Source organism: Cyprinodon tularosa, unplaced genomic scaffold, assembly GCF_016077235.1.
Source record: "Cyprinodon tularosa strain WSP-4 unplaced genomic scaffold, ASM1607723v1 ctg73, whole genome shotgun sequence".
NCBI lineage: Eukaryota > Metazoa > Chordata > Actinopteri > Cyprinodontiformes > Cyprinodontidae > Cyprinodon > Cyprinodon tularosa.
In genome coordinates, this window is record NW_024039485.1 from 62,152 (window position 1) to 134,240 (window position 72,089).

The 72,089-nt window shown below is 37.4% G+C and overlaps 3 protein-coding genes across 6 annotated transcripts in view; 2 read left to right on the top strand and 1 right to left on the bottom strand.

Moving 5' to 3' along the window:
- Positions 1 to 13,020: 13,020 nt before the first annotated feature.
- On the top strand, positions 13,021 to 31,471 carry LOC119772864 (IgGFc-binding protein). Its single transcript, XM_038269546.1, has 23 exons — positions 13,021 to 13,038; positions 13,144 to 13,191; positions 13,874 to 15,127; positions 15,208 to 15,560; positions 15,669 to 16,245; positions 16,350 to 16,948; positions 17,039 to 17,606; positions 17,726 to 17,991; positions 19,497 to 19,838; positions 19,920 to 20,490; positions 20,587 to 20,786; positions 20,968 to 21,109; positions 21,560 to 21,888; positions 21,971 to 22,550; positions 22,646 to 23,244; positions 23,618 to 24,185; positions 25,657 to 26,255; positions 27,660 to 28,227; positions 28,312 to 28,511; positions 28,645 to 29,025; positions 29,134 to 29,420; positions 31,075 to 31,126; positions 31,219 to 31,471. Exons 2-22 carry the CDS (start codon positions 13,146 to 13,148, stop codon positions 31,082 to 31,084), a joined length of 9,039 nt encoding a protein of 3,012 aa, XP_038125474.1. The 5' UTR covers positions 13,021 to 13,038; positions 13,144 to 13,145; the 3' UTR covers positions 31,085 to 31,126; positions 31,219 to 31,471.
- Positions 31,472 to 32,979: 1,508 nt separating this feature from the next.
- Positions 32,980 to 52,826, top strand: LOC119772844 (FXYD domain-containing ion transport regulator 6-like). Of its 4 annotated transcripts, XM_038269516.1 has the most exons (11): positions 32,991 to 33,086; positions 33,169 to 33,237; positions 38,655 to 38,711; positions 38,925 to 38,951; positions 42,275 to 42,298; positions 42,485 to 42,508; positions 49,203 to 49,277; positions 50,477 to 50,513; positions 52,328 to 52,365; positions 52,462 to 52,487; positions 52,562 to 52,826. In XM_038269516.1, exons 1-10 carry the CDS (start codon positions 33,062 to 33,064, stop codon positions 52,464 to 52,466), a joined length of 381 nt encoding a protein of 126 aa, XP_038125444.1. In that variant the 5' UTR covers positions 32,991 to 33,061; the 3' UTR covers positions 52,467 to 52,487; positions 52,562 to 52,826. The 4 variants fall into 4 exon arrangements, with proteins under 4 accessions (XP_038125446.1, XP_038125447.1, XP_038125444.1 ...); XM_038269518.1 differs by having other exon boundaries at positions 32,980 to 33,237; XM_038269517.1 differs by lacking the exon at positions 38,925 to 38,951.
- Positions 52,827 to 62,149: 9,323 nt separating this feature from the next.
- LOC119772843 (NF-kappa-B inhibitor delta) overlaps positions 62,150 to 72,089 on the bottom strand; it is an 11,928-nt gene continuing 1,988 nt past the window's right edge. Inside the window, exons 2-12 of the mRNA XM_038269515.1 lie at positions 69,147 to 69,283; positions 69,018 to 69,051; positions 67,776 to 67,963; positions 67,508 to 67,689; positions 65,607 to 65,712; positions 65,364 to 65,510; positions 65,225 to 65,276; positions 64,981 to 65,135; positions 64,623 to 64,739; positions 64,323 to 64,487; positions 62,150 to 62,800 (exon numbers count right to left, since the gene is read on the bottom strand). Coding sequence (XP_038125443.1) covers positions 62,729 to 62,800; positions 64,323 to 64,487; positions 64,623 to 64,739; positions 64,981 to 65,135; positions 65,225 to 65,276; positions 65,364 to 65,510; positions 65,607 to 65,712; positions 67,508 to 67,689; positions 67,776 to 67,963; positions 69,018 to 69,051; positions 69,147 to 69,283 — 1,355 coding nt within the window. The 3' untranslated portion in view covers positions 62,150 to 62,728. The remainder of the gene's footprint in view (positions 62,801 to 64,322; positions 64,488 to 64,622; positions 64,740 to 64,980; positions 65,136 to 65,224; positions 65,277 to 65,363; positions 65,511 to 65,606; positions 65,713 to 67,507; positions 67,690 to 67,775; positions 67,964 to 69,017; positions 69,052 to 69,146; positions 69,284 to 72,089) is intronic.

A 72,089-nucleotide genomic window follows, 5' to 3' on the forward strand; every position in this document is an offset into this window, starting at 1 on the left:
ATTTGCCATTATCTAGAGTTTCCTGCAGCATTCTGTGGAACGTTGGGGCCAGAATGTTCCAGAACTCTTTATAGAACTCAGTAGGGAACCCGTCTGGACCTGGCGCTTTATTATTTGGCATGTTTTTTAATGCTTCCTGAACTTCAGCTGTAGACAGCGGTGAGTCCAGGGTCGCTCTTTGACTCTCTGATAATTTAGGAAGAGTTATTTTATCCAGAAATCGCTTGATATCATTATCTGATGGATTTAACTGTGATGTGTATAAAGATTTATAGAAATCTCGGAAGGCATTGTTAATATCCTCCGGATCCTGTAATGTATTACCAATTGAATCTGTAACTGCAAATATAGTCGTTTTTTCTTTGTTTATTTTTAGCTGGTTAGCTAAGAAGCTTCCTGACTTATTGCTATGTTCAAAGTTGTCAATTCAAAGTCTTTGAATTAAAAATTTATTTTGTTTTTCAATAAATTCGTTTAGTTCTAGTTTTATTTTACGGATTTCCCCTAACTTTTCCTCATCTAGCGAGCTTTCTAGTAACTTTATTTTTCCCTCTAATTCCTGGATCTTTTTTTGTTCTAACTTTTTTTTATGAGATGAAAATGAAATAATTTTACCTCTCATCACTGCTTTCCCTGCCTCCCATAGTATAGATGCTGATGTTCCTGGTAAATCATTGCACACCAAGTATGATGCCCACTCTTCCTTGAAAAATTTGAGAAACTCTTCATCTTTAAGCAGTGATGTATTTAATCTCCAGCTCTTGTTTTGTGGGACTATTTTTTTATTTATTAGGGTTAAAGTAACAGGAGCATGATCACTGACAGCAATAGGATGGATTACAGCATCTGAGACGTCAGACAGCAGTGAGCTGCTGATTAGGAAATAGTCCAGACGAGAGTAGGAATGATGGACATTGGAAAAGAAAGTGTATTCCTTACTGTTAGGATGAAGAGATCGCCATGCATCGCAAAGACCAAAATCACTCATGTATTGTTTGACTACATTTAATGATTGCCAACTGCGCTGAGTCCCTGTTGTACTCAACAACATTTCAAGCTATGAGTACAGTATGGACAAGAAAAATGTTTTATGACGCAAATTCTATTTAAAAGATCAGTTGGAATTTGAATTTGTCCCTAAGAAGTTACGTAGTTGAATTCAAATATAGATATTTTTAATCTATACATGAAATCTGGGATTTCTTCCTTTAATGTCAACGTGATAATGAAACTGTAACATTTGCTTTGGATGGTGATTTAGCAAGAAGGACTTTGAAATTCTCTTCACAGACAAGCTTTATCATCAGGCAAGACAGGCATATGTCATTGTTGTTTAACAAGCAAGGTTTGGTGAGACAGTGGATAAAAAGACTTCTTGTTTGGTAGTTTTCATTTCATCAAACCAGAACAGATCTGTCATGTGCATTTCTAAGCTAATTAAACGTATGACAAGAAACTAGCTCATTCATGTCTCATAATTTCTAGTCTGACAGGCAGCCACCTTAACTCGTGGCCAAAGCAGTCAGTTCAAATAAAAATAGCTTTGCTGCGCCCCAGATGTTTGCCTGCCATTCCTTCAGGGCTGTGTTGAATCTGACTTTGATGGATTACTAGCTCCTCTGTTTGACAATGCCTGTTGCCTGCTTTTCTTCCTTCCGTCTATTTAACAAGGTTACTTTCAGCATTCCTACAAATGGCATTTTAATTTCTGTCACTAACCTAGAAGGAGCATGACCAGCTCAATGTTTGTAATTTAGAAGTACTTTAATGCCACTGGCTTACTTTCCAAAAGTATTTAAGGCCTTTATTGGAATTACTGGAATTATTCACAGTTTATATTTTACAACTTCATAAAAAGTGTATTGAAAACAAAACATTATGCATTAAACAAAAAGGAAGTAGAACTTAATGCAAACGCTAAAGAAAATGACATATGATTTTTAATTGTCTCTTCCATTTGTATTCAGCCCGACTGAGTCTCTACGTTGCTGTAATTACAGATTAGGACTCTACCAGCTTTGTGCATACAGAGAGTGAGATGCCTGGTCAATCAGTTATTGCAAAATGGGTATAACTAAGGTTAATTGGATTACTGTGTGTGCACATCAGTTTTCAAGTGTTGGTCTCGATTTTTCACAACATTTAGAACTTCATATAATCAAGGAATTCTAACACTTAAGTCTTTGTTTTGTTCATTTTGGGCCTGGCTGTATTTACTGTCCTGTTGGCGAAAGGAGAAAGTCAACTAACTTCTCAAGACTTTTCTTCTAGGATTTCTTGCTGGTTTGCCCTATAGTCAGCTTCATACATATTCCCATCATTTTTAACCAGCTTCCTTGTCCTGTGAAGAGCTTAACGTTGCCATGGTATATACTGTGCATTTTCGTTTGAATGCTCTTTGCAACTGTTCATATTTTTGCCATTGAATATTTGAGGAAGCAAGTTCATCTCCTACAATCTGTTACACTTATTTTTCTGCTTATTTTTACATCTCATTTGGAAGACCATTTGGAAATTTAAATGCAGACCTGAAAGTTTGTTCACCCATTGATGTGCCATGTTGGATTTAACCACATAATTCTCTTGGGTTTTATTCTGTCTTTGTCTGATCAGTTACTGTTTCAAGGACTTAACACATCTCTGATTAGTTGTAGTATTTTTAAGATCATTTGACAAATCTATTTGCTTTAGATTCATTGCTTATGAAAGTAAAAAATTAATAAAACTATTATTTTAGTATCTTACTGTAAGTAATTTTTGTGAGGTATTTTCAATTCTTTGGAACCGCTCTATCTGGGGACCTAAAAAACTGTTTGGAAAACTACCCATTACAGACCTTCTGCAGTATTTAACAAAGGAGCTGCTGGTAATTTTCTACACCGCTGTCATTAGTCCATCCATTGCTCATCAATCACTGTTAGTCCACAAGACATGACAGCTCCAAACTGCAAAGAACAGCTGTTCTACAGAGAAGATGATCAGATCTGACCGTCCCTCCATCTAGAGTGCTATTTGCAACAATCAACTGTCACAAAGACTGTTTCTTCTCCTCATAGTCTAATTAAATTAACACCTAACATCCTGACTAGTCAGCTATGAACGCTATAGATCTAATTTAGTATCTTTGCTCAAACACAACCTCCTCATTCTTATCTTTACGTATTCAATAAAAAGTATGTATATTGTATTTGTTATTACTTTGACCTAATGTGTCTATGCTGCAAGTGCTGTAACCAAGGTCAAATAATGTTGATCCGTATCCATAAACTTCTTCAACTTTTCAGCTGAGCTATACAGTAGTAACCATTCAAAGTGGCCCTTCTCAGTCAAACGCCAGCGAAAGGCAGCCCACTTCCCTGTACATCCCAGCAAAATCCTCTCCAAATTCAAGCCACTGGAGTGACCCCCTCCTTCCCCTGGGCATGCATATTTTTTACTCTGACTCCACCCTTTCACTGAATTACAGGGTCTGACCAAGAAAAGGTGGTTCTCTTTAGATCTTAATGTCCACAAATCATGACAGAAAGAATATTTTAGTAAAAAGATTGATATTTAAAAAGGAATTTTAGGGGACCAGCCAAGGGCCCATCAAGGGAAGTTGGGAAATTTTGAATGGCTACAACTGTATATGGCATACAAAAATAACATAATTTTTTTTAGTTAGCAGAAAAACCTAGGCAACCTTATATATATAAGACCTATCTGAGCCAAAGGCAACTTGTAAGCAGTCCTACTGGGAGTTTATTCCAGATTTTCAAAGTGTAGAAAGGGAATGTTGTCTCCATATGTTATGTTCTGATGCTTGGAATTGAGAGTAGATTTGGTTCATTTGATCTAAAAGGCTAAAATGGTTTGCAGTGCTAAGAAAGTTTCAATATGTTATTTAGGGCTCTGACTAATAATTGGTTTGTAGACCCTTAATGAAATTCTATAACCAGCAAACTGAAGTTAGGGCAAACATTTTTCATCTGCTTGTGTTTACCAGAGGTGTGTGATGCCAGAGCTTCTGTTCTATGTGGGAATATCAGGTAGAAAAGATAAGATAATTGGAAGCTTTTTAGTTCTCCATCACAGAGGAATAAAAGAAAGCCCTGAAATGAAAAGATCTGTACATTATTATATTTTTAACTCTGGAGAAGTATTTCTATGCATCTCTTCTCCTTCAGGGAACTTCTACTGCAACTTAGGATTTTGTGACATGTGTGGTTTGTGTGAGGGTATCTGTTTTTCAATTAAGGTTTGGGCACTTTAATCTGCTAACACAGTCACGTCATGGGGACCTATGTCCTTATGGGGACTAAAATCCTGGTCCCCATTCTGTTCTTTGAGTTGTGGCTAGTTTTAGGACCAAGGTGTGAATTCAGACAATGATCATGTGGATATCTAATCTAGTTTTATATATTTTGGCAAATCAAATCATATATTAGACAAAACAACGAGTAATTCAGAAGTATTGAGTATTCAGAAGTGACAACCTTACATTTATTTTCTCTGTCTAGATCAAACAGTGTAGCTGGTGGAGCTGTTTGACTGAGCTGAAATATGTAGCCAAAGGCACCAGTTGTTTGTAGATAGCAGACTAACTTGTGAGCCCCTTTATTATCTTCTTCAATATGATGTCCCTCACTGAGGAGGACAGTGGGTAATGGTTCAATTTAATTTCAATTAAAGTTGTGATTGGAACTCTTTGGGGATTTTAGCAATTTTTGCAAAAGATTTAGCTTTTTTTTTTCCTTATTCCTTCCAGGATTGTTGCTACCACATTTTCGTATTTATTTACCATCACAACCACTAACTTCAATGTCATCCGCTAAGATAAAGTGGTTCATTATTATAAAGTAGAATGTAAAGTTTGTTTTTTTCCATTTATTTATTTTTATTTATTTTTCTTAGTTAAATTTGATTGCTACATTTTTTATCTTGATACATAATTGCAATTAGCTTTAGATCATAAATATGCTTTTCTTTTTTGTTCCCTTACAATTTCTCACATGACAGGGAGATAACTAGCCTGGGTGCCAGTCCGAACTTAGTCCCGCCCACAAGGTTTGAGTTCAGGGAAGTTCGGTCTGGCTCTGCTCCATAGTAGCGCGAGTATTATCGCCCACTGTCAGGCGATCCAATCAAATTGTCAGGGCGGGCTTTATACGATGATGGACAGATGATCAAGAGTAACGTAATCAACCACGTGACCAAAGCGTGCTTGGGTGACAACAATAATGGCTGCTGCTGGAGAATTTGGGTGAGTAGATTCTGCTATTAGGTCTGTTCTAGAAGATATCGACAGCAAATTAATTTTAAAAGAGGAACAGAGAAACGCGATCAAGGCTCATCAAGATCATCAACAACTATGCCTCGCTTAACATACGTCACGCACTCCGTTGCTCTTATTGGTTGTAGATCTATCCAATTGAGTGCAGAGGCATTTTTTTTCCCTGGTTCGTTCGAAACACGCCCCATAATCACAGCTCTATGGAGCAGTATCAGACTCATATTCTGACTAGAATTGAGTCGGACTACGTCAGGCTAGGAGATAACAGTGGTAGCCTGTCAAATGATGTAAAACCAGAAAAGAGACATAATGCAGTACTTTGGGACAAAGTCTGTGACAGCAGAGGAGATTGAAGCCATATTTATAAAAGTCAAGCTACCCCTGTTTTTTTTAGCAAACTGTGTGATCTGTTAGAAAACATCAATAATCATAATTTCATCTGTTCAAGTAAATCAAATCATATTTTTGTATAACCAGGTATATTTTTAACGGGTTTTTGTCAATTATTTTCACAAGGGCAGGCCTGTCTAAATAAATATTGATCAGCAACTGTCTGACTACAGTCATTTAACTTATGTTTATATTTTACCAAATATAAACGAGGAATGTTATGTAGGTTTAAAGCAGGATTATATCTTATAAAAACAGCGCTAAAGGCACACCTTTATCCAAATCCTTGCAAACAACATACAGTGAGTGAAACAGGCCAACTGCCCTCCTGGAAATGCATTACCATTAAATATTTGGTTTTTAAATCCTGTTACTAAAGAGGCTCTTAATACAATTTTTGAGGGCTAAACCATATTTACTTTCTCCCTATTACTAAGTTTTTGCCGCACCCTACTTGACAAATTGTTATTCTTTGTGTGGCGCCCAAAGCCAACATAGTATCCGCATCTATTCCTTCCAGCTACTACCATTTAAAAGATATGTTGGTTTAATCTTTGATGCGTTGGTTCCGAGGGATTATCCACCCCTTTTGCAAGCTTGACATAGTACAGGTTTAACAAGCATACAATGATTTAAGGCACACAATGTGAGCCTGGTCATAGAATATAATTTATATGTCCAAGAAGCAATATGATGTACCTCTGTTTGATTAAATCAGCTAATAATGTTAAAATACCTAATTACAATACTGAATTTAAAAAATATATTTTACTTACTTTCCAAATCTAATATGATAAAATTATCATTTGAAAGCACAAGCTTTCTAGCTATTACTAATATAATTAGCATTTTTAAACCAAATATAAAATCTTTGATTCAAATAAAAAAAAGATCTTTGATTCAGATTTTTCAGGGTCTGCAGCCCTATATATTTCAAATACCTGGGAAAACCAGTCTCCTCCTCTGGAGACCTTTCAGTGTAACAAACTGTGCTCTGTTTGTCAGGTAGTCTTTGATCCAGTCAACTCTTGATGCCTCCACCTGAGTCTTCTGGTGTTTCTGACAAAGTAAGTCAGACAAAATCATGCTTAATGCTCTGGAGAAATCAAAGAACACCCTCTTCACAATGCCGACTACATCATCTAAATGACAGTGGGTTTGTCTGTGCAGATGCAGCATCAACAACTCCAACTACAGGGCAATAAACAGACTGCAGGTGGTCCTGATAGCTTTTATATCTTCTGGCTGGTAGACTAACAGGACTTTCTGAAATGTGAGAGCAACAGGTCTATAATTCTTGAGGACTGTTGGCTAAGTTTTCTTTGGCACTGGAACAAAGTAGGAGGTCTTCCATATCACTGAAACTGTCTCCTGGGTCAGACCAGGTTTGAAAAGATGCTGTAGAATCCTACAGGACTGCTGTCTCAGGCCTCCAGTACTCTGAAGCTAAGATGTTTGGCCCTTCAATTTTCCCTGTAATTTAGTCTTAAATATCTGGGAATCATAAAGTTTTAATCAGCTTGTCATTAGTTTGTGTCATGCCCAGCATTTTTTTTTTATTGATGTCCATAATATGGTATGATTAAAAAAGTATACTGTAATATACAATATATTTTTTAGGGTGGCCTGCAGCTGATGTCATGGACCAGCCTCTCTCTCTCACCCACTAATGGCAACATGTGTTTGTAGTGAGATCAGTTTATGTCAACATAATTCAGATCCACTTTAGAAAATTACAAATTTTGCTTGACTTTAGGTTGGGTCAGTTCTCTTAAAACATTTGGATAACATCCAGCCCTCAACCGCTGTCAAACTGAGAGCCGACTTGTACAACTTGCCCTTCCATCTAAGTGCAACAAAAAGACTTAGAAATGCTTTAAAATTTAGGTAGACATATAGAAATGTACCCTATCTTTAGTTTAACTCCGTACCGTATGTAGCATGTCTTGGATCTTTCCAAACGGATAAAAGATACAAATAATGTTTTTTGGTAAAAGGGAAAAAGGTCTGTTCTCTAGTGTGTCAGCAGTGGTTTGTCGTTGGAACTCTCTCATAGATGGTTTTGTTTTGCTCATTTTCTCATTTACTGTTAACTTCTGACCTTGACTGAGGCCTGCAGTGATTTAGATGCTATTCTGAGTTTTTGGCGTACTTTTTGGCTGCTCCTTGAAAGCTTAATCACTGTCCTGTTTACTCCACTCACTTTGATGCTCTGGAGTCTTGCAAATGACTTTGTAACCATTTCCAGACTCATAATTTCATGGACTCTGTTTCTCTTCTGTTGTTGATATATATATATATATATATTTTTTTTTTTTGTTTGTTTTGTTTTTTGATTGATATGTTGCATTTTGAGATCTCAACCTACTTCGTGTTGTCTGACAGGTTCTGTTTATGTGATTTCTGGATTGCACTGGTCAGATATTAATCAGCCTGTGTATGGCTTGTAAACTTTTTTTTTTTCTCTTCCTTAATTTGACTAATCACAGGTAATTCATGATTTAACAGGCTGTATCTTTGACCAGTAAACAACAACCAAAACATTGCAGAGGAAGAACAAAATCAGCTTAACCTATTAGTTTGAGGTTTTTTTACAGTAGACCTCAGTTGATATTATCAAAAGTAAAGAAAATGTTGCACAACCAAGTTTAAAGTGGAGAGACACCAAGGTCTACATTTCCAGGACCTCACATATATGCGGTACAGCTAAACTGTATCTATGCTGCCTGCACTTACACAGGTAAATGTGGGTCACTTAGCGCAGGGAGTGAAGGAAATTGCTGCATCTCAGTCAGCATTACATATGCATAAACAACAATGTAAAGTTTCCTTTAAAATAGAACTCCATCGTGACATTTGTAAGGTAAATAACACACTTGTTCTGCTCCAAGTTTTTTAAACATGTAAGGTTCATTCATAACACTGACCATCAATGATTTAACAGCAGCAGAGAGTGTACACTGTATTTACACATTAAAAATTTTAAGTTGCATAAACAGAAATTAAATATGGTTTTACAGCTTTAACTCTCGTACAATAAATGGTCTGCAAGTTTCATGCCAGTAAGCAGTGTTTTTTATACACAGTTACATCTTTAGCTTCATAAGGCTTGCAAATTTGACATTTTTCTTTAACACTGAAGCCATTTGCAATGTCTGTAAGGTAAATACCCATTTGAGGGGATCGGGCTATATTTCATTATTGATTGTGCCATGTGGTTTTACAAATGTGAAGATATTTACAGGAGTTTATAAATGTAAATAGGTATTGTAAGTGGTATTTTGTCACATTATTTGAGTTTATAACTGGAAATATTTAAAAATAAATAACAAGTGTCAGTAGTTCTTGTCAGCATTAGATTTTTCAAGCAATAATTATCTTGCAAGCTACATCATACATTAGCCATCTTTTATCTAAATTTAGGGTTGTTGTTTTTTTCCATTACAGAGCAACTTTCATGTCAAATTCAAAAAAACGTCTTATGGCAGTTATAGACAACTTTGAGGTTGAAGATTTATCAGATGGAGGAGAGAATGATCCAGTCGTGGATGAACATTTTACGGATATGGATCTCTTACATCTATAGATGATTCTGAAGATGATTATTCTCCACCTGATTCCCCTGAAGATGATTCTGATGTTTAGTCCCCACCTGATGCAACAGAAGCTAATTTCTACCCCAATGATTATAGTGACAGCTGGAATAGGAATTAACTAACACATTTCACCCCTAACTTAACTCAGTTTCAGGTGATATATGATCTGAAAGACAAGACTGTTACCCACAGGATTATCTGGAACAGTACCTTGACATGGAGCTGATTAAACTACTTGCTGATTGCACACACGCGATGTCACTGGCTAAGAGTAAGAAATCAATTACATTTTTCTGTTGATGAGATCTACCATTTTTGGGGGGCATTAATCTTGATGTCTTATGTTCATTACCCTCAAACAAGGATGTTCTGGTCAAATAATTTGCAAATCCCTGCCATCGGTGATGCAATGCCATGTGATAGTTTTTTTCAAACTCAGGAGCAACCTGAAAGCTGTCATTGATGATGTTATGGCAGATGCGAGACAAACTAAAAAGTTCTGGAGGGTCATTAATCACATACTCAGTGGCTGCAACCTTCAGGCTCGACCTGAAGGTGTCTCAATGGATGAGAAGATGATTCCTTTTACTGGAGCCTGCCTATTCCAACAGTATTTGCCACTAAAGCCCAATCCAGTTGGCATAAATCACTTTTCTCTGGCATTAGTTAATTGAATTTAACGGACTCCGAAGTCCTGCGATGGACTGGCAACCTGTCCAGGGTGTACCCTGCCTCTCGCCTGTAGAGAGCTGGAGATAGGCACCTGCACCCCTCATGACCCCACTTGGGATAAGCGTGTTAGAAGATGGATGGATGGATGGATGGATGGATGGATGGATGGATGGATGGATGGATGGATGGATGGATGGATGGATGGATGGAAGGATGGATGGATGGATGGATGGATGGATGGATGGATGGATGGATGGATGGATGGATGGATGGATGGATGGATGGATGGATGGATGGATGGATGGATGGATGGATGGATGGTCTGAAGTCTACCAGGAAGCAAAGACGCTGAGCTCACAAGTTGAGAACTCTAAGGGATTAGAAACATCTGTATGAAACTTTGCATTCAGGTACAAAATGTATTGTGATCACTTTTTCATGAGCCTCCCAGCTGTGGATCAAATACCGAAGAACGGGTGTATCTAACTGGCAGTGATGAAGAACTGTGTTTTGTTAGCAATGAAAAAGCTGCCAAGTGAAACGTTATGGATGAGGTGCTTCATAAACAGTTACAAGGACAGACAGTGAGCTCTGTGTTGTCAAGTGGTATGACAATAAGCCAATTGTCATGCTATCTGCTGCTCATGCAGAATAACCTAAACATACCTGCCAGCAACGGTCAAAGAAGGACAAAAAATATGTGATTGTTACACGACTAACAATTGCACGAGAGGACAATGTCCACATCAAGAAGTGGATAATTTGCGTGATGATGCACTTCACTGATCTTGCTCTTCTTAACAGCTAAGTTTAACACCAAGCTACATGGGGAAATGGCCCTCCAAGAAAGGCTATCATGATGCTTCTCGAGTTTCACATGGTGATAGGTAATCCTCAACAAGCATGATGCACTAAACAAAGAGTAATTTTTCTGGTGAAGAGGGAGAGAATCCACAGTCAAGGAAAGAGTCTCAGGTCACCCGATCCCACATGCCTCTGTTTGCACATTTTTCTGCTGCACATCTCCCAGAGATGGCTGACCTAAGAAATCCAATGTGTTGCAGGGTGCAAGGCTGCCCTGGGAAGTCCTGTGTCCAATCCAATCAATGCAATGTGTTTCTTGGCTTGCAGAGAGATCAGAACGGTCTGCAGCATTTCACAAAGGTTAGTAGGTCTGTTCAGGAAGGACAGGCGGCCTGGTGCAGAGTTTTTGCAGGTTTCTTTTCAACAATTATGTCTATGGGCTGAAATACACATCTGTTTGCACTTGTTGAAGTTTCCTAAAGACCATTAGGTACACTTCATTAAGCAGGGTTTTGTTTACTTTACTTTACTTTGTTTACTTTTTATATAGCCATGTTCAGAGCCAGAGGTACACACTTGTTTGCATTGTTGAAACCTTCCCCAAAGAAGCCCCAAAGTTGGGCTTTTCTGTATATGCAACCTGAATTTAGCAGATGTTTCTGTATCTTTAAAATTACTTCTATCATGACAGGGTCAGTTATTAAAAATAGTAGATCCAAAAAATCCCATGTAACTTAAATAATAAAGAACAAATAAATTCCAAACAAAAGCTTGGTTCTAAGAAGGTTATTGGGACAAAGTCAAGAACATGTCATATTGACATCTTTTCAATTTGTCTTAAGTCTTGAGAAAGTCATTTGTCTAAATTTTTGAACAGATACAGTAAAGGCTCTCCTGAATCTTTTTTAACTCTAAAGTCTCTGATGAAAGCCATACAGAATAACATATGTTCCACTCCACAGCAGAGTATGTATGTGAACAATTAGTTTTCCCGATAGGATCCTACATTAAACTTTAGGTGATCTGGTAAATCTTACAAATGATGAACTGAAATTCATTTAAATTCATATTAGTTCAGGTTATTATAATATCCCAGGGGGGAACTGGTTTCCAACATGCATCATAAAACAAAGAACATAATCACACAACGATAAGCATCAGCAACCACTAACTTATTACAATTTACAACTTAGAAAAAAGTCTGAAAATAACGTAGTTTTTGCTGTATTGCACATAATGCGTTGAATGTGCATAATCCTCTCAGACTAATGGGAACATAGTAACATCTGTTTTACGGTTACCCTTATAGTAACTGTTTTCAGCTCCTTTAGGGTAATTGTATTTTTCCACTGATACTTTAGACCTATCATATTTTAATTCAAGACTCTTAGACATTCCAAATTTTACTTTCAGTCAGAAAAAAACATGTCGACCAAACTAAAAGCTTACTTTTAATTTAACTCTGCTCAGGGTTTTAATGTATTAATCTTGTTCTGAAATCATTTGGCATTTCCAATAAAAACTTAAACATCAGCTGTTGAAACACATGAGCATGTCTCCTGAATCAGAGGGCCCTGGCAATCCAAGAATGGCATTAGTAATAGGTCAGGGAAGGATATTTCGTCATTCTCTGACCTATTACTAATGCCATTAGTAATAGGTCAGAGAAGGATATTTGGTCATTTCTTCCTGATCTCTTTCTGGTTGTTTGGTTAAGTTATGCGCAATTAACTTTAGAGAAAAGTTGTGATCTTGTTTAATCACTTTCTTTCATCACTGCATTTGTCTTTTAATTAATATTTGCCCACATCAGAACAAATAATTTGAATCTGCATGGTTTTTTTTTTGGTCAGCCCATTTCTGAACGTGGTAAAGTATTATGTAGCAGAATAATTTTGATAAAAGCAAAGTGAAATGCAAAAAAACAAACAAAAAAAAAAACATTTTTTTGAAAATAACCTTTTTTGTGAGCTGTCCATGTTTTGTGTTAGTTTTGTGGGTTGTGTGAAGGAAGCAACTGAAATTTTAATAGGACCAACTCCCAAATAACCTGTCACAAGTTGTGTCACACCTCAAACAGAATTGATTTATCCCATGACATGTAGTTTGTAATAATGCTCACACCTATACCAACATACAACAGGACCTAAAAGTCATCTCAAACTTTTGCTTGTTTATTTTAAAGGAGTGGTACTGTTGGAGTGAAAGATAATTTTTTTTACATTGGCTTTTTTTTTTTTGAGCTATCAGTATATAACAGTGTGGAACACTGAAAAGAGGTGCTCACACATTATCGCTGAGCAGGTAAGCTCTTTCCACGTCAAGATTGTTTCTAGGTTTGTTTAAACTATAACTGAATGCAAATTTTATTTTATTGTTTTAAACTAAAACCAGATTCATCTTTTTCAGCCATGGGGACTACTTTGCTGTTTTGTGTTGTGGGGGCTTTTTTGAGTTGTAAGTACAACAGCTATTATATATATATATATATATATATATATATATATATATATATATATATATATATATATATATATATATATATATATATATATATTTTTTTTTTTTTTTTTTTTTTTTTTTTTTTTTTTCTTTTAAGTGTGAGATTTACTTAAGTGTGGTATTTAATTTCTGTAGCTGAAAAATTTTTGCTCACATATAATCATATAAGCGTATAGCAATTTTTTAATAATAACTTTTATTGTTAACCTACAGTATGGTAGCCACATTTTGTGAGTCTGCTTATTGTGTTCTGTTTATAAGCAGTCAATTTACTTTCTCTATTTTCAACCCACTTTTCAATCTCCATAATTAAAAGCTACTGTTCTTTATTCTTAGGGGAAGAAATAGAAATATTTTCACCAGCAGTCTTGTTGATTTTGGTTTGTTTTTTGTGCTATTAGGGAAAGCTTTCATAATTCTTATTTATCTATATAATTTCCAGCAATCCAGTCATCCATCTCTGTAAATATTTCGATCACTGTGGCATCAATAGACTCTGTAGTTTCCATATTCTTTTATCACATGAGTCCAGCAAAAAAGATCTGTAAAACACAGTACATTTAGCTTTTGCCCGAAGCAACCTAAATTACACCTAATCTTAAGGTGTCTATTTTTTTCAATAATTTTCTCCACTTAGGTCCATCGCATGCTGGCTGGACAGGAAGGGAGTTTGCCCTCTCATTTATGCAGAATTATTTACCAAACTACAGCAATCCTCGTTATCAGCTGTACATCACAGCTGTTCAAGCCAACACCAAAGTTACTGTGCAAGTGCCTCCCCTGAAGTTCAAAGAAGAAAGAACCCTTGAAGCTGGGGAAAGGGTCACCATCAGTATTCCAACTGGCATTGAGATGTACAGCAGTGAAAAGTCCTGCAAGACTGTTCAGGTTGAAGCCTCAGCAGATGTGTCTGTGACCTCTTCTAACTTCAAGCTGTACACAGCTGACACCTCAGTTATATATCCAACTAGTGAATGGGGGACAGAATACTTCATCTTCACTCCAACCAACGGCTACTATGGCTCCAAAAAAGAGTTTGCTGTGACAAACGGAAAAGACAAAAACCAGGTGGAGATATACCCTGAAGCATCAATTATCTTTCAAAACCGTGTCTTTAGAAGAGGTGACAAAATAACAATAGACCTTGACCCATACGAGAGCGTTCAGCTTCAGAGCAATGGAGACTTGTCTGGTAGCAGGGTTACCTCCAATCATCCAATTGCGGTCTTTTCGGGACACACTTGCACCTTACGTTTTTCTAAATGTAATCATGTTTATGAGCAGCTTTTACCAGTGAGCAGTTGGGGAACCACCTTCATCTTGTCGGCTCTAAGCTTCCAGAGTAAATATGACTCTGTTTATCTTCTGGCCTCCCAAACAAGCCATGTCACCATTAACGATGGTAAAAGTAACAAGGACTTTACTATCTCCAGAGGCCAGACTAAGGAAATACAATTAAGCAGCTCTGAAACACTTTTTATTCAGTCTGATCATGGCATCCAGGTCCTGCTGCTTTTTAATGGTGTCTACCATAGCTGGTGGCAACAATACGATCCATTTTTGATGACAGTTATGTCTGTGGACCGCTTTTGCTCGTCCTACTCACTGGAAGCTCTTGAAAACTTTGATAACAAGGCCCTGATTGTAGCCAAAACCAGTGCAACAGCTAGACTTCTTTGGGACAATGGAAAATTACCAGAAGACATACAATGGAAGAAGGTTACCGGGACAGATTTCTCTTCAGTAGAGATCTCCTACAAAGAAATTTCAGGCAACAGAATCCATACAGTTTCCAGCTCTGGTTCTAGCTTTGGGCTCTACAGCATTGGTGTCAGTCACATGAATGGTTATGGTTCTGCAGGACACTGTACAAAGGATGGGCAAAATTCAGGTAATATATACAATATAAAGCAGATCTAAATCTCTTCTTCAAACCTTTTCAGATAAATCTGTCCATTTCATTTTTTTTAGACAAGGCCCCCTTGTCCTGCAGTAGCATCACTTGCAGTGCGAATCAAGTCTGCAAAATGAGTGATGGGCTTCCCTCCTGTGTGGCCGAACCGGTGAAACCACAGCTTGGTACCTGCTGGGCAATGGGAGATCCTCACTATCGTACTTTTGATGGACGGCACTTTGATTTTATGGGTACTTGCACGTATGTCATTGCTAAAAACTGTGAAAAGGACAGCAACCTCCCAGAATTCGAAGTCCTTGCCCAGAATGAGAACAGAGGAAGTCGCAGAGTCTCGTATGTTGGCCTGGTGATAGTTAAGGTCTATGATATCACTATTATGGTAGCTCGGTCTGAAAGAGGTCGTGTGAGGGTAAGAGTTTCTTAAAACTTTTAATCCACATTAGCTACAGTGCATTGTCAGATTTTTTTTTGTTTGTTATTTTTAAGTTATTTGTGCATTTTCTTTTTTCTTTTGCAGATTGACAACAACCTTTGGTCCTTGCCCATAACCTTAAATGACGGCAAACTGAAGGTGTTTCAGTGTGGCCGCTTTGCAGTTATAGAGTCTGATTTTGGCCTTACAGTGCGTTATAACTGGGATCACAATCTTGTGGTCACTCTATCAGACAGTTTTGCTGGTAAAACCTGTGGACTCTGTGGTAATTTTAATAGCAGCCCAGCGGATGATTTTACCACACCCTCAGGCACCCAGGCAAGTGGGATTGTGGACTTTGGAAGCAGCTGGAAGGTGCCTGGGTTAGGGACTGATCCCAAATGCAGAGACGACTGTGTGGGTGGGTGTGACAGCTGTAACAGCCATTTGATGAACAAGTATGGGTTTGACTCATTTTGTGGGATAATTACCAAAAAGTCAGGTCCATTTAGTAAGTGTCATCCAGTCATTGACCCACAGGCTTACATGGACAATTGTATATATGATTTATGTATGGGAGGTGGTCTTCGGCAGTTCCTTTGCAAAGCTCTTGAGTCGTATACTGAAGCCTGTCAGGATGTTGGAATCCAGATTCAAAATTGGAGGAAGATGGCAAAATGCTGTAAGTATCTCAAGGTAAAGTAAAACACTAAATTAAATTTGAATATAACTAATCTGTTGTTTGAATTCATCTATGGCACTTTGTCCAACTGTTTCTCCATACAGATGACAAATGTCCAGCCAACAGTCACTATGAGTTCTGTGGTAACGCCTGTCCAGCTACTTGTTCTGACCCTACCGCCCCATCTAAATGCAAACGTCCCTGTGTTGAGACCTGTACCTGCGATAATGGCTTTGTTTTAAGTGGAGACAAGTGTGTGCCCACTGCTAACTGTGGTTGCACCTATGAGGGTCGCTATGTTCCTGCTGGAGAAACATTCTGGGCTGACCAGCACTGCAAGCGAAGTTGTAAATGTGCTCCTGGGAGCAGACAAATAGAGTGTCATGATACGGGCTGTGGGGCAGGGCAACAATGCAAAGTGGTGAATGGCATAAGAAAATGCCAATCAGTGTCCTACAGTACCTGCCATGCCACTGGTGATCCACATTATGTAACCTTTGATAAGATGAGGTTTGACTTTCAGGGCACATGTGTGTACCAACTTGCTGCATTGTGCTCCAAGAATCCAGAGTTGGTTCCCTTTGAAGTACTGGTGCAAAATGAGCACCGGGGCAGCAAAGTGGTTTCTTTTACTAAGTTAGTACAGATTAATGTGTACTCTACCAGAATCATCATCACAAAGACGGAAAAAGGCTTGATTATGGTAAGATACCCATACAGTTTAAGTATATTTATGATTTCTCTTTGTTCCTTTTCATTGCACAAGATTATAATTAATCTACCTCCATTTTAGATAAATGATGAGCTAGTCAACCTCCCTGTTGACATCAATGAAGGGCAGATATCTGTGCATAAAAGTGGCTGGTATGCTGTTCTCACCACAGATTTTGGCCTAAAAGTCACTTTTAACTGGGGAAGTGCAGTATTTGTTACATTGCCAAGCAACTACATGGGAGCTGTGTGTGGTCTATGTGGCAACTATAATGGCAAACTCCAGGATGATCTGACACCAAAGGATGGCAACAAACCAGTCAAGCCAGAGGACTTTGGTTCAAGCTGGCGAGTGGCTGAGATTCCAGGCTGTGTTGAAGGCTGCAAAGGGGTCTGTCCCAACTGTGATATTACCCAGAAGGCAAAATATGAGAAGAAAGAATTTTGTGAGATAATTGGAGACCCTGAAGGGCCATTCCGTGAGTGTCATGCCAAGGTAGATCCAGGTGACTACTTGAAGGACTGTGTCTATGATGTATGCCTGTATAAAGGCAGGAAGGATGTACTGTGTCAGGCTATTACATCATACACATCTGCATGCCAAGGAGCTGGGGCTAAGGTGTACAGCTGGAGGACCAGTCAGTTCTGTGGTAAGAAATTCATCAATATTATTAAAAGGGAAGAAACAATCATATAATATGTATGTATTGTTTTAAAATTAATATAATCCAGTGACAAACAACTATTACTATTTGTTCTTTGCGAACAGAGGTGAAATGTCCCAAAAACAGCCACTTTGAAATCTGTGCAACTGCGTGTCCTGCAACCTGCAGCAGTCTAGCTCCTCCTCAAGGCTGTGAGGATTTTTGTGGGGAGGGTTGTGAGTGTGATGAAGGTTATATCCTCAGTGGAAATCGCTGTGTTCCCTTCTCGCAATGTGGCTGCATTCACAACAACCGCTACTACAGAATAGGTGAAGTGTTTTACCCCAATGGTCAGTGTCAGGAGGAGTGCAAGTGTGCACAGGATGGAGAGGTAAAGTATGACTTAAATTTTCTGAAAGATTTTAAACTATTTTGCCCCTGCAACCATAAATGTCTTTGTATGTCATTGAGATTTTATGTGATACACAAATGGAAATAAGTGCTTATTATGAGTCGTTATGAAATTTGTTTTAAACTTTTAAAGTTGAAATATATCACTATTAAACGATTTGCATGACCCCTTTTACAGCAATTTTGTCTGCAAGTCTTTTGGGGTTTGTATTTATCATATTTAATCATCTAGTATGGTGCCAGGAGAACTCAAACATTCTTACATTTTTCTTTGCATAAGAGCAGAATATTGCTAAGATCTAAGGTTTAAAGCTAATTAGAAAAGTGGTCTTTCTGCATGGAGTTTGCATGTTCTCCCCATGCATGTGTGGGTTCTCTCTGGGTACTCCGGCTTCCTCAGTATATTCTCTACAGTTTATGTTAACCAGGCACACTCATTGCTGCTCGATACCTATTCACAAAGTTTACTCATATTCCCTTTTTCTGTTTCTCAATATGTAATAGAAAAAATATCTTTACTGCTTACTGCTTTCTTTTTTGTACACCTTTGAACCCAACAATACAAAACCGTTTTGGAACAGAGCTGCAATTGAAACAAATACCCAGAATCGCTTTGAGGCCAACCAATAGTTTTTCTCCAGTCTCTCCAAACTACTCCAAGTTTTTTCCTCTGCAACCACCTGAGCAGCAGCCTAACTGGCCACACAATACCTGCTTGCTGCCTCAGGAGTCCCACAGGCTAATTAGAGGTGATAGTTCTCATTCTACAATTTGACAGCATTCCTTACTGTCGGCGTTCACCACCAGGCTCAGGTGCGGCCACTACGGCAGAAATTATGCTCACAGCTTTAAGTGTAAGCATCAACAACAGAGGCAGAGAACATCAGCCTCCCCTAGAATCTAAGAGAAACTCTATATGAAGTGGGAGTGGAATAAGCTCGTGACCAAGTGCCCCACCAGATGTTCCCCAGCCGACCCTCACTATGCCCTTGGGCCTGCTTCCCCCTCTTTCAGCCTATCCATCTCACCATTGGGTATTGATCAGTGGACAGAGCTTCCCTTCTCTGTCCAAAACATGCAGCTGAAGGTCAGAAGATAGAACTACAAAGCCGATCATCGAGCTTTGGCCAAAGATGTTGTTATGCCAAATGCATTGATGGACATCCTTATGCTTGAACATGGGGTTCATTATAGAGAATTCCTGACATGCACTCCAGCCTAGTAAGGAAACCCGACTCAATTTCAAAGTTGGGGGCCAGTCCCTTTAAATCTTACTGCTCGAGGAGTCAATGTAGTTTCCCACATGGGTGTTCAAGTCCCCAAGCAGAATGAAGGAATACATGAGGGGGCACTGTTCAGCACTCCTATCATGGATGCTAAGAAAGTATCGCCTCATAATATTTAAATAACAGGCATTGTGTTCTTACTAAAGGAAATATCCTTGCTAGATTGACAAATTATGTTTCTTATCTCTCTTTCTCTTAGGTTGAGTGTGAAAAGTTCAAATGTGGTCCTAATGAGCAGTGCAAGCTAGAGAATGGCGTACAAAAATGTCATCCAGTTGGTAAAGGTTTTTGCCGAGCTTCTGGTGATCCCCACTACCTCTCTTTTGATGGTCAGAAATTTGACTTCCAAGGAACCTGCACATATATTCTCTCTAAGAGCTGTGGTGTGGAGGGAACACATCTAGAGGCCTTTTCAGTCCAGGTGGAGAATGTGCAGTGGGACCGAATGAGAGGAAAGAAAAAGGTTTCTGTCACCAGACTGGTTTCATTGGAGGCCTATGGCTTCACTCTCATCATGAGAAACAAAATATTTGGAGTGATGGTGAGCAATGAATTTCTCATTTGAACGCTATCTACATCTGATTTTAAATTATAACCTTTGACCTAATTGTTTTCATTTTAGATAAATGGGGAGTTTAACAACCTGCCTGTTAATCTAAAAGAAGGAGCACTTAAGGTTTATCAAGAGGGTAGAAATTATGTCATTTCAACAAATTTTGGACTGGTGGTCACATACGACCTAGTCTACCATGTGACAGTCACGGTACCCGGTAATTATCGTGGCAAAGTCTGTGGGCTGTGCGGCAACTTCAATGGAGATAAACAAGATGACTTCCAGATGTCCAACCATCAAGTTACCAATAATGTCAACATGTTTGGAAAATCATGGCAGATCAACATTCCCAATGTGGTGTGTGAAAATGGCTGTGAGGGGAATAACTGTCCAAACTGTGATACAGCTCACAAAGCTGTCTTTTCGAAGCCCACATATTGTGGTATCATTGCAGCATCCAAAGGACCATTTGCAGCCTGTCACAGTAAAATTGACCCACAGCTCTACTTTGATGACTGTGTGTTTGATTTGTGTGCCTCTAACAGAGAAGAGAATGTGCTTTGTGACAGCATAGCAGCCTATGCCTATAACTGTCACTTGGCAGGAGTAGATGTCGACTGGAGGACTCCATCCTTTTGTCGTAAGTTTTGTTATTTTCCCATATCATTTCTTTCTATTTTAAATTACTTTTTCTTTTTCTAAAATGATTTTTATGTTTTGTTGTTTGCTTTCTTAGCCATGAAATGCCCGTCCAATAGCCACTATCGGGTGTGTGCTGAAACCTGCTCTGATTCCTGTACCGGCCTTACGGATATTGTTGAGTGTCCCACTGGCTGTACTGAAGGTTGTGAATGTGACACTGGTTTCCTGTTCAATGGACAGACATGTGTCAATGAAACTGAATGTGGTTGCTATGACAATGGAAAAACATATAAGGTACACATTACCATTTGTTAAGTAAACATGCAAAAGTGCATAGTGATGAGAATTAGCCCATAAATGAGATCAATGTGTTTCATACTCAGTGGTGCATTTGATATTCATTTCATTGAGATTTATTCTAAATGATAAATTTTTACCCTCGTCCAGTATAACCCATTGCTTTTTCATTCACCAGCCTGGTGAAATGTTCTATGAAGAGGATTGTAACACAAAGTGCACCTGTAATCGGGCAACAGGCCTTGTCTGCGAGAAATATTCATGTCCTAAAGACACCAAATGCATGGTCAGGAAAGGAATCAGGGGATGCTACAACACAGGCAAGATTCACACACTATATACAGTTACTGATATTAACTGATATGATGAAGTGCGACTATTTTTAAAATTATGTTTGTAATTACAGTGCAACACATTGTTATATTAATAACTCTGGAATATTTCATATTCGGTCATATTAAAAAATACAATCCTCAATGTATGTAATTGATAGTCAAAGAGATAGACCTAAATGCTAAATAAATGTACTATGAGGGTTTTAAAAAATCTCAATAAATCTACTGGCAAGAGTGGCAAGAGACAAAGAAAAAATTTTTGCAGCCCAGTGTCCCTCTTGTCACAGGCCATGAAGAGAAGAAAGCAATCATATGAAAGAAGGTGCCTTTATAAGGGAATAAAAGCCAAACTTTCTGTTGTTCATTTAATTCATTTTTTTCAAGAGGTGTCACTATTTTTGAAAGCTGAAACTTACTCTTGACTGTCTCTTTCAGATCCCTGTAAAGATGCAAACTGTCGTGTCCAAGAAGCATGTCGTGTTGAAAAGGGTGAGGCTGTATGCATCCCCAAGTTCACTGGCACCTGCTGGGCCTGGGGTGACCCCCACTACCACACTTTTGATGGGTACAACTTTGACTTCCAGGGAACTTGCAAGTACGTTATCTCTAAGACCTGTGGTAACCTAGACGGTCTTACTCCCTTCTCTATAACTGAGAGGAATGACAACCGAGGCAATACTGCAGTTTCGTATGTCAGGGAGGTTGATGTGTTTGTGTATGGGCACAACATTACAATTCGAAAGAACCAAGTTGGTAAAATCACGGTGAGATTTTAGCCTCCGAATATTTCATCTGCCATATTTTCCTGATGGCTGTTTGAATATTGTTCTTATGTTTCAATTCTAGGTGGATGGTGAGCTGGTAAATCTTCCTGTTCAGCTGGGTGATGGTGAAGTCTCTGTATTTCAAAGAGGGTGTAATGCTGAGCTCCAGACAGATTTTGGCCTGGTTGTCACCTATGACTGGAACTGGCATCTCATCATTAAGCTTCCAAGCAGCTACTATGGCAGTGTCTGCGGCTTGTGTGGCAACTTTAATGGCAACAAAGGGGATGAACTTCGGGATCCTACTGGCCAAGCTATCTCCTCAGTGATCGAATGGGGAATAAGTTGGCAAACACCTGACCAGGACAAGAATTATCCTTGCTGGAATACATGTGAAGAAAACTGTCCTACCTGTGGTGATAATGACAAAAAAATCTACCAGACTCAAGCTTTTTGTGGGGCCCTCACAGCAGAGACAAATAATGTTTTCAAGAATTGTAATCAGAAATTAGACCCTGAGGCCTTCATGAATAGCTGTGTGTATGACATGTGTTTAAATAAAGGAGACAGAAAGATGCTGTGCCAGGCACTGGACTCCTACAATCAACAGTGTCGAGAGGATGGAATAATAATCAAGAACTGGAGAGAGAAGTTCGGCTGTCGTAAGTTTATAAAGTTATTCTGCTGATGACTGCAGTTAAATATTTAAATTCTTTTCATTCTTATCCTGTCTTTGGTTCATTTTATTTACATCCAGCCATGAATTGTCAACGCCACAGCCACTATGAAGAGTGCGCCAGCCCATGTCAGCCATCCTGCCCATTCCCTGAGGAAAAGCAGATTTGTAGCAAAGTGTGCATGGAGGCCTGTGTGTGTGACGGGGGTTACGTCCTCAGCGCTGGTGCTTGTGTGCCTGCTAAAACATGCGGCTGCTCATATCAGGGCCGTTACTACAAGCCAGGACAGGAGTTCTGGGCCGATGAGACTTGCGGTCGCCTGTGTGTGTGTGACACAACCCTTGGTATGGTGACGTGCCGGGAAGCCTCGTGTTCTGCTAATGAGAAGTGCACAGTATTTGAGGGACAGCGTGCCTGCAGGCCTATCAGCTACGCCACATGCAGAGCGTCGGGTGACCCGCACTATCGTACCTTCGATGGCTACAAGTATGATTTCATGGGGACATGCGAGTATCAGCTGGCTGGAGTGTGCTCTCAGCAGGCTGGGATGGTGCCCTTCAATGTGACTGTGCAGAATGAAAACAGGGGAAGCAAGGCTGTGTCCTACACAAAGACTGTTAAGATTTCCATTTATGGGGTTACTCTCACCATAAGCAAAGAGTACCCCTACAAGGTCTTGGTGAGTATTGATGTAGAGGTATAAATAATGATGCATGTGGAAGTTGTATTAATAGCATTAGAAGTAATCTGCTTTTCTGCACATTTGTGGAAAGATGAGAATTAGGACACAGCTTGCAGTCACATCAATGAAAATAAAAGCCCATCTGATTTAAATGAGTGGATGATAATTTCCTTTGTATCTGTGCTAATTTCCTCATCCCTCATGCTCCACTGTATATATATTTAATCACATATTAAAAATTAAATCCAGACAGTCTTAATTAAACTAAGATTTAACTGCACATTAGAATGGATCAGTGAGGTGTGCAGAATTATTAAATTCATAATCCCTAAAAATCCCTCCACCCCCTCCCCTTTTCTCTGCTCTTCAGTTGAATGGGCAGCTTGCTTCACTGCCTCTGGATTACAATGATGAGCTGGCTGTGTTTCAAAGTGGTCGTTCAGCTGTAGTGGAGACAGTGGCCGGAATCACTGTGAGCTTTGACTGGAGGAGCAAAGTGACCATCACTCTGCCCAGCACCTACCAGGGCGTGGTTTGTGGTCTGTGTGGAAACTATGACGGCACAGCTAAGGATGACCTGGCCATGCCTAATGGACAGACTGCCCCTGACGGTACCAGGCTAGGGGAGAGCTGGCAGGTGGGACTCGCACCCCATTGCTCATCTGTCTGCCAAGGGCCATGGTGCCAGGTTTGTTCAGACTCACAGAGGAAAGTTTATGAAGCTAACAAGTACTGTGGCATAATTGCTGACAAAGCAGGGCCTTTCAGAGAGTGTCACGGACACGTGGACCCCTCCTCCTACATGGAGGACTGTGTTTATGATGTGTGTCAGTACCATGGGCATCAAAGCTCAGTTTGTGATGCTGTGGAAGTGTACGCATCTGAATGTCAGAGCAGAGGAATCACAATCCACTCCTGGAGAACGAATGAGTTTTGCCGTGAGTTTCACATTGTACTTTTCTTTCATTTTTGCTTTAACTAAAGGATATATGAAGCAATCTTTAACAATGCTTCCCCTATACTTGTGTCCAGGTTTAAAATTCACCATAATTAGGCCTATATAATTTCTTATAACAATATAAAAGAAAAAATGCCTGAAGGGCTGGTTATACTCCCCGCAGCAGTGTGTTGCAGTGAGCTTGACGCAGACATTTTTGATTTATGCTCAATTTTGAAGCTTGGCCTGCGCTATGTGATATTCCATGCCACAAAGCAAGAGGGACAATCACAAACTAGATGTGGGTCTAGATACAGCCGAGGCGGTGAGGACGTGACGGCAAGTCTGTCCAACAACAGAGGAACATGAGGGTGAAAAAGAGCAGGGATCCAGGTGGAAAAAGGGTACCAGCGTTCTCACACACCATGCTCTTCTAGCTGGTCCAACTTCAGGAGTTGTTTTCCGCAATTGCGGTCATACAAACAAAACATTTGGGAGAGGTGCAGCAGAGTGTCTGCGGAGGGGACAGGGATGTCTTTGTGTTCACTGCGACACCTACGCAGATGACCTAGTTTCGAAGTATAAATAAGCCTTTAGACAAAAGCTAGAGGAGGCAGCTAAGATTGCAGCAGAAAATTACATGAAACTACAGCAAACTTATCTAATAACACAACATCCACCTGATACAAAAGTAGTGATTGCAGCATCTCCAGCTTGAATTTAAGTTAATTAAATAAGAATTTCTATGGCAATCTATTCAGCAGGGAGGAGGAGGTCATGAGACATATTTGCTGAGGGGAGTATGCTTGTGACCAAACAAATCAGTATAGAGGGGATTAAAGGGACATTTCTTTTACTAATAAATATATGATGATTAATGAATGAATTATTCAAACAGGAGCTGCAGCCAATACCTTTTTCTCATTTTGTTCAGAACCTACAAAAGAGTTGCAACTGTCATTTGGAGAGAACAATTAATTTATTATGATATGCAGAGATCAGAAGACATGAACAAAGCAGTGCCTTCCGGTATTGAGGCTTTAACTTATAGCAATTGTTTTATTTTAAAGTAATCTTCCGGGATTTTGGTCGACTACAGTGCAGCAGAACCGAGCTGTGAGCTCCGGGGCTGGTCAGGGAACACCAGCAGAGGGTCAGGTTCAGGTGCTCCGTCCCCAAGCTGATGGCTCTGTTCGAACGCCCTGTCCGGTACAGTCAGCGGCCCAGCAGCCCCCCCACACAAAAAAGTGTCCTCCATTTCAGAAATCCAAATCTGGTCATCCTAAGTAATCATCTGCACCTAAAAACAATTAAAAAGCCAGTTGTACTGTATTGTGTTTATTTATGTTTATTTCTCGCCAGACATTTCAATTATCTAGCTTTAAAATATTATAAATGCACCTAAAGGATTGTTTTGGTTATACATGTCATCTCCAGTGTGCTTTTTTGTTTTCTTTTTTTCTGTTCTGCAGCAATGAAGTGCCCTGCTAACAGCCATTACAACCTGTGTGCCACGGGTTGCCCAGCCACCTGTGCTAGCTTAACCTCTTTCGCCACCTGCCACAGGCACTGTGCAGAAGCCTGCGAGTGTGACCAAGGCTTTCTGCTAAGTGGGGAAGCCTGCGTGCCTGTGAGAGAGTGTGGCTGCTCCTATGATGGTCAGTACTACAAGAAAGGGGAGGTGTTCTATCCTGAGGACAAGTGCATGGAGAAATGCACCTGTGGAGAGAATGGGGCTGTTACTTGCCAAAAAGAAAAATGCAGTCAAGGAGAAGTCTGTAAGCTCCAAAATGGAGTGAAAGGATGCCATCCTGAGGGAGAAGCAAAATGTGTGGCTTCTGGGGACCCTCATTACACATCCTTTGATGGTCAAAGGTTTGATTTCCAGGGTACCTGCGTCTATGTGCTGGCCAAAGTTTGCGATGATGACAAAGGTCGACTGATACCATTTGCTGTTACTCAGGGCAACGAGAAGTTTGGCAATGGAAAGGTGGCTGTAACCAAGTCAGTTGCAGTGACAGTTTATGATTATGTGATATACATCCAGCAGCGTCTGCCATGGAAAGTCATTGTAAGTTTGACAGTTTTATCAAGCACACATATAAGGCCCCACCAACACAGCTATAGAAATATGTTATTTTCTGTTCTTCAAACTAAAATTAACTAAACTCTCTCTGAGATTCAATAGTCAGTTTCTTTCATACCTTCTTTGTTGTAATGACATTTAACATTAATGATACCAAAACTCAGAGGGAAAGTTTTATTTTGTATGGCTCAGGGGCATTGCTTGATAAAAAGATACACTTAGGCACAGGATCCAATTTCAAAATAGTCCAGAATAAAATGTCCAATTCTAATTCAGATGCAAACACTTACCCTAGATGTGTGAGATTATTTTTATCAGTACTCAAAACACATAAGAAAGCTAAGAAGCATATGACAATAGGAGGAAATGCCATTCACAATATGTGAATAAAAGCTTCATTTTACTTCAATTCAATTTTAATTAATTTTCTAAACCAATAGAAAACTGGTTTTCAGAGTTGTAATACACATCTGTGGACATGTGCTACATATATTTTGTATATGCATCCATGTTACATTTTCAGTACCTTTTTTATATCACCAGTAGCATAAGAAAGTCTAAAAGGTGTTAGCCATACTATTTTTATTTTTATTTGTAAGCAGTTTTACTTTCTTGTAGTCATTCAAAGCCAACACTTAAATGCTTTAAATGTCACAATATTTTGTTGATATTGGATTGTAAATTTACAGGATAATCTTTCCAGGTATTGTGGACATTGCAGGCTGAAGTCATGCTAGGCTAAAGATTCAAACATGTCATTCAAAAAGCTGGCAGGTTTTTGATCATGCTGACCTTGTAATTAAATCTTGAACACAGTTAAGACAAAAAAAAATATGGGTAGACAAATGGCCATTATTGAGGTTATTCGCATAAAAAATGATAACAGGCATGCACTAAGTGAGATTTTACACTGTTGTTTTAAACAATCTGAGATTTTAGAATTTTAACGTTGAAAAATATTTTTTACATTTTTATGTTGTCACTAAAAATCCCCAATTTTTGGAAAAATATGTATCACTTTAGGTTCAAGCTATGCAACTTCTAGTTTAAAAAAGTTTTTTTTTTTTTTTTTTGTTATTCAATAAAATATGCATCTACTCTGTCTGTGGGATTCTAATCAAATTGCTGCAATAGCTAAAGTATTCATTGACCTCATTTAAAAAAGAACATTCTGAGAACAGCTAGATCAGTGCTCCCCTAAAATGGTAGTTCATTGTTTTTTTTGTTTTTTTTTTCAGTTTCAATGAAAGAAACAATTAACTACTTTCAATTTCACAAGGAGTAAAAGATCTCTTAAAAAGGGTTATATTTGTGTGAAAAGGGATTTAATCTTTCTAACAATGATTTCTTAACACTAATTACAATGATTTCACTAAATCTCTTACACAGGTGAATGGTGAATTGCTCAACCTTCCTCTCTCATTAAATGACGGCCATCTGACTGTGACCCAAGAGGGTCGCAACATAGTGCTCCAGACAGCATTTGGGCTGAAAGTTCTCTATGACACCATATACTATGTGGAGGTGGTTGTTCCCTCTACATACCAAGATAGGATGTGCGGTCTCTGCGGCAACTATAACACCAATGGTAGAGACGACTTTAGACTTCCTGGTGGGAAACAAACAAATGACATTGATGACTTTGGAAGGGCTTGGGCCGTGGACCTTCCTGGATATGTGTGTGGTGGCTGTGGAGGTCAGTGTCCAGCATGCGAACCAGCCAAGGAAGTTCTGTATAGAAAACCAGATTCCTGTGGCATCATCAGTGCCGCTGACGGCCCTTTTAAAGCCTGCCACAGTAAAATCGATCCAGCTGCATATGTGTCAAATTGTGTGTTTGATGTGTGTGCAACTGATGGAAACAAGGACACTCTGTGCGACAGCATACAGGCCTACGCACTAGCCTGCCACAGTGAAGGAATTCAAATCCAGCCATGGAGAAGCAAGTCCTTCTGCCGTAGGTCACACACAGCAGCAGTTCCCTCGCCTGTCCTTGCTGTCTGTTCTTTGTTATTTATTAGCACATTTTGTTTTATTGCAGCTGCTTCCTGCCCTCCTCACAGTCACTATGAGGTGTGCGCTGATACTTGCGAGAGGACATGTGCTAGCTTCCTTCAACAAGTTAAGTGCTCTGAGAGATGTTTTGAAGGATGCCAGTGTGACGAAGGCTTTGTTTCTGATGGCATTCAATGTGTTCCACTTGACAAGTGTGGGTGTGTGCACAATGGCAGATACCTGACGGTGAGCTTTAAGAGAGGTTTCATTTTAATTATTATATGCAAAATGTTGTGACCAAAATATCACTGATATATTTCACTGGTGTGCCAAGTGTCAAGAAGGAATAGAGATTCAACTAACCAAAGCTGTATTTCAGGTGGGTCAAGTTGTGGTGGATAAAGATTGCAGCTCCAACTGTGAGTGCCAGGCCTCTGGGCTGGTTACATGCGAAAAGCTGTCCTGTACCAGCGGGGAGGTCTGTGATGTCAGAGATGGGGTCAGAGGTTGTCATATCATACAGGGCCACTGCAATGTCAGTCCAGTGGGCGAGCTGAGCTCCTTTGATGGCATGTCTGGAACAATAGGAACACAAGGGGCTTTTGAGTTGGCCTCTAATTGCGACGAGTCAAGCAAGCAGTGGTTCCGTGTGGTTGTGGACATGAGAATCTGCAGGGAACGGGGGCCTCTCGCTGTTGCCACTTTGTATGTGTTCTTTCAAGACACCACTGTGGCAGTAAACGATCAGCATGAAACCTGGGTGCGGATTTTTAAAAATAAAGCAAAAAGCACTTTTGTATTTTTGTGTTTTTCCCAAAATATATTTGACTTCTTCCCTTATTTTCCCCTCTGTATCATATTTTATCAGGTAAATGGAAAGAAAGTGTCCCTGCCCAGCAACGTGACAAATGAGCTATCAGTCCAGATCTCAGACAGGAGTGTTGTCATTGAGAGGACCTCAGCTGTGCAGGTCACCTTTTCTATTTCACAGAAGGTCACTATCACTGTCGATGGTAACCTTTCTGGTAAGATTTGTGGTGCCTGTGGCGACTACAACAATAACTCCAAGGATGACATGAAGACAGCAGATGGGAAATTTACAAGTGATTTCTCAGTGTTTGTTAGCTCATGGAGTGCTGAAGACTTCTCTAGATGGTGAGTACTTTATACATATTCTGGAAAAACTGCAGTCCTTTGAGATAGGGACTTTAAAAATACAAAAAATACAAATTTTGATTGATTTTATAAGACAAACTGCATAAATATTAATGCATGTTTTTTAAACTTAAAAAATATAAGATCAGTGGTGATCAAATTTTAACTTTCTTAGCTATATGTTTACCAGTAAGTGCAATGAAAAACTAATAATGCGCATCACCAAATAAATTTTAGGGTAATCCTGAAAGATAAGCTGTTAGAAGCAGCTAAAGCCTTAAAACTTTACTTCATACCAAAATGGTCATTTTAAACATACAACTGGATCTACAATGTAATGTTGATTAGAAGGTTAGAGTGGCTCGGTCAGAGACCCAAACTAAATCTGACTAAATTAGATTGAGTCATATTCGAAATACAAACGTCCAAATGTCGTAGATGTAAATGAGCAAAGCTGGTACATTCTCCCAAACACTTAAAATAGAGAGTTTTTTTTTTTTTTTTTTTAAGAGTTAACTAGGGGCTTAAATCACATCTAATCATACTTTTAAGATTTTTTTTTTTTATGTATTTTGACATCATACATTATGTTCAATCCTGTGCTTGCCTATCGCTAAAAAAAAACAAATAACACATTATATTTTGTGGTTGTTCTCTGATAAAAATGTTTAACTAGAAAAAGCATTTGGAGAGCGCATACCTCCGCCAAGTAGCTCATTTTCCCCTAACATATCCACCTTTAATACCTGTTTAAGCAAAATCTTTGAAAAGAAATTCCTGGATCCAGATGGTGACCTAGATTGTCACCTAAATGTAATGGATTGTTCCATGGACTGAGGTGAACATTTGGTTACAAAATGTCATTAAAATCCATTGATATATTTTCAAGTTATCCTGTACACAGACAGACAAACTCTCCTAAAAACATTACCTCCTTGGGGAGGTAAAAACCAATTAATGGAGGTAATTCTCCACATGTGTTTTTACATACCACTAAAACTAACACTGGCTCTCTTGTTTTGAACAAAATAACAAATGCACCTTCTAGTTTATTGTCTTTAACCTTTTCAGTTAGGTCGTAAGATGCAATCTTTTCACTCTATTATCCAAAGTTTCAACTTGATTTGATCAGCTCTGTGAGAGATGGGTTGGTGCTACAGCCATTCAACCGCTTACTCTATAACAGCATGAACTAAACAAGGACTCCACAGAGCCCCATTTAAAGGAATGAGAGTGTGGTTTTTAATTGCATTTGGTTCAATTTAATTAAGAAATGCAAGAGAATCCCCTATGGTAATTACTGATTAAAAAGCAGGTGAGTCTGACAGGCATGGCCATCAAAAGCTACCAAGCTTACAATCCAATCTCTGCTTGTCATCCAAGGACACTTAAGACTCATCTGGGGGCGATATTAATTTGAGAACTTTTCTTTAGTTTGGTATCCTAGCCTCAAGTCAGACCTTTGAAGTGCCTCCCTACCTCTTTTTTATCACCTTGGGAAAGAAGAAAATAACCCTAAGGAGTGCTATTTGCTCTTACGTGTGTTTTGGAAAATACAACTCTCAGAAATGCCTGAAGTCTCTGTTCAGTTTTGCTTGAGTGGAAATAAATTTCCTTTGCCACTTTGACTGCAATTGTTTTCTTTTTACTGCAGTGGCCTGTAAAGAAGCTGCTTCCTGGCTTATAGAGAGGCCACTGGCACACAGGTAAATTATGAACCTATTCTCTGTGGAAAAATGTGAATGAATGAAATAGTTGTAAAGTGTGACGTATTTCTTTTTTCCTCTCTGTTATGCAGGAAGAAGATAGCTTCCTTTGTTTGCAGCTCTGATTGCCATACTTCACCACTTCCTCTTGATTGCCATTGTAGTTTTTGTTCTTTCCTCCACTTGCTCTTTCCTGTTATTGAACTAAGCGGTTTATGCTTGTCTAACATCTCCATCTAGTGGAAGACAAAATCACAGCATCACTATAACTGATTTGGTATACCTTCTAATCTCTATCCTATGTCCTCCTATCTGATCACTGAATAAATGTACAATTGATGACAAGTTGTGTTCAAGTTATTTATCATTTATAAGTATCCCTTAATTAATTTCAAACATTAAAATCAAAAAATTATTTCAAAAATTACATTAGAATTAATGCATGACATTCTCAACCAAAAAAGGCTATGTATTTTGTCTGACAACACATAGGTGAACAGATGTGAAATGGAAAAATTATGCAAAATGTTCCTTTTTTTCTATATCTGAAAAGCATGGCCTATATTTGTATCCAGCTCATTTCACTGTATTTTTAATGACAGAAAAAGTGCAACTATTTGCCTTTAGAAATCATCAATTTAAATCCTGTTGTTTCAGGTTTTTTATGACATCATAAGGAGCAAGGAACATAACTGAGATAAAGCAGCTGATAAATTCAAATTAAACATCCATAGATTGAGGTACTCCACAATCCCATATGTGAAAATTTATAGTGCAATTGTAAAGCTGCCAACCCTTTGTCTTCCTCAATTTCTACCCACTATCTAAACTTACAGGCCACAGAAGTGACGTGTTGATCACTGTTGGATGGAATACTGGACAAAAAAAACAATTTTAAAACAGTTGTATGGTGCAAAAGACTGTGGTGGCGGTTTATGTCAAGGACAAAAACCTTTAGAAATATAGCCAGATGTAAAATTGAAAAGAAGAATCTCTTGTCAAATTCGTATGTTTATGTTCACAGGTGCTCTACCAACAGATAGTTGCAGCTGTAATTGCAGCATAAAACGTTTTTGCAAAGTCTTGAGCAGAACAGAAATACATAATACACTTATTTTACATTTTTTAAGGTAACAGATGTACTTTTATCAATTTAAATGTATGCATAAATCTGTTAGTCTGTCATGTTAAATTCCATTAGCGAACCTGGAGGTTTTGCAAAGGATTTTGTTGTGTTTTCGGGCTTTCCTGCAGCTGACATACCAGGAAAGAGAAACACATGATGGTAAAATACAAGGTCCTTGTTGTGGGTGGGAATCTGGGAACAGAAAGAAAACTCAAGAATGTCCTGTTGACCAACCATAATGAGGCAGGGGCCAACCTACAGACAGGTCCAGTTTGTTTCTGCTCACTTAGAAAGGAATCTGACTATGTTTTTGCACCATGTAGGCAGAAGGAGCAACCTTAAGAGGACTGTTTTAATACTGCCTCTATGCCAGACTGCTATGGTGCTATGGCCCTGAAAGCACTTCACTGTTTATGCCTCCAATTCACAACACCCCGCCCTCCACAAGACAGAAAATGAGTCCACAGTAAAACAAATTCACTAATCTACTCTGTTTAAGGTCTACTAAATGTGCCCATGTTGAGGGGAGATAATGATCAGTGTTCATTAAAATATATCTGAATATTACTGCAGGCAACAGATCAATATTTTCTAGCAGAAAAGAAATACTGTAAACATGCAGCACAGGAGCACTGTGGCAAACAGCGGGGGTTGTGTTGTTTAAAGTTGCAGGGCAGCTCAGGGTGTTTTTTTGGAGTAACTTCAGCGGCACCCCGCCCCCCTCCTCTGGCTCATTCCTCAGAGAAAAACCCAGACGGAGCAAACGTTGACCCAAGTTGAGCAGAAGTCCTCAGGCTTACACTTCTAGAATGCAAAAACATACTCCTAGTTTAGGTTAGACCGTTTGTACATTTTCATTTAATATTTTTTTTAAATATTATTTTGCATGTATATCATTAACTTTGCTTGAGTACAGCTGTGTGGAAACTTTTCTTTGGGAGTTTGATTTACTGCGAATCTCATAGGCATATGAGGCTGATACACGGTAAGTTGATTCCTTGCAGTACACTGGAACTAAAACCCATTTTTGTTTAACAACTATAAATAACTTAAAGTTAAGTTTTAACAGAACAGATTGTTTTAAAGTTTCTAGTACCCTACTTTTTTTTTCTACATTTAATCATCGAATTGCAGCCTTCATGCCCCCAACTAGTAAAACCCTCCTTTATTTATTTATTTATTTATTTTTTATAAAATGGCACATCTGTTTTTCATATTCAAAATGTATATTTATCCCTCCTTGCAGCGGGTTGCTATCAGCCATAGTTAAACATTGGCTTTAATGGATTTTGTAGACATGTTGCCCAACTTCAGGTACCATAGTATCGCGATATTTAGCGATAAGAGCGACGCCAGACCGAAAAGGGAGCACTGGTAACGGCTGTCTGATGAAATTATCAGGCGCGAAAAAGGTCTAAATTCTGGTTTTTATTCTGACTAAAAACACGAGAGGGGGACTGTGTTTGCAAATGCTTGACCTCTTAAATCAAATTATGTGTGTTGACCAAAATCTCAAATAGTTGTTTGTCAAAATGAATAGGCCTACATCTGAAAGAGCAATAGGATGACGCTCAATTGATAACAGGATTGTATGGTTAAAGAAATAAGACAACTATCCATCCATTATCTGACACGCTTGTCCCGAGTGGGGTCCCTATCTCCAGCAGTCAATGGGCAAGAGGCAGGGTACAGCCTGGACAGGTCACCAGTCCTTCGCAGGGCAACACAGAGAAAGAACCATTCACACTCACACCTAAGGAGAATTTAGAGAAAACAATTAACCTAACAGTCATGTTTTTGGACTGTTGGAGGGAGCCAGAGTACCCGGAGAGAACCCAACGCATGCTCAGGGAGAACATGCAAACTCCATGCACAAAAACCCCAGGCCAGCAGTCGAATCCTCAACCTTTTTGCTGCAAGGCAGCAGTGCTACCCACTGCGCCACTGAGCAGCCCATAGGACAACTAAAAAGTTAAAATTTCTGTAACTGATTTACATTGGAACCTGAAAGAATGTGTGACCAGTGGATTCTTCTTAGGGTTTTTGTTTTCATCATTGATTATTGGATTGTCCTTTTAGTGGTTTAATGATTGTAGTTTCTGAAACAGCAGAACATGTACGCTGTGTCTTTTCTAGATTTTGTCTTATTAAAACAATGGTAAAAAAAAATAGTTGGATGAGATTGGATTGTCAACAGTTTTTGAAAACATAAAGAGTGGCACATTGTTATTGGCTTATTGTGGTTCAGTATTTTTGCTTCAGTTGAATCTTAAAAATCAGTTTGGGTTGAACTCTTTGTTGTTGCCAGTTCAAAACATTTGCTATTTGTTGCAGGAATAACTACAGTAAGCAAAAAAGACCTGATATCAATATATTTTCTTCCATTTTATGCACATAAGTCCTTGTACACTTAAGGATGTTGTTTACAATTAGCTGCAAAATGGAGAGAGCTCTTCTGTTATGACTTATATGACAAACTTTCATTGCTTTTGCAATCCCCCATATTTAATCCAGAAATAGGAGTTTCTCTGCTAGCTTAAATATTCCTATTCAGTATGCAGGCTGCAGGGGGTGTTTTTATTTAAACAATGACCAATATTTCCACAACTGCTGGCTACTTATATTCTTACTTGAAACTAGAATGTGCCTTCCCCTGGTCTGATGTCATTTCTACATACTCACTCTGACTTCTGAGACTAACTGAATGCTGCATAAGTTCACTTCAGTTTAAAAGAACAAGACCACACTGAAGCGGGGATCATGTAGTGTAGCTGTTCTTGAGCGCACAGCCCAGCTAGTTGCATAATCAACAATAAATAAAATATTGGTAAATCAATTATTTATTTACCAACAAAACTAGTTGCCAAAAAATGAATAAATAAACACACCATTGATTTATCTTGGAGTTCTGTGAAACTGTGAAATAATGCCAAAGGTTATACTAGGCTCATGTCTGGAATTGATGCCATGAGCCAGATGGTAAATATGTTTTGAATAAAACTCTACAAAGAGCAGCAGACCAAAAGATCAAGGTGACTAAATATTTATCTTTGACAACAGAACCCTGTTGTGAAAAAGCCTTTTCTAACAAAATGAATAACGTTTTAGTTGGAACTCATAAAACCAGTGGATTGTTGGAATTGATATACTAGTATTGCAAAGTGACTGCAACTAGCAATACTAGGTAATTGCATTATGCTTTCTTGCATGTTACACATTCAAACACAAAGTATCTAATGTGATGGATGGAATAAAGTGTAAGACATCAGATTTTTTAATAATGTCTTGTCATTGTATAAGATTTTAGGAAAGGGGTTTGTTAGATAATTTAGATTTCCCAGTTAGAATTTTAACATAGATTACCAGAATGGGTCCAGGGCTAAAGCTCTCTAAGGAAATCAGAAAATATCTAAATTGTGAGATGCTCTAAATTTATGATATACCAGGACCAGAACATGAAGACAACGTTAAGGAAAACAAACTCAGAAAATGGATTACTTATTGGCTTGCAAAGAATACATATTTGATTCTAAACCCATAATACTGATCTGTGGTTAGAGGGAGCCTATTAGTGGCTTACTTTGGTTCTTTTGGCTGCGTTCAGAAGACATTTTGCCTTCAAAGCAAATATTAAGATAATCAACTGTGGTTTGGAGCAAATACAAGTAAGTAAAAATATCTGCATTCATTTTGAGAACTCTATAATCTGAAGTAATAAAAAAATTGTAATTAAATAATCACTGAAATAATTGCAAGTCCTGGTTCCTTCATTTTAACAGCTGAGGATGGATTCTGGATCTGTGACGAGACTAAACCTAAACCCCTTAACAGTTTTGTTGTTGCAAGTCAGAGAATTAGTGACATGCATCGACCATAAACAATACGCTAATGGCTATCCACAATACAAGCTATAAACTAGGGGTGTGCAAAATAATCGTGATGATGATGCATCGTGATTCTAATTTTCGTGATCTACTGCATCGATTCTTGATGTCAAGAATCGATTATTAATTTAAAAAAATGAATAAATAAAATTGCATGAATGGTTGGCGAACAACAGCCAAAAACAAGTGTAATACAACTTCCAGTCCAGTAGATGTCGCTGCAAATGTGTTGACGCACGCTGCCTTGTGTCACAAACATTTCCGGCCGTGGGATACTGTGCCGAGTCATTCAAAAACAAAACATGGAGGAGAAAATATTGCAATGCATCGCAATAATTCAAGTATCGTGATGCATCGTGATAGAATCGCATCGTGGCCTGTGAATCGTGATTCAAATCGAATCGTGACTTCTTTGGCAATACCCACCCCTACTATAAACAGTGGAATTTTTTATGTTTCATGCGTTTCAACACTACAGGTACATGTTTTCTGACCAAGACTGCACAATAATACAGGTGTGAAAAATGCAAATAGAAACGATCCATAAAATGAGCAGACAGAAAGTCCATTACTGTAGCTTGGTTTGCAGCAACCATTTTGGGATGGGGAACAATTTTTGACTTCCTCTCTTAGAATTTGAACTTCTTGAGGTTCCAAAAGCTAATCCATCAACCCAATATACTCCACCAATGGATAATAGCAATATTCTTCCTTCTCTTCTATGTTGTATTAAGGAAAAACAGAACATTTAGGTAAGGTGGTAAACGCCTCCTCAGTGATACTGGTGTAAAATGGTTTAAGAGCTGATGTGTTTAAAGAGGCGGTCTGAACTGAAGTCTCCTTTTTTGACCTATGAAATGACTGCGTAAATTCTAGTTTATTATAATCCACTTTGATCTACTTAAAGTTCAGCTTTATGTGCTTCTTTACTGTCTCCCCATTATTTGCTTTTATATAACTCAGAGGTCTGACAAACAAGATTATTGGATTGCCTCTTGTTGGAATAACTCGCTCTGTTTGTTTGATTAAACCTGATTGGCAGGTCTTTGTACTTAATCCCGTTCCCGGGGCTTGAAGCATTCATTTTCCTCTCTGACTCCAGCACCATGTTCACACCCCCACACTGGTTTTGCATGAATATCCAGAAGTGCTCACGGCAGAGGAGGGAACTGCTGGTTCCCCTTTGATCTCTGCACTGCACACCATTTAATTTCATTGCACAGGTTTTCTTAACTGCACAGTTACGTTATATCCACCTGTGTTGCCTTTCTGTTCTGGTATATTCGGTCGTAGAAGCGGGGCAAAATCGGAGTCAGTGTAATCTCCAAAAAGAGAGCCTCTTCAGCTCCTGTGTGTCCAATTGCAATTGGCTGTCTGGTTCCCCATAATCTTAAGGGTGTAAGAGAATCCCAGAGGAATGTTCTAGATAATATATAGATCGAAAAACAGCCCCAGGAGGCCCAACCCCCACTCATGTTGATGACCCAGCGAAATCCACTGACCAAACACCGAGTGCAACTTTACACTTCCCTTTTCGTTGCACCCCTCTGCTGCCAAGAAGATGTTCTGAGATGCAGGGCCAAAAATAGATACTCTTCTCCTACTCTGAGCCTGGAAAACAAATTATTAAAACACAGATCCCACTATGTTCCCATCTACAAAGATGGAGCATTATGTCTCCCGTCAGAAGTGAAATCCCTTGGATAGGTCCGCTTTACAGCTGAAACTCAGCTCCATTTAGTCCTCGTAAGGTCATAACTAAACAGTGCAATATTATACCTCTGTGTAGTTCAACCTGAGAATGTCAAAAAGATCTATATCAAGTGACAACACAGTGGCATTCAAAGTGGTCCTTCAACCTATTCACATTTAGTCACATTATCATTCCAAACTTCAGCATATGATATTAGGATGTTAAAAAAAAAAAAGATAAACACAAACAGTGCAAAAAAGTTTACTGCAGTAACAGCCTCACTGCCAGATTTTATGTAAACTGCACCACATTCCTTCCACTGTTGGATGATTGCGCTGACAGTCTATGTTGGGTGTTTGTAGTATTGGTTTTAAATTATAGACCTAACATTGATTTTTATTTCCAACTCAATCCCCAACCTGTCTCCTGTCTTTTTTGGTTTTATACAATCATTTGATGAGTTGTTCTCCAATAAACCACTTAGACCTTCAATGAACAGCTTAATTTATACTTCAATTATTTACAAAAAAGTGGACTCTTCTTACTAATTGGATGCTCTTTAACATAATTGTTATTTTGCTTTTATTTTAATTGGATCATTTCAAATAGGGCTGGAAAAAAACCTTAAAACCATGTGTTCTATTGTTTTTACTTATCATCATGTGCTATTTTTATTGATGTAGAATTGTTTTTAGAAAATGCAGGCTGATTTATAAGCAGAATCTTGTTGCTAAGGTTTCATGAGACCAAACCTAAACTTATCTGATGTCAACTTCATCTGACCTTTTAACCATGATGTGTCCTTTCTGTTGTTCATTCAAACAGGCACTATGGATCTTATATTAGCAGTGGCATTCACCTCCTGGCTGGCTCCTGTGCTTGGTGAGCATACAGTGTGTGTATATGTATATATATATATATATATATATATATATATATATATATATATATATATATATATATATATTATTTTATTTATATATATTATTTTATTTATTTTTTTTTACTAACTGTTTGGCTTCCGATCCCTTGCAGTTTTTCTTATTCCATACATGTAGTTGTGTTTTAAGTTCCTGATGTGTGTGTATATGACAGGATCAGCATTTGGCAGGGAGGTTTTTGGTAAGTTTCCTGCATCAGATCGGTTCCTCCCTTAAGCTGCATGGCCTTTACACCCAAATGCTGTTTTCTCAGCTGGCTTTTTTTGAACAGCACCTCTTGTTTGGATTGCAATAAATAATTTTTCAGCTCACTTTCCAGTTAACTCTTTTGTCTGGAGGTTTCGTTCTGTTCCCCCCTGGAAAGGTTTTTACTTTTGCAGTTTGAATAATCAGTTATTCAGAGTCCAGCCTAGCTTTTCCTTGTTAATACAAATCCTGGTTTCTGACTTGTTTCCCTGGGTTATCCACATATCATCAGCAAAGTTTAGGGTAAAGCAGATTTGCCTACATTATTTTTGTGGGGTTGTTTCTTAACTCGGTCTAATGTTTTAGCTACAGGTTACTTTTTAACACTTGTAGAAAGGCAACATATGTCCTCGCCTGATAGAGAAAAAGATATATTTTTTTTTCAGTCTAAGAATAAGTTAAGAGATAAGATCAAGAATGTTCAGTAAGCAGGTTGTAGTGGTCAGTATTAAAAACAGTGCAATCTATTTAACTTTAATAATTAGTTTGAAGTGTAAAATATCATTTTTGATGTGCTGTCTAATATGTTTTCAAGCACACATCTATCCCATGACTTCCATTTAATATGCCTTACAGCAGCTCATTATTTTTGTCATAATACCTTTACATTAACTAATGATGTGAAATGTCAGGTCGTCCAAATATTTATATCACTATTGTCTAAACAGAAGTGCAGAAACAATGTCTGCTTTATATCTGGTATTAACCACAGTTAGTTGCTAAATGGCGCTGCATGCTTCCCTTTTATGACTCTAAACTCAAGGTGGAAATTAGGATTCAGCAATTAAAGTTGGCCTTTTATCAAGGTTTCCCTAGATTTTTTTGTAGCCAAAACTTGTTTTCCATAAAAAACATTAACAGAACAGAGAACAGAAGGTAATAAAGCATTATACAGCTGGAAACAAGCTAATATGATTATACATTTGCAAGTGTCAGTACATTTTTATCCTCTTAATTAGACAACCATATAAAGAGTTGATTGTTATGCAATGATTTAGGTTAACAACACGACTAGGGCTTGGTAAAAAATATCTATTTAATCGATTTTGAATTGATTCCTTTACATTTTTGCAAAATCAATGTCTAGGGAATGAGATCGATTAGTTTTATAGTGACGCGCGTGACGTTCACATTCAAATGAGCAGGAAAGATGCACTCAAAAGTACTTCAAGCCAGACAGCTGCAAATATAACCAATAGGTTAAATGAAGACATTAACAAATGGAGGCTGACCAGCAAACACCCTGTAGTTGTTACAGACAACGCTGCAAGTATGGTTTGTGCTTTGAAGATAATGCTGCTCATGAATGTCTGCTGTGTCACGTCTGCTTGCTCGAGTGAGGCTTTTTCACTTTTCTTGAACAAGTTTGCACTTTTGAGACAGTTTGGTTCACATCTCAAGTTTAAACTGTCTGATTTACAAGTTTGCACTTTGTGTTTAATATGACAGGAAAAAATAAATTACATGAGTATTTTGAAACACAGTTAAACCATTTTCATTATTGTAAAAATAGATCGAATCGAGATTAATCGATTTAGAACTGAATGAATCAAAATCGAATCGATTCAGGACTTTGGCGAAAATAGCCCTAAACATGACAAAGTAAGTATGTGACACGCCGAGCAGAAATATTTACACTCTACTTCAGTTACATTTTATTATGCTGTATCTTTTGTGGTGTAAAACAAAATGCAGTGCCACTATAATACATGGTTTTGGTTTAATTTTTAATATAAATAATCTAAAGCGGGGGATGTATTCGTAATTGGCCTCACTGTGTTAATGTCAAGACAGATGTTTGGTTGGATTTATGGTTGGAAAATTTTGACTGGGTACTTCTAACAGATCCAGATGTTTGTTTTTCTTTACGTTTTTTGCCCCCCCTAACATTTTTTTTCACATAGCTTTGCTCTTAGAGAGAGACTAGACTTAGACTTAGACTTGACTTTATTAATCCCTTGGGATTACTCCCTTCGGGAAATTGTATTTCCAGTAGCAGGAAAAAAATTGCACATACTGTACAAGAAAATAGAGGATGTTTAGGCACAGTATATACAATAGAAAAATAAAAACAATTAAATAAGATATAGGAAGATGTATTGGGGGATGAGGATAGACAAATAAATACAGATAAATACAGAGGGCTATAGCAAAACAATAACTTAAATTAACAGTTATGTAGTGTATTGCACTTCTTCTTCTTTATTTAGTTCCCACTATCTTCCTTTCTCCCTCGAACCAGCTAGCCTCTCTCTGAAGTAAAACAGGAGCAGCATGCTCCCAGCACTATGTCTAGTGGCTGGGATTGTGTGTCCAGCATGGTTTCCCCCTGTTAGTTTTTAAGCCTTTTATAATGTTTAACATGTTAACTGAAAACTGTTGCTCTAATCCAGAGGTCTTCAACCTCTTCAGAGGACCTACTGTCCTGCATATTTTAGATGAGTTTCTTTAGATCAAATGATGGCAATACTTCCTCAGCAGCTACCAAGGGCTGCATAGGCCTGTTAATCAACAATTTAGTTAAGTCAGATGTGTAAAAGCAGGGAAAAACCTAAAAAATGCAGGACAACAGGTCTTTAGGACCAAAGTTAAAGACCCCTGCTGTAATTTAATCAAAGCACCTTGTTCCACATGTTTACTGTGTTTCTCCTACTGCAGATGTGACTTCTGATGACCTTTGGACATTAACTTGATTAATTGCTTGATTTATGTTGCATTTGCACACTTTCATATGCTGTCCAAAATACTTATATAAAACATATATTCATGGATTGAATGACTAATAATTGAGTCTTAAGTTGTGGATTTCAGCCGCTCCTCTTTGCAGTTGAATTTTACCATAATTGGCCGTCTTTACTAATGGAATTACTTTAAAGACTATTAGTGGCTCTGGATTTTATTTAGGAGCATCAGAGTAAAAAAAAAACTGAATATGACTGCAATATAATTGCAGAACATTTTGATTATTAATCAATCAAAAAAAAATGTATTATATTCCATAAAACTTACAATTAGGTACTGTCGTATAAATAGGCGGGCATTTTTATTGACAAAGCAAAAACTATTTCAATGCTTTGTCAAACTATAATACTAAGTATTGCTTTCTAGGGTGTACTTAACTTTTTTCAGTTTTGTTTCCCTATATTTGGGATTTGAAGGCTCAGCATGTACCATGCTATGTCTGCTCAGGTGTTGTTACCTTTGTCTTTTGCTGACAGGCAGTAACCACCAGCTGAAATGTTCTTTTCTCTTTTACAGCCTCAGCAGCAGAAGATGAGAAAGGTGAGAAAAGTTCAAGCAAAACCCTAGAATAGTAGATTTATTACCAATTTACGGCCATTTAAATCAGGAGTATGAGCGCTGAAGTCCTGAAACAACTGCATAACTGTCATCTGATGAGCAGAGCTTGAAGTGTGTCACTGGTTACATCTGCCTCTCATTTATTATCTCTGTCTTTTTTGCTTTCAGACTATGACAGCCCTTTTCATTATGGTGAGTGTTGAGCAGCCAATGGTAGACATTTTAACGGTCAGCGCCTCTGCAAAGGAAACATCTGGAAAACTGAGATGAGTGAGCAATTGGTCTTGGATTTCTAGATGTGATGGAAAAGTTTCATTCCCTAGGTGGAAGCTTCTGGCACAGAGCCAAAAGAAACATTTGACATCCTGTCTCTGCTGATTTGATACTAAAGTGAAATCTTTAGATGACACTATATGATAGAAAAGATTGGTCGTTTTTGGGTTTGGTTTTTGTTTTCTTATTTTCTGTTTGGGTTGAAAGATTAAACTCCCATGCATTTACATTTGCATTTACTTTCAACAAAAATTAGCTGTCACCTGAAAGCAATAAGCCAACAGGATGTTTGCAAGAGGCACTTTTTTTTTTTTTTGACAGAAAAAAAATCTGTTTTGTTTTTCAGAGGTTAAAAAAATCATTAAAAAAACTTTAATTCCATAAATGTTTCAGTGTTCAAACAAAAGTATCTGGATATTTATGGTTGATGATGTAACATGCCTAGATAATATTTACGACTACTATTTAGTTGTATAAGAAAATTCTTTAGCTGCTCACATAGAGCCGGATCTATCAAAGGTTTGCGTGTATAAAAACGTGAGCTATTTCACTGCGCACGCTAAAAAATGTACAAACTGATCTATCAACAGCGTGCTAAAAGTATTTGGTCTTTAAAACGTGCTAAATAGCGCCTCTTATCCATTTAGTACTTTTTCTGCAATGAATATGCAATATGGGGCGTTTACACGCAAAAGTGCGTCTTGTGGGAGGAGAACATGTAAATATATTAATTTAGCACTCGCAAAGTGATTTATCAAACCTGCAGAGATGGCAAAAGTACTCACTTTCCGTACTTGAGTAAAAGTACAGATACTTGTGTTAAAAAATACTCTGGTAAAAGTGGAAGTACTGATTAAACTTCTTTACTCAAGTAAAAGTAACAAAGTACAGGCTTGTAAATTTACTTAAAGTATAAAAGTAAAAGTAGAAACTACTTTTTTCATGCCGTTGCCTACATTTCAAATGGATGTCTGCCAATAGGACTAGATCTCCGTTGTGTTCATTTTCAATCATCTCGTCGTCCATGCTACTATGCTAACGCCACCGCCACCAAGCTGCAATGATTTGCCGCGAATGAATACAGCCGAATCTGTCGATTCATCTTGTAGTGGTGCGTCAAATGCAACGTAGATTCCCATCCAATTAGATTGAATTTGGTATTGATGACGTGAAAAATAACAGTAACTCCATTGAAATGATTCAAAACTAAAGTAACGAGACAATTTTTTAAAATGTAAGGAGTAGAAAGTACAGATATTTGTGTAAAAATGTAAGGAGTAGAAGTAAATAGTCGCCATAAAAATAAGTAGTAAAGTAAAGTAAAAATATCAGAAAAATCTACTTGAGTACAGTAACGAAGTATTTGTACTTTGTTACCTTCCATCTCTGCAAACCTGAAAGCAATTTTGCTAACGGTATCTGACTCTATATTTAACATGTTTCAAAAGAAGGTGCAAATGGTCTGTATGCGTAATTGCGCACACATGGCAGCGGTTATTGTCGCAAGAAGGAGACATCGAAATGAAGCAAGGAGACGCAGAGAATGCATTTTTTCACTCTGTGTGAATATTTTTGGAATGAACGAGGAAACAATCATCAAAACATATCATTTATCCAGCATTGCCATTTTGGAGCTGTTGGGGGAACTCCAAATGAATTTGGAGCCAGCCACAAGGAGGACCCACGCAATACCAGATATCACAAAACTCCTTGCAACGTTGCACTTTTTTGCATCTGGGATCTCCCAATCTCGTTTTTCAGAAGTGCTGTCCGACGTTTTAAATGCCATGTCGCCCTGACGCCCTAACGGAGAACCCCGACCTCCTCCTTGCACCTGTGGAGCAACATGCCAATGCTGCGGGGATGCGTAGACACAGTCATCTTATCCACAGTCACTTCTTGTGAGCCATTTGGTATGTGCATTTTTCTACAGGCCAATATAAAACACCTGTTTTTTTTGTTTTTTTTTGTTTTTACTGCAGTGAAGTAGAAATTCAGCCACATACCACCTTAGGGAATAAAGGTTGCCAACGTTTATATATATATATATATATATATATATATATATATATATATATATATATATATATATATTTTTTTTTTTTTTTTTTTTTTTTGGAGGGGGTGAGGGTGTCACTGTAACATTAAAATTTCTTAATGCACTAGTTTGCACAAACTACAAACTACTTTGCCGCAAACCACAAAACGCGTAAAACCATCATTTAAATAGGGCGTCTCCAACAGTTTTGCACCTGCCACCAGTTACGCAATCGCTCTTGTTAAATCACCTGCAAACCATGGTTCAGCCCCTCGCGCAAAATTCCAGTTTGCGAGCGCAAATTACTGCACGCAAAATTGGATCTTGATAAATCCGGCCCATAGTGTACTCCTAATAAAATTTATTTCATATTTCTACATATAAAGCATACATCTTGTGCACTAAAATATATCTTCAGTTGAAAAACCGCAAAATGTAATTAAAATAAAGGCCTGAACACCCCGGCTTCATACAACTTTTTAATCTCCAATTTGATTTTTTTTTCCATGTCACAGTGACTGCATATAGAGAAAATCGACTACGCAGGGTGGGTTACTTTTGTCTTTGTGCTTTACACAATTATAAAACAAATTTCCCCCATTTGACTTGGACAAATTATGAATAATTATAAAAACAAAAAAAAACAATGGTACATGCTTTAAAGCAAAGCCTCACTTAACGAGTCTGCAGCATCTCAGACCAGAACAGATAGAGAATGTTCATATGCCTACCGGTATATTAAAAACATAATGAGATCTACGGGTATAGAAAAGAAAAACACAGCAATAAACACCATGGGACGGTTTATATGCTGACCGAGGCAGTGAGAGGTGATTCTCTGTGAGAGATCTGTGAAGGTTATCAAAAGATTATATAAAGATATTTATAAAGAGGTGAGGTGATACGCAGTGTTTACCGGCTCTGTCTTCCCATTGTTATTTAGTTTTTTTGTGACGCTCAAAGACGATCACTATTTTATAGCCGTTTTTTCCCCTCCTGACGTATATATATATATATATATATATATATATATATATATATATATATATATATATATATAATTTTTTTTTGTTTGCGTTTTTTTTTTTTTTTTTTAAGAGATTGATAAACTTGGCTTGATTTGCGAGGCTCATAGAGGATCACTACTTTATCCGTTTTCTGTCCTTCTGAACTCCTATCATGGGTAAAGTATTATTTTTTTTTTTCTTTTTTTTTTTCTATATATGCGATCTGTGACTCCAAAAAGTGACAGTTATTCCGTGCGAATAACAGATTTTATTTAGTATTGTCCCCAAAGCAGATGTGTTTTACTTTCTAACCGTGTCTCTCTTCCTATCAGACCCGTGAATATGCTGCTAAATTGCTGCATAGACCAACTAAAATAGACCGGGGGTCTTTCTCAGTGTGACCTACGCAAGCCCCCTTGTGTAAAATCCTGTCGAGTGTAAACGTCTCCATTGAATTTCAATGGCCGCTAAATGCAATGACCTCCTCCGAAACGATTTTCTGTCAGATCGGATACAAAATCGGATCGGGTGTGTTCTGGCCTTAGGAAAATGTCTGTGTCTAGGAGAAAATATAGGAAAAGTGTAATATACAGGTGCTGGTCATAAAATTAGAATATCATGAAAAAGTAGATTGATTTCAGTAATTCCATTTAAAAAGTGAAACTTGTATATTATATTCATACATTACATACAAACTCATATATTTCAGATGTTTATTTTGTTTAATTTTGATGATTACAAATGACAACAAATGAAAATCTCAAATTCATCATATCAGAAAATTAGAATATTACTGAAGACCAATAAAAACAAAGGATTTATAGAAATGTTGGCCAACTGAAAAGTATGAACATGAAAAGTATGAGCATGTACAGCACTCAGTATTTAGTTGGGCCTCCTTTGGCCTGTATTACTGCAGCAATGCGGCGTGGCATGGAGTCGATCAGTCTGTGGCACTGCTCAGGTGTTATGATAGCCCAGGTTGCTCTAATAGTGGCTTTTAGCTCTTCTGAATTGTTGGGTCTGGTGTATTGCATCTTCTTCTTCACAATACCCCATAGATTTTCTATGGGGTTAAGGTCAGGAGAGTTTGCTGGCCAATTAAGAACAGGGATACCATGGTCCTTCAACCAGGTACTGGTAGCTTTGGCACTGTGTGCAGGTGCCAAGTCCTGTTGGAAAATGAAATCTGCATCTCCAAAAAGTTGGTCAGCTGCAGGAAGCATGAAGTGCTCTAAAACTTCCTGGTATGTGGCTGCGTTGACCCTGGACCTCAGAAAACACAATGGACCAACACCAGCAGATGACATGGCACCCCAAACCATCACTGACTGTGGAAACTTTACACTGGACTTCAAGCAACGTGGATGAAGTGCCTCTCTTCTTTTCCTCCAGACTCTGGGACCTTGATTTCCAAAGGAAATGCAAAATTTACTTTCATCAGAGAACATGACTTTGGACCACTCACCAGCAGTCCAGTCCTGTTTCTCTTTAGCCCAGGCAAGACGCTTCTGACGCTGTCTGTGGTTCAAGAGTGGCTTGACACAAGGAATGCGACAGCAGAAACCCATGTCTTTCATACGTCTGTGTGTGGTGGTTCTTGAAGCACTCACTCCAGCTGCAGTCCACTCTTTGTGAATCTCCCCCACATTTTTGAATGGGTTTTGTTTCACAATCCTCTCCAGGGTGCGGTTATCTCTCTTGCTTGTACACTTTTTTCGACCACATCTTTTCCTTCCCTTCGCCTCTCTATTAATGTGCTTGGACACTGAGCTCTGTGAACAGCCAGCCTCTTTAGCGATGACCTTTTGTGTCTTGCCCTCCTTGTGCAAGGTGTCGATGGTCGTCTTTTGGACAACTGTCAAGTCAGCAGTCTTCCCCATGATTGTGTAGCCTATAGAACTAGACTGAAAGACCATTTAAAGGCTTTTGCAGGTGGTTTGAGTTAATTAGCTGATTAGAGTGTGGCACCAGGGGCCATCAATTTTGAACCTTTTCACAATATTCTAATTTTCTGATATGATGAATTTGAGATTTTCATTTGTTGTCATTTGTAATCATCAAAATTAAACAAAATAAACATCTGAAATATATGAGTTTGTATGTAATGTATGAATATAATATACAAGTTTCACTTTTTAAATGGAATTACTGAAATCAATCTACTTTTTCATGATATTCTAATTTTATGACCAGCACCTGTAAACTAGGGAACTATTTGGTTTATTGAAGGTGAAAAAGCAAAGAATAACCATTTTTGCTCAAATTTAAGATTGCAAGCATTTCTGAATAACTGATTTAATTTTATTAAACTTTCCTAAAGCTTGTAGGAATTTCAATACAGTCGTCAAACAATTTATTTGAACATTTCCTCAGTCACCTGTACGTAAATCAGTAATTATTTGTATTAGTTGCTGTATTTTTATTTGAACATTTTGTTATGATGGTGCTTATTCATAATAAACCTTAAAACGGACTTGTTTGGTGCAATAAATAAGACCAAATGATGACTATTTTCCAAATATATGCTAAGTTTTCCTTTGATCAAGTGAGGCCTTCTTCAGTAAATTTGAACATTTTTCTGGTACTTACACATACTTTTTTGGTCTGTGGACCACTACAAAATAAAATGTATTTTTGTTACTTTTCAGTCTGCTTATCAAACAACAATCCTTTGTAAAAAGTATGAACACAAAAACACTAGCTATTTTCATTTTTACATTTTCAGCCATTGTTCTCATTACACATTTCTAGTGGAGTTAAATTGTATCTATTTGCATGTTAGAGTTTTCCTGTAATACTAAACAACTACCGTAAATCACATAACTGAATGAGGTGAGATCGCGACCTCTAGTGGGTCAGTAGAGGTACTGCATTATAGATTTTATATGCCGCAATGCTTTTTATCAAAAGGAATATGCAAGAGTTGATGTTGTAGTTTATCAGCTTTTTGGATTAATCTCATTATTTGTCAATCATTGGAATTTTTGCATAAATACAACACAATTATTAGATGCAACTGATGGATGATGTTTTGTTCTCATTCCTTTCTCCTTTTAAAAGTGTTTTTTTTTTTTTGCATACAAAAGATGGTTGATACTTGTTTTTATGGTCAATAAACCAACAAATTGAAAATCACTGAATGGATTAGTTTTTTTCTTTTTCTGTTGCCCTCTGAATGTTTTCTGGGTTCAGCTGGTGTCAGGGCTCTTTTTCTTGTAATCACTGACTTTAGGTACTGTGTATCCAGTGGCTTTAGAACAGTGGTTTCCATAATGGGAAGTTTATTAACAGTTACACTTATATTTTCCAAACCTATAAATTATATTATATTATAATTATATAAATTCCTGATGCTGAAGTCATCATGGAGGGTTTGCAGCTATTTTTAGACACAGCTTGACCCCAACTTTTACATTTGTGGGATCTCAACAGAATCATTTTAGAACTGCAAATTGCTTGTGCAGTTTTGTTTTTAAATTCTGAGACATCTCATTAAATGCCCCAAAAACACTTATTTGTTTTGGCTAAACTGTCCCTGACTTATTTGTTGTTTTTTTGGGTTCAGATTATGAATCTCTGAGAATCGGCGGACTGGTTTTTGCTGTTGCTCTGTTCCTGCTGGGCATTTTCCTCATCGTCAGTAAGTGTTGAAGTTTACACATGCAAACATTTACATTGAAATGATGCTTCAGAGCTTATAGATGCCTTTTTCTCACATGCTGCTTCCAAATTGTCTGCACCATTTTGGCCCACATAGCTTGCTCTTTTCTTTCACTCATGGCACCCTAGAAGGATTCCTGCTCCTACCTGCCAGCTCATCCTGCTTCTGCCAGTTAAAGACATGAAGCCATAACTAAGTGATAAATAATTTAGTGGGACTCAACCCCTCTGCAGCACTTCCTCTGTTTACAAAGACTAGAGTTAGTTTAAAATGGCTCTAGGAGAAGAGCAGGTTGTAAAAGCTTTCTGACAGGAGAAGGATCATTTATTCACAGCTGCTAAAGATGCATCAGCTAATTAAGACTAACTGATAATTTAGTGTTCAAATGCTATTCCAAACCTGTACATCGCCGTAAGATTAAAATATGCTAAGGAAAAGGATAAATTTAAGGTAATAGATAAATAAAACAGGTAATAAATTACTGGTTTATGCCTTTTTGAGTAGTAATATCATAATACTAAAATTATTTGTGATGCCTAGAAGCTGATCCCATCTTATGATCCTTTTATTACTCAGCATTTTCTTTACTCATGCTTAACTCATAAGACCTGAAAACCAGTTTTTGAAAACAAAAAAACATACCTATCATAGATTCCTGTTGTTTAATCGTATTTTTATTTTAGATTAAACTTTTGATATTAACTACATCCTTAGAAGGTGGCAGGGTTTTCTTACGAGACTTTAATCTGCTGGTCCAGGTGATTGTTTTTATGAATTTGTTTTTTTATTCTTTTTCGCGTTGCTTAAAAGTTAAAGGGTTTTTGTTTGAATTTACTGATTTCTTTCTTAACCAAGTATGGTTAAAATGTTACATGCAGGCGTCGATATATGCAGACATCCCAATGAATAGTTGGATTTATGTGGTTAAAATGTTGCATCAAAAAAGTTTTTGGGATAAATTTGTCTAGAGATTTGAAAACCCTCAGAAATCTGTTTCCTGCCTTGGTCACTGAGGCTAAGTTTGCCCTGAAAATGTTCAAACCAGCACTCAATCAGAAGTGTTCCTAAATATGCAATGTTAGCTTTTTTATTCATTTCAAAGTCAGATGTTTGGTATATTATATATATATTTAATACATTTTAAATATAATGTTCCACCCATACTTTTTCATCAACAGGTCGAAAGTGTTCCTGTTCAAAGAGCGACAAGTCAAGGTAAATTGTGCTTTAAACAATATACAATTTACTGTAGATATATTAAATGACACATAAGCAACATGAACTAAGAATAATAAAAATGATAAGTAGAGTTAAAATAAGGAAAAATAAGAATAAAATAATCAGCTCAGCCTGAATTAAAAGTCAGAGCAAACAGGTAGTTTTTTTTTTCCACAAATACTTGAATTTCTATTAAAGAGACTATAAAAAAAAACCTTGAGATTTCTTTTATTATTATTATGTTGTGAATGCAGAAATGCAATTTATATAGCGCCAATTCACAACACGTCATCTCAAGACACTTTACAGAGACAATTCACCCAGATCATACAGTCAAATTGATTAAAAGTTTTCTATCTAAGGAAAACCAGTTGATTGCAATCCCTCACACCAAATGTGCTTATAGCGACAGTGGAGAGGAAAAACTCCCTTTTAACATGAAGAAATCTCCAGCAGAACCAGGCTCAGTGTGAGTTACCATCTGCTGTGGCCGACTGGGGTTCAAGGAGACAGAAGCAGAGATACAGAAAGAAGCAGAGATACAAAGGAACTTGTCAACCAGTTTCACAGGCAGCCCTGCCCAGGAAACACACAGTCAGGCAGACGAGCTCCGAGGCAGCTCCCACGTCAGAGGATGAAGAGAGCACATCTACCACTCACAGTCAGGGAAACAGGACTACACTAAAAAATAGGCCAAGCTCAAACATCTATAAACAAAGGTGTTGATGGCAGCAGCACAGCTGATATTTCTCTCCAGGATGGATTCACAGTCAAACAGGAACAGACCAGATGAAGCTACTATGAGAAAAAGCAGAGAGAGCAAAACGTTAGAGATTGAACTAACATATTCTGCAGAGTGGGAGAATAGAGATAGAATGATGAAAAAGGGGTCCCTATGTCCTCCAGCGGTCTAAGCCTATGGCAGCATAACTACAGAGATGGCTCAGGATAACCTGAGCCACTCTAACTATAAGCTTTATCAAAAAGGAAAGTTTTAAGCCTAGTCTTAAAAGTAGACATGGTGTCTGCCTCACAGACTAAAACTGGTAGTTGGTTCCACAGGAGAGGAGCCTGATAACTAAAAGATCTGCCTCCCATTCTATTTTTAGAAATTCTAGGAACCACTAGTAAACCTGCAGATTGAGAGAAAAGTGCTCTATTAGGAACATAAGGAACAATCATATCTCTGATATAAGATGGAGCTTGGCCATTTAAGGTTTTATATGTGAGAAGGAGGATTTTAAAATTTCTTCTGGATTTAACAGAAAGCCAATGAAGAGAAGCCGGAATAGGACAGACATGATCCCTCTTTTTAATTTTCATCAGAACTCTGGCTGCAGCATTTTGGATCAGCTGAAGGTTTTTAACTACAGTTTGTGGACTTCATGATAGTAAAGAATTACAATAGTCCAGCCTTAAAGTAACAAATGCATGGACTAGTTTCTCAGCATCACCCCTGGACAGGATATTTCTATTTTTTGCAATATTCCTCAAATGAAAGAAGGAAATTCTAGAAACCTCTTTTATATGGGATTTAAATGACAGGTTTAGATCATAAATAACACCAATATTTTTTACTTTATTATCTGAGGGTAATTTAATCCCATCCAAATGAAGCGAGTGACTAATCAGACTATAACTTCTGTTTTGTCTGCATTCAGAAGGAGAAAGTTAAGAGTCATCCAGGTTTTTATGTCTTCAAGACATGCCTGTAATGTAATGGGTTAGCTTAATCTGGATATATAGACAGAAATAGCTGCGTATCATCAGCATGACAGTGGAAATTAATCTCTTTTCTGTGATGCCCTTAGGTCCAGGGGTCCTGAAGTTGAATCAGCTGTCCAAAGAGGTATATGTATAACTATTTTTATATCTTCATATGACATTTAAATATTCAACTAGAATTAGCATCTAAAACATGTTTTTGTATTTTTTTTTTCTCCAGCTTAACAGCGGCTCTATTAAAAACTGGTAAGTGTTAATCCTCAGTGTATCCACTGATTTAAACGAGAAATCAAGCAGAGTTGTTCTGCTTGTTTCTGCAGCTTGCCGGAACCCACCACTAGGTGGCAGCAAATACAATGAAGACAGCAGAGAAAAACCCTTCCAGGAGGACAGCATTGAGCTTTTTTTAAATGCCATAATCCAGCTGTTGTTTCTTTTTTCTCTCTCCATTTTTATGTTTTTATCATCAGTATTTGTCGCTTGATGATGTTTCATGTTTTTACAGTAGTGATGGTGTGATTCTCATGTGTATTTCTCTGATTGTCAAACAAATGCTAAATAATAAAGCAAACATCTAAAAAAAAATTGATGATTTTATCCTAATTATTGTTGGTAGTAGTACTGCACATGTTGCCATCTGTTTTGCTGCACTCATTTTTTCTGCTGACACTGCACACAGTTCATTTACACATGCAGTAGAAACTACCAGCAGTGAAAGAGGGCACACTGCATTATGTCGCCTTCAGGAAGCCTCCCTTTAAGGAGCGATATTGCACCCCTCTTTGGTTTCCATGCTGTAAAACAGCAGTTTTAGGCCAGTAAAGCTGGAGGCTGCTGCTGCAAAAAAAATAATGCATAAGGGTGTTTTAGTCTCTTTGCACTGCAACAAAAATGGTGTTAAAAGCTGCATTTACTGAATGTATTCACATATCAACCAAAGTGTGTTTAGATAACTTTAAACAAAATATGTAGTTCATATTAAAACTTTTCCAAATTTGATATCATATAGCAAAATAATGTTTTATCTCTAGTAGTTATTAAATGTTGTGTCCATTTGTCGTCTTTGGGATGGCCTATTATATCCTCTTATCTCATACCTGTGTAGTGGGAATTGCCTCTAGATTGCACCAGTAGCTGCGAATAATGACTGCAGTGTCTTATTGTCAACACCAGGGGATCCTTGCTGAGCTTGTACAATGCAGTCTCTCCATCTGCTCTGCTTGCTGCACTGCCCACATTCTCCATCTACATCCAGGCTGTAAGTGCAACCCAGAGACGTGCTAAATTTCCAGCAGGACACAACACTCCCTCAAATCTTTGCAACACAACCATGGCGACCGCAGGTTTGTTTGGGTTTTTTTTATGTTCTTTATTTTTTTTAGTTTTTTTTATATATATGTCTCACTTAACATCTGGCACAAAGTTATTTTGGATTTTAAAGGGGGAAACTAAGTTTGGATCATTTGATTCCAGTCTGTATGTTTAATTAATGGAGGCTTGTTTAAGTGCTGATGCATTAATCAGCGTTAAAATTAGGGACATTTCTGAGGAAAATACCAGACTGGAAAGGCCAGTTTTTAGCACTTCTGTAAAACAGGACAGTTTTGTGGCTGTGGGAAAACTGTGGTGTTGAATATAAAATGCCAATTCAACCCCTTGGGACTGAGAGTTCAGCAGTGCTGCTTTATTGACATTTACTAAATGGACAGAGTGTTCAGTATCCGATGCATTTTAGTTTAGGAATCATTGCAGCAAACCTAAATAAACAAGTTGGAATTTTAGTTTGCAGAGAAAATGACTTGAATATCTTATTTCTGTTCATCCTCCCCTCCCACCTTTTCTTTCTCTGCTGCTGCTGGCTTGTAACCCCTTTTCTTTCTGCTGAGCGAAGATGCCGCATTGAGCACTGTGCAGTGCAAGAAAAAAAATCTCCATAAGACCCCACTGCATTTCTTCACTCTGCTGAAAGTAGCTTCTCCTGCCTTGTAAATGATTAGATTTTTTATTTTATTTTACAGAATCAGTGTTTCCAGACCAAAGCGACTTTCACTATGGTAAGATTTCAACTAATTGCAGTGCATTTTAAAAAAGATGCCAACCACAAACTTGATATGTTTTATAAGAAACTGACATTGTAGAACAGCACAAGGTAAGATTACAAGATCCACTGTGCTGAGTATGAGGTAGGAAGGCCTCAGGTGTGTTAGAGAACATTAGTGAACAAAAAGACCCACGAGGACAAAGGAACACGAAAGATTTAGGGAATATAGTTTTTTGAGAGATTAAATTGTTTTTAGCTTATAAAGCAATATCCAAGAATTCATACAATCTTATGGGAAACTGTGGACATAATGCAGGCTAGTTGGCCATCAATAAAGCACGGGAAGACAAAAGAGGATGGTGCAGTCAGAACAGAACAAAGCCTAATATACTATGCCATTTTTCTGCATATCTAAGTCTAGTTGGGGTCAAAAGCAAAGGCTGTGTGTCATAAAAAAAAAAAAAAAACAGCATCCCCAGGTCAAAACATGGTGGTGGCAGCATTATGCTGTGGAGATGCTCTTCTTCTCCAGAGTAGATTTTATTAATTAATAAAATTACACTGCAAAAAATTGCATTTCTATAATCTTTTGCTGTTGTAACACCATAATTTCCCCATTGTGGGACAGTAAAGGGATTTTCTATTCTACTCTGTTCTAAAAAAAATATTTACTTAGATTTTTTGCAGTTTATCAAATATAATTATTAAAACAAGAAAAAGTGCAATTCTGGTAAGCTAATATATTCAACCCCCCCTTTGCTTAAAAACCCCTCAAATAGAATCCATTGAAACGTGTCACGATGGTTTACAGACAACTGATTAGTAAAGGATAAAGATAGAGAGGATAGAGAACTCTAAAGCTGGGTTAGAATATGCAACAATATTGTGCACTTTTTGAAAGAACTCCTGAAAGAAAAAACAATTAGAGGCTAACAAAGACCTGAGCATTGGGAAGAGGTTCACCTTCCAGTAGATCCAGAGCTACAATGAAATGTTTTAGATCAAAGCATTGACATGTATTAGAATAGTCCAATCCAAGTGCAGACCTATTGTAAACTAAATTTTAGCTAGAAGGCTTACTTGGTTACTATTACTATTATTTTGCAAAGACGATTGTAGGAATTTCAGAAAGTTTATTCTATTTTGGAGTACATAAGTGTCTTTTAGCAGTAAAACTGTCTTCCTGTATCCTTCTATTTTAAAATGATGCACATCTTTGAATTTGTCTTTTATATTGTCTTGTGATCACACTTAAAAAAACATGGAAAAGTCAAACATTTAGACTTTTCTAGTTGTGTAGTTTTGTTTTCAGTATTATCATCGTTGTTGTTTTGGCTTAATAAGTAACCTGTCATTTTGTCACCTGTAGATTATGAGACACTGCGGACTACAGGGGTCATCCTTGCTGTCGTTATGTTTGTCTCTGGCATTTTAATAGCCCTGAGTAAGTTAAGACTTTTTTTCAAATATAACAGTAATAATAAGACTTCAATAAATCTATATAAAATATCAATACTTCTGTAACTTATTTATCATTCCTCAAACAGGCAAAAAATTCACAAAATGTGTAAAATCCTCATCCAAGTAAGAATTGAGTTGGATTTAGTGAATGATCTGCCCGTGCATGTTGTATGAATGAGTATGAATTGATTATATAACCACTGTGGAGAATTTCAACTTTCTTTGCTTAAACTGAATGTAGTTGTGCAATTCTACCCCCTCCCTCCCCCTGGATGCTACTTCTCTTGAAAAAAAATAAATAAAATCCTCTTCAATTGAAAATGTTAGTCTCTGATTTTCGGCAGGTCAATTCCAACACGCAATGAGTTCATAAAGAGCTTTTGTTTGAAATGCTTGTTTATTTATTCCAGCTCAGTATTTGGTCTATAAGGCATTTTTTTCTAAATGTATGCATTCAAAAAGACACTCCTTGTGTGTTGGTAATGAATGTAAAAATTCCACCCTGAGCTGATTGCATGTTGCTTGAACTGCAAGACAGGAAGAAAGGCAAGAGCTGCTGTGTTACGAGCACAGGAACTTGGCACACTGGTACAAGGGCATGGTGCTTAAAAGTCTAAACATTGAACATTAAGTAATGAATGTTGATACATTTTTTGGGGTGAAGTATTTAGATATTTTTGATTAGTAGGTCCTTTCGTCCTGCTTCCCTGGAGTTTAAATGTTACCTGACATAGAGGCCCATTTTTATTAGCTTTAACATGGAAATTGGATTGGATTTAGCTAATTTCAGACCAGATCATTTTACACTGCAAAAACAATTTAGAAATGAGTACAAACATTTTTAAATAAATATATTTACCTTTCATTTCAGCAGGTTGATAAGATGATCTGCCAATCATGATTCCATTGGCAGTTCTTATTTTTATTTTAAATGTAAATTATCTCAGTCCGTTGGCAAGGTGTCTCACTTACCTGCTCAATTCTAGAAAATATGCACTTATTTTAAGAAAAGATGACTGCAGAGATTTACATTTTTTTTTCCATTTTGAATATGTCCTCTGAAAGTTTCGTTTTTAATCAAGACTTCTTAATGTGAATAATGGAAAAAGTCAAGTTATATTACACCATTGGGCAGAGTTTTGCTGAATAGCAACGTTAGCCAAATAAACCATGCATTTTCCTGTTTAAAGAAAAATAAATAAATAAAAAAATTGTATATTTGTCGGTAAATGAATACAGATCTTTCAAAAAGCCTAAACTGAGGCAAAGGAGTAAAGACCTCATGATAGCACCGTTTCTGGTATCATGAGGTTGGTCCTTCTCAAAGTAAAATATTAAAAATCATTTCAAGGGGATGTATATCACATCACATTTCCTCTTTACTGTACTCAGAAAGACCATCCGTTTTTTAAGTAACTCTTAGATCACTGCACGTGATAAATGTCCCCAAGAGCTACAGGATTTGGTTTGAAATGAGAAGTGACTTTTTCTAAAGAAGAAAATATACCATTTCAGCACAAAAATTCCATTTATGAAACATGGTGGAAAAAGTCACTTTATTAGACATGTTTCACTTCACTGGTGTTTTTTCCCCATGTTTGATCATTAAGTTCTTAATCAAACGAGTGAACTATTGAGGAAGAGAAAATGGACATGAGTCTATGATGTAAATAAAAAAAAAATTAAAATAAAAAGTCGAGGTAATATTTTGGAAAGTCGGGGTTCAAACAGAAACAGTGTGAAGAAACAAAATCTGTATAAATAGTGTTAGAAATCCCAGTGATTTTAGGATCAAATGTGTCTGCTCAGCAGCGTGGGATTTCATTCACAGAAAACAGATTTTCTTATACCTGCAGATATAGATTAGCCTTGAATGGCCTATACGTATGTAGCGCCTTCTCAAGCCTTCCAAAGCCCTCCACACCACATCCAGTCATTTCAACCATTCACACACTCAATCACATACTGATGATGTAAGTTATTACCGGAGGAATGTGCAGTGCTTTAAGTGGGCCACTAGGTACGGTATGTAGTAGCATCATTTTGAATTTGTTTGTTTTTTTCAGCATGCAGTGCATACTGCTACTTCTATCCACCCACACGCATCCCCCATCCTGACCTGTCAGTTTACAGCTCGTAGGCTATTGGTTGTTTTTTTTTAAAGCACCTCAAATGAACCTTATTTCTTTGACCCAAAATGTTTGCCCTACATTCCTGTGGCTGATGAGTAAAGCCAAGAAAAATGGCTTCATTTACCTGGCACTAAAAGGACCCAAAAGAGCAGAGAACTGCAGCCTTCACAGTACTTGTCAGTTTGTTTCTTTTTAGTTACAAAATAGCTTTTTTATATTAATGTTTTAAAAACTGCTGAAATGAATAAAATGCCAATTAAAGTCTTGAAAACAAAATAAACTAATTATGCACCAGCAGTGGTGAGGATATACTTCTACACAAAGTTAACAAGATTAATATTTTATTTCCTATCATTGTGGAAAAAATAACAAGGACAGTATAATAGGGATTTAAACACGGAAACAAATAAATACAACAATGTGGAGTCTAATACAGAAGTAGAAGTAGTGCTAGATTAGCCGCATGGATAATCATCATCTGGGGACCCTGCTTTTTATGTGGTGCATTCACTCACAATAACAGAAGTCTGATATTTTCTGAAATTCACAGGCATCCCCTGAAGATGTTTGATTCTTAGAGCGCGTTGCATAATGTGATCCATGATTTCCCCTATAATATTGCTCCTTATCTTCAGCCTTTTATGTTTGAAGTCTGAACATGGGATTATTTATCATGTCTTAGTTGATTTTTGTTATCAGTTATGTTTTTCATTTAATCAAATAAGTGTATTGTTTCTTCAGTAGTTGATAATTACATGCGAAGCAATGCATTTCTGGATGGAGCGCTGTTGCTGGGGAAAAATATGGCTAAAGTGGCATTGTTGAAGCTTGGCCTAACACCGTATAGAAATACAGAAGCAAACTAATAAGTTTAGTAAAATCCGAAGTCAGATTTATTACTACTTATGTTTCTAAAGATCTTTTATTTGATTTTCTGGGTTATTTTTTATTTCCATGTTAACACCATTGGGCTTTAAGTTAATGAAAGTGGCTTCATTAATATTGAAATTTGGCTCATATAGATTTGGTTTAGAACTGCCTTTGTTCTTTTCAATAACACCTATAAATCAATAGAATTTAATTTAAATTGTTTGTCCCCAAGGGGCGATAGATAGATAGATAGATAGATAGATAGATAGATAGATAGATAGATAGATAGATAGATAGATAGATAGATAGATAGTATAAAAATATAACCCACGTTTCTGTTGCCTATGGACATTTAGTTTTGTTTTGTTTTTTCACTTAAAGCACTGTGTGTGAAAGTATTAATTTTAAGCCCCACAAAACAGTACCCTGTGGCTTCAACAAGATTTTGATGTGGCCATTTACACTGTACACGTATATTTTATTGCTAGTAAATTAAATAACCAAAAACTACATATGGTGTAAAAAATGTGTGCTTATTTCCACTTTTGCCCCTGTAAACAGCTCAAGCTCATCCGCTACCCAGGTTCCAAAGACAGAAGGTGAGTAACATCAGCTGAGACTGACCTTTCACTGGCACTCTGTGCTTGAACATAATAATAAGAGCTTTTCATATTTCTTTCTCTGTTACAGTTCCTCCTCCAGGCGTATAGAAAATGTAGCACATGCCTGAAAGGGAAGAGTGACGTCACAGGACCTTTGCTGTTACTCACAAACACATGGGCTGTTTCTTTGCTATTGCTTTTTGACAAATGTAGAATACCTCTACCATCCTGGGTCATTCAACACATCTTAACTTAACCTCTATACTCTCAATGAATTTTCGTAAAACTCCTTAAATTTAAAAGACTTTGTCAAAAAGAGTCTGCTAAATGAAACCAATGGAGCATATGTAGTTTGTCTTAAATATATTTTATTTCTGTTGAACAATAAAAATTGTCAGCATGATTACAAATCATACATTTTTCCAGTTTGTATCACTGTAATTACTTAATGTGTTGGTAAAAAGCATGGAAAGAGTTCCCGACATGTTGCCATTCTGTCTTGGGCAATCATTTCAGATAGCAGATGGAGAAAATGGCTTAACAACACAATAAATAGAAACATTAAGAATAAAAAAAACAATCATAATCATTCTGTAATGCCTTAGATGTTGAAAGATTTCTTGCTTAAAGCTACAAAACAAATCAGATTAAGGCAGTGAAAAATCAAACTGAAGTCACAATTTTAAATAACCTAAAGAATTAGGCCCTTTTAAAATAAAGATTGAGTATAACGGTACTTTATATGTTATGAAAGTACTCCTGAATCAGGTAGGGGCTGCTTGCAATATGTGGAAAGTTTAATCTTTTGCTTTGTGCTATTAACAAATGTCAAAGATGACACACAAGTGTGAGACTTAATTTGATTTCATCATCATGTTTAAAAAATAAAATACCTTGAAAAACATGTAATCTCTTGCTGAAAGTGTAATTTACTGCCTCAAACAGCTCTTATAGTGGGATGGTGTAGTTTCCACCCTGCTCATATCTCTCATGCTAAATGAAAATGGGACTGCTGAAGATCTGCACTCAACCATCAAAACAATCTGATGGAAACAGTGTTGTACTTTTACTCGTGACTCATAAGTAAAATGTACAGTGAATCAGACAGTTTGTCATCGCACTGACTCGCCTGATGTCTAGATTAGAAACAAAAATAACATTCTTTGTCATAATTTCTTACATTTTACACAGTAAAGTTTCATTTTCCACAAAGAAAAAAAAATTGCACCCGATGTCACACACAACTATGTATGATGTATATAGCAAACAAACCAATAAACAGGTTTTCATTTGAAAAACATAAGTTCTTAACAGAAGAAAGCATATGCTGATACATCTCAAAACCTCTGCTCATAGTATCAGTATGATATCTAACCAGTGAGGGGTTTTAACCAGAGAGTCAGAGGGGTTTCAGGGACATGGTCCCAGAGCTTTTACTCACGATTTCACAGAAATCAACTTTGAATTGGGAGGTCAACCTATTGAGGAAATGTTACTAGCTTGAGGAGGGCACCTCTATACCATTTATCATGTGTTTATGCAGTCTAATAATGTGTTTCCAATTTTATCAAATATTACACATGCATTTATCATTATGTAGACTTATTAATTCAATTTCCTAAAAATAAATTTGTTTTAAAGACAAAGGGCCGGATCTATCAAATGTTTGCGTGTATAAAAACGTGAGCTATTTCACTGCGCATGCTAAAAAATGTACAAACTGATCTATCAACAGCGTGCTAAAATGATTTGGTCTTTAAAACGTGCTAAATAGCGCCTCTTATCCATTTAGTACTTTTTCTGCAATGAATATGCAATATGGGGCGTTTACACGCAAAAGTGCGTCTTGTGGGAGGAGAACATGTAAATATATTAATTTAGCACTCGCAAAGTAATTTATCAAACACGAAAGCAATTTTGCTAACGGTATCTGACTCTATATTTAACACGTTTCAAAAGAAGGTGCAAATGGTCTGTATGCGTAATTGCGCACACATGGCAGCGGTTATTGTCGCAAGAAGGAGACATCGAAATGAAGCAAGGAGACGCAGAGAACGCATTTTTTCACTCCGTGTGAATATTTTTGGAATGAACGAGGAAACGATCATCAAAACATATCGTTTATCCAGCATTGCCATTTTGGAACTGTTGGGGGAACTCCGAATGGATTTGGAGCCAGCCACAAGGAGGACCCACGCAATACCAGATATCACAAAACTCCTTGCAACGTTGCACTTTTTTGCATCTGGGATCTCCCAATCTCGTTTTCAGAAGTGCTGTCCGACGTTCTAAATGCCATGTCGCCCTACCGGAGAGAACCCCGACCTCTGCGCCTGTGGAGCAACATGCCAATGCTGCGGGGATGCGTAAGCGAAGTCATCTTATCCACAGTCACTTATTGTGAGCCATTTGGTATATGCATTTTTCTACTGGCCGATACAAAACACCTCTTTTTTTTTTTTTTTTTTTTTTTTTTTTACTGCGGTGAAGTAGAAATTCAGCCACATATAAAGGTTGCCAAAGTTTATATATATATATATATATATATATATATATATATATATATTTTTTTTTTTTTTTTTTTTTTTTTTTTTTTTGGAGGGGGTGGGAGGGTCACTGTCAGATTTAAATTTCTTAATGCACTAGTTTGCACAAACTACTTTGCCGCAAACCACAAACCGCGCAAAACCATAATTTAAATAGGGCGTCTCCAACAGTTTTGCACCTGCCACCAGTTATGCAATCACTCTTGTTAAATCACCCGCAAACCATGGTTCAGCCCCTCGCACAAAATTCCAGTTTGCGAGCGCAAATTACTGCACGCAAAATTGGATCTTGATAAATCCGGCCCAAAAAATGAAAAGCAAAGGCCATGTAGCAAAATATAGAAAGGGATATTCAAATATAATTTTTTCTGTCTATTTATGTTTGTTTCTTTTAATAGAAATTAGTGTTGCGCCGATGCCATTTTTTGGCCCTAATACCCGATACCTGGCTGTGCAGTATCGGCCAATACCGATACCATAATAATGTAAAATAATTGCCATCACGGCTTTGTCAAGCTGCTGCCTACCTTTGTGAAGCAGGAAAAACTCTAATACAAAGTGAATCAAGTAGAACTTTGTATTGCCTACCAGGCATGGGTGACAATAGTTGAATAAACCTATGGCTCTCAAAATGGTATCGGTGCCCTATTTGTTGGTACTCGCCGATACCGATGCCACCATTTTAGGGCAGTATCGGGGCCCCGTCCGATACTGGTATCGGTATCGGTGCAACACTAATAGAAATATAGGTCGGAATCCCAAAATCAACTGAAAGGTTTGTCCCCTTTTCAATAGAGGAGTCACCTTGAAGACTCTTCATCCCACTGAATTGGGATTACATGTGGTCTAAATTATTCCTGGTCCTGCCAGAACGAGAACTGCTTCGTCTCTTTAACATGAACTTGAGCTGTAAGAAAAACAAACAAAGAAAAATGTTATAACTCAGTGAGACCAGATTATATTATAAAAAGGAGACATTTAAAATGATGATTCAGGATTGTTCTACATGAGTCCCTGCCTAAAAGTAAAACATGGTTAAAATCTTAAATGTGATCATTCTCCTGGTTAAATTTAGTATAAATCGACGTTAGACTCCTGGATAAATTAGAATAATTCTTAGTGTTAAAGGGGCCAAGATTGTAGCAGCTTTCTACTGTCTTGAAGTAGCACCATTTAACATTGTCACATCAGTGAAAACCACTTTTTTCTTTGGATCATTATTTAGTCTGAAATCTATTTTAAAATCAATTATCAATCAGTTATTATCTTTATTAATTGTTTGCTTTATTGACACCTGATTTAATAAAAAAGGACACTTTAGAATACAGATGCTACTTAGTTATTCAGAATTCATCTGAGTTATAGTAGGTTCTCTCATCCTGGAGGTAATCAGGATATCCTCTAAGGGGATATTTCCAACGGTTACAGTCAGAGCTCACTAAGAAAGAGATCAATATCCAATATGGCTGCCATGATACAAAAGTCGCACTTATCAGTGCTTCTGATAGTACCTGTTTATTGTTACACTCAGTGTGATAAAACCTCTGCTGGTGGGCCTATTTAATATTAGTTTAATTTCCCTTTGGGATCAATAAAGTATTTTTTTAAAGCTGTATTGAAACAAATTAGAGAGAGACCCTGATTGGCTTCTACTGCTGATATCTTGCATGCAAACAAATCCCAGGGATTTTCGGGCTTCTGTCTATAATTTGCTTTATTATAGACGTAATTACTAAATCTAAGGTCCAACTTCAGAGACAAATCTATCATAAAATTAGTCTGGATGGAAACTGTTCACATGTTTAATAATCAATTTAATTTGCAGTGGCGCTACACCTCCTGTTATTCTGTGTAAATATTCACCAAATCATTGGTTCTTAAAGAATGATCCAGCAAAACAATGCTGGAGTCTTATAAAGTTGCTAGAATCCAATTCCATGTGGCTCCATTCTGACTTCCACAGCAGACTAATTTGGATTTATACCATAAAGACACCCAGATAGTTATCCGCTGCAACCAAGGCTGAAACAATTAATCGGATCAATCGATTATTAAAATAATCGTCGACTCATTTAATAATCAGTCGTTTACTGGAGTATAGAGACCCTAAAACATGCCTTTAGCTGAGAGACCAACCAACTTAAAGCAGCTATTACACCAAAATTGTAAAAACAAAAATTATATTTAGAATAAAAATCTTTTTCTTTTGTCAATATGCTCTATCCAGCCTCCTCAAGTGGAAAAGTTTTAGTTTCACTTGGTTTAATTTAGTAAAAAGTCTTCTTTAGGGAACCTTTTGCTATCCGATTATTAATCTATTAAAAAAATACCAACAGATTAATCGATTTGCAAAAGAATCGTTAGTTGCAGCCCTAGCTGCAGCCAATATATTTACTGATTATAACACTGAGAAAAAGTGAGCAGCATACCCTTTCTCCTTGCGGGCCGCTCTGCAGCAGGTGAGCCGGCTGGTCGTTCTCCAGGTTCCGGATGCTTGGATCAGCCCCTCGGTCCAGCAGAAGCTGCAGGATCTTCTCCTGGTTAGGGTTGCTGTGAAGCCCCGCCGCCATGTGTAAAGCCGTGTGACCGTGAGCCTGTTGCAAAGACATGAACATGGCATGACTAAGGCAGTTCAGGCGGTGTAATTTTAATGTTCAATGTACAGCGAACTCGTGAGTAGAGTCATTCCGAGAATACCGTTTTGACATTTAGGTCAGTGTGGGACTCACTTTCATGTTAACAAAGTCTTTCATGTTTGGCAGGCGAAAACTGAGCAGGTAGTCCACCAGTTTAATGTTCCCCTCCTTCACAGCGAAGTGAAGTATGGTCTTGTTACTTTTGATTTCCTGTAAGTTAATAATGGTAAGAAAAGGGAAGGGAAGAAATTATGAAACTGTTAGTCCTAAAATGGTACATAAGTGTCAAAGCAGACAGAGAAAACAAAAGAGAATAAAAGGGACTGGTGTCTGCACTATGACATCATGTTGGTTAGATGAAACAAAGAACTTCCTCTTTGCACATTCTCACGGAAAGTTCATGGGTTAACACAGCCCATTCAATGTGACCAGCTCTACTGAGCTGCAGTACCTGGCTGAGAAGCGACGCTCCTGCAATGATCAGCATCTGGACACACGAGAGCTTCTCATCCCCTTTGGCCTGAAGACCAACATCTGCCGGAGCGGCCATAAACGCTTTCATGGTGACACTGTGAGAAATGGCTGCACAGTGTAGAGGAGTCATACCTAAGGCAAAGAAGAAAGACTTACTTAGTGTTTTTAAATATGAACGAAGGGATATTTGCTCATTTTCATAAACGTAAAATATAAATTACCTTCGAAATTGCGGGCCTCTAGGTTGACATTTGGTCTACCTGACAGAAGTGCCTGCAGAGAAATAGAAATTATGATGAGGAACGCTAAAAAATGAATCTTCAACTACCTTTTTGGGGTGTAATAAAACATTTTCTTCACCCGTAGAACTGCTGGGAATCCATAGTGTGCAGCCAAATGAAGAGCAGTTTGACCTGTAAAGTCGCAGGCGTTTATGTCTGCTCCTAATGACAGAAGATCCTGCACAATCTCCGGCTGGTTGGCTGTCACCGCCACCAGTAGAGCAGTCTGCATGCAACACAGTTAGCATGCAAATTAAAGACATTATATTCAAAGTCATTCATGTTGCTTGAAATATTTCACTTCTAATCCTTTCATTTATACCTTTCCTTTGTGTTCCTTGGCATCCAGTCTCCCTACTTCCTTCAGCCTCTCTGCAGCAGCGATAGCATACTCCCTGAGTCCTTTGGCTGTGTAGATGTGCAGGATCCTGTACAAAAAAACAAATGATGAATTACATGTAAACAGCATTGAGTGGCAGCAGTCATCCCCTCTGTTAATCCATTTGATCTATTTTCTCCGTCAAACACGATTTTGCTCATGTTGTCTGACATAATTTAGCTCAGGTGGATGACGTACCAAACTGCAAATGCAGTTATCACTTTCTGCTAGCAGCTACAGACAAAACCGTATCAATGTAGAAACAAGTTTTTGGATATATTCAGCAGCAATATCAGAAACTGAAACTATTTAGAAAGCTCCGGGTTCAAATTTCAGTATGGTGAACCCTTTCAGTGTTAGTTATGATTATGTTTTGCATCTGTGTCGGTAAAAGACTTAGTGCTTTAAAGCTATATTTTTTTTATCCAAAATATCCTGGTATATTCAGCAGTCAAATGTATCAATTATTCCAAAGGTGTTATTTGAGAAATGTTGAACAGTGGGCATTGGGTGCTTCAGCTTATTTCTGAAGTAATGCTGAAGTGTTGCCAAAAAAAATCACTACGCTCTGCTTGTTTGGTGTTAATAAGATGCTGGCCAGCTCTTATGCTTCTTTTCCTCAGGCTGTCAGCCCAACTCCACCCAGTCAGCTTTCCAATCATTTCCATTTCATATTTTTTCTTACTAGGTAAATTCATACCTGTTCAGTAGCCACTAAGTTGGAAGCTTAGTAGGGCTTATGTGAACAGACTGCTGATCCCTGATTGGCCATGAGATGGGGAGAATTTAGAACGCTTTTTGTTGAGGTAATCCAGGGAACAGCTAAACCGAAAAGCAAATACAAGATTTTAAGGAGCACCAAAAAAGACAAGGACTAGCTTTTTTGAATAATGTGTAGTAGGCACACATTATTTCTATCCTAGACCCTTGACCCAAAGATCAAATAAAAAGACAACATGTCTCATTTGTGTGCAGGGTTGAAAACACTGGAAGCTATTAATTATTGTTTCTAAAGAGTGTTTGAAAATGTTATCATGGTTTGAGTATGACTGCCTTTGCAATTGGAGCACCTTCCTGCACAGGATCTAAAGCAAAAGGAAACTCAGCCAATTCTGCACAACGCAAAACTCCACTATTCAGCCCATAAAACAGAGTGCAGAACAAAAATTAGGGCAATCTTATCATAAACAAATTTTCACGGTATGGTCCTGTCTGGCCTTCAGGCACAATCAATCTCAGAATACTCATAGAAAGACGAAAGCTGGGTTTAGCACTCATGGCTGTACACCAACTGAAAAATCTCAGCTGTCCAACAGGGAAATAATTGAACCTGTTTCTTTTTACAGACTGGCCTCTCTGCTAAAATCTCTCTGCCAAGAAAAAAATGAGTTATGAAAAGGGGCTCAATGAGCTTTGTTTAATTCTTTTTTTTCTCCTAACATGCATTCAATTTTAATTTAAAATAAAATTTCAGAAGGAATTTATAATTAAAGTACCAGGTAATGACTCCTTTCATTATATAAAAATAGCTTGGACTATATAAGGCATGTTTCTCACTTTTCATTAACACCACCCTGGATTTTGTAGCTCAAATTAATTTCTATATAATCTTAAATACAAAAGATATATTATCTTATGAGAGCAAGGAGAAATGGTGAGAGTTTCAACTGTTAAACTGTTTAAATCTGATAAATAAATATTATCAAGCTGCTCCCTGAATCATACAATATTGTGGAGAAGATCAGACTTATATTTGCGAGGAATAGCTTTACATGCTGTTTGAATTACCAACAATAACCCCATTATAACATTATGATACACAATAAGCACTTATAAGTACTCACGTGTCACCGTCTTCATCCTGACAAGTGGTCCTGCTGTAGTCCATCCCACTCAGCAGCATCCTGGCCTCATCCAGCTTTAAAGAATCCATTGATGAGCCATAAATATGCTGCGTGTTCTGACTCTGACCTAACAGGGGCCAAGATGAAGCCATGCTGGGTTCTCCTACCACAGAGCAGTCCGGCTGAAATGAAACCAACTATTATTGTCATACCGAGAATAAAGAAGCTGGTAATACTGGCTGTAGCTGAAATAGAACATTTCTCTTACATATGATGGAGATATTGAGTCTCCAAATATTGAGACGGGCTGCTGTGTGCTGTATTCAGGCTGTATTGGAAGGTAGGGTGTATCATAGCTGTGTTCTGGAGCACTGCTGTAGTAAGGGTGGGTAGATTCAAGGGGAGGGACCCATGACTGAAAGCTCACTGCCATGTCTGGGTTGCTTGTTGGTCCGGCTACATTGAAAACATCAGTAAACATTACATTATGACTTTGTGCACTCTATAAAATTCCCAAAGTAAGGAGCTGCTCAGCCGTGGCACAATTTATGTTAAGCTGCATGCAGCTGATATATAAAAGTGCAAACATACCAACAGCTATCTAACCTTTATCTTGCAATACCTTCTAAATATCAACAATGAAATCTTTCTGAACTAATGCTTTGTTAGAGGAGCTTAAGATTAATTTGTCTCACTTGCTCCCTATTTCACTGACTCTCAACCAGAAATTAAACTTAGTTGATCTTTCTCACAACTTAAATTATTTGGCAATGTGATGGAGAGAGCGCTTACAAGTGATTAGTGCACAAAAAGTTTAGTTAGAAATGGCTATTTCACCAAAACTTACATATAACTTGATAGAAAAATTCCCAAGAGATTGATAGCAACAGTTACGGATCTAAAATAATTATCAACCAGTAATAATAGTGACCTTTATGTGGGAATGAACTACTGTATCCTGTTAGATGGATAAAATCAGGGTTTGTCAAAGTTCTACCATAACAACAGTGAGGAAAACCAAAAGGTCATCATACCCAAAATTAGACATAGCTGGATCATGTTAAATATTAACTGTGGTTTTCAGTATAAAATCTTCTGGGGTTTTGCCACAAAGCCGAAGAGGCATTTTATTTTGCTATGGGTTTAAGCGTGGATCCAAATTAGCAGAACAGTTTGAGACTTTTTATGTTTTAAATGTTATAGATATGTGGGATCCTAAATCCATCTGTCAATAAGAGTCATTGCTGGAGAATGTTGATCAAATCAAGTCAAAATGTTAAGTGCATGTAAAGTGCCACCAAAGAAGCATGTATAGTCTACTGGTATTGAATCAAATTATAATTTTACAAAGCACTTCTTTAAGGAATTCCAAAATTAACCTGCCAGATTGTTGCAACAATTATTCCTAGAAAATATTTGAAAAATATTGAATTGTACAGAATATATGTGACTGGATGAAAGACAAGATCTTTTATTTTATATCACTCTAAAGAGAATGTCCCACTGTTACCTGTGAGAGTAAATGGTTCTGATGAAGACAGCTCCTGTTAAACATAACAACAAAAAGAACATGATTAATAAATACATATAGTGATACAGCATGGGGTAAAGAGCTGAGTTAATTGATGTGCTGGCTTACGGCAACTGTGTTCAGAGGAATTGGACTTGTACTGGCAGTGGAGCAGGGTGGAAGCACAGCTGACGTCTCACGTCTCCTCTTCTGCTCCAAAAGTTTCTTTACTGTGGGCTGGGTGCAACACGCCTTCTCTTTTGGTGCTGAAAAACCCCAAAAGGAATTACTTTTTCCTAATCTGATTTAATAATTACTAATTGATTACCATAACAGGTAAAAAGCAAAAGAAACTGCAAATCTTTGAAAAAAAGATGAATGTCAAACACTGGAAAAACATTAAAACATTCAAACATGGGGGAATTCAATAATAAAAAGGCATCTGGTATTGTAAAAAAAATAATCCATGCATAGTGGCAGTTACTGTACTGAAATCTAGCAGCAGATGGTGAAATAGAAATTGATAGGGTTTTTTAAATACCAGTAGGATTGTGGAACGGGCTGAAAAGAGACTAAACAATCTGAGGGAACTGAATCAAATTAAACTCTTCTAATCAATTTCCTCACAACATTAGACAGAGCTATGGTTGAGTGTGTAGTATAAGTACCCTACATCACTACAGCTGTTATACGGCCAACAAGAGCATCCTGCAGAAGATAGGGAGGGGAGCTGGAAGGGCGATATATGAGTGTTCCTTTTTTAAGGATCTGTGCAATGTGTCTGCATGTAAAGGGCTCTGGATGCTGTCAGAGATTTCAGATAGACCTAACGTGAACTTTTCCATCTGTTTCTGTAAGACAAACTGTTTGACAGCATGAACATTTGGATCAAGATGAAAAAAATCTTTCAGTATTAACCAGTTATCAACCTACCACTGACTGGATGCACTTTGTGTTTTTTTTTTTTTTTTTGAGTTTTGTGGGAAGCATCTCCCAATGCAGAGACGCTTCCACAAAATGCCTAAAAGGTTTTTTTATTTCTTTTACTTGAAGAGTGATGAATTATCTTTCTTATTTTTTTTGCGATCACAGCTATAAAAATCTGAACATTTAGCCTCTTAAACGACATAACAACTATACATTTTACTGTTTATTTCTTTTATTTAAAAAAATACTAAACTAAAACACTTTTTCAAGCTATGCAAACACCTTGTGATATTTTAAGGCTATCTACTTCCCATTTGGATATATAATAGGGTCCTCTTCTAAATATCTTTCTCAGCTTTCATATGATTACAGTTTTGGTTTCATTACATTTTTGATCAAATAATACTTCCTCTTGGCTAAAGCTAAGGACATCAGCCATTCTGTTGCTCAGCAGCAATCCTTCATTCCACTATTTTAGCTAAAATATTCTTCCTCCTGTCACATCATTATAAAAACATAATCAATTTGGATGTGAAATGACAGAAAAAACACTGCTTTTCACAATATATGGCTTTAAAATAACAATGTCTGAGTTATGAGCCCTTAAAATAAAAGCACAATCCAAGTCTCTATTGATCTCAGAGTAAAAAATCGTATAATCTGTAAAACTCCATGTTTTTAAACCTGATGCTTTGTCCACATTTTAAACATTGTGGAGCACTGAACTGAACTCTGAGCTCCTAAAACATTTAACCAACATGATGGTAGTTAGAAATCCTTTAAGTATACTTCTTTACTTTTACATTTATCTAAGTTTAACACCAGATTAAACTCAGGAAGTATGAATAAACTCAGCTTAACTTGGACTTCAGCTGCACAGGATCTTAATATATATAAACTCTGCTAATGGTATTCTTCATTCTCAGTCTTTTCTTTATAAATGATTTCTGCAATTTTAATGTTTCAGCTGCTGTTTAGCAGATAATCAAGTGATTCTTTTTTTTATATGACCTTCTTTCTGATATTAACTTTGTCGTTGAAATGTGGATATGACACAAATCAGGTTGAACTATAGCATCTGCTCAGATTTCATTCTTCAGCAGATTTCTAGGTCGTGTTGACTAATTGTTTTCTTTTAGCCAATTTCTAAGGGAAAATTCTAAGAAAAGGTATTCACTAGCACTTTTTAATCCTACTGAAAATGGTAAATAGTTTTGTAGGAAAGTAAATGAACTTTACACTGTGTTTTTATACTTTTTTATGGGCTTATGTTCTTTTTTTTAGTCATAAATGTAATGAATCAATTTTTTTTTAAATATCGAACATACAGTAAATATTTGTATTGTATTTTCTCCTAAGCTTCAAAAAGCTTAGGAGATATTTCTTTGATGACACCACACACTTTCCAACAGCAAATGTAAAAAGAAGGTTCTTGACCCCAGTTTTAATTAAGACTTTTCCACCTGTACTTTTCCATGGAGGTTATAACCAATGACACAACACCTGGAACCACAGATTCTAAAAGGGTCTACCTACTAAAACTCATTTAGAAAGACATAAATAGATCTAAATTAGTAAAAAAAAAAAAATAATAAATAAATTCCACTTATTTGATTGTATCAATTTCATCTGTAGGCATGACTTAAAAAAACTTGTTTTACTTACTCTGTATGTCAGGAAAGACTATTTTAAAGGCTTTTTAAAAGAGCTATTCATTGTTTTAAACTCAGAGATTTGCACAAAACACCAAAAAAAACAAAAGATTTTCAGATACCTTGGCTTATCAGAAAGTCAGACACATCAAGTTAAAATGTTTACAACAAGCTTGAGACCACTGCAATCTAATGCAACTGATGTGAAACAAAGATTTACTAAAATTCACATTTTATATACAAAATGCTCTTGTTTTATCTTGAATAACTTGTGAATGAATTCAGCAAGTTTTTAGCAAACACAACCACAAATTAATTATCAAACCATATTAGAAACAATATACCTAACGGAGGAATAAAAAATTTTTTAAACCTTTTAAGATGAATAGCAATATTAGAAATAATAATAGAAATAACTTATTTCCTTTTTTTCTTTTCACTCATCTTTTTTTCTGTCAATACAAAAGACAAAAGTCTTTTTAATCTTTGATGT

Excerpts from the sequence above, each read along its gene's own strand:
- LOC119772864 (XM_038269546.1), top strand. The coding sequence starts at position 13,146 with ATGGGGACTACTTTGCTGTTTTGTGTTGTGGGGGCTTTTTTGAGTT. Across the intron at positions 13,192-13,873 it reads TGTGGGGGCTTTTTTGAGTT|GTCCATCGCATGCTGGCTGG; the intron begins GTAAGTACAACA and ends TTCTCCACTTAG. Across the intron at positions 15,128-15,207 it reads AAAGGATGGGCAAAATTCAG|ACAAGGCCCCCTTGTCCTGC; the intron begins GTAATATATACA and ends CATTTTTTTTAG.
- LOC119772844 (XM_038269516.1), top strand. The coding sequence starts at position 33,062 with ATGCAAAAACATACTCCTAGTTTAG. Across the intron at positions 33,238-38,654 it reads GCATATGAGGCTGATACACG|GCACTATGGATCTTATATTA; the intron begins GTAAGTTGATTC and ends TCATTCAAACAG. Across the intron at positions 49,278-50,476 it reads GGGCATTTTCCTCATCGTCA|GTCGAAAGTGTTCCTGTTCA; the intron begins GTAAGTGTTGAA and ends TTTCATCAACAG.